Source organism: Protopterus annectens, chromosome 5.part0, assembly GCF_019279795.1.
Source record: "Protopterus annectens isolate FY-2018-M chromosome 5.part0, PAN1.0, whole genome shotgun sequence".
Taxonomy (NCBI): domain Eukaryota; kingdom Metazoa; phylum Chordata; order Ceratodontiformes; family Protopteridae; genus Protopterus; species Protopterus annectens.
This window is the reverse complement of record NC_056735.1, coordinates 685782105-685854193: the sequence shown is the minus strand read 5'-3', so window position 1 is coordinate 685854193 and position 72089 is coordinate 685782105.

The window sequence follows — 72089 nt, the reverse complement described above, 5'->3', positions numbered from 1 at the left end:
TGAAATTCAGACTTAGCACGGAGACATAGTTCGTTCCACTTTTAACATTCTACCTGTGGCTGGGGATGCAGAGGTGTGCTCACCTCTGGCCAACTTGATATGACAGCACTAAATATTATGGGAGGTTCCGCTGCTGTTTCCCTTCACATTTGTTATGACTGCTATATTGTGACCATGTTCATTCTTCATATAGATATATATATATATATATCTTTCTGTACATACACATGCATATACACCTACATGCTTATCTACATTTCCAATACTGTTGAATGACCGCCACTTACCATCGCGCATACACGCTTGCATACCTGCTTATGTCTCTGCTTTAAAGCGCCTTAATCACCCTATATCCGACTGCCATTATTGCGGCCATCATATAAAATTAGCTCTTGCATGGCTTGGACCCGGGAACAGGAACACCATAGTCACTGGTTTTACCACTAAACCATCCGTGATACATTCTCTATGGATAGTAATTAGGATATATGACTTTACTGCAGCCATTCCACAGTACTGGCAACAAATGTGACAATCAGGTGGTGTACATATGTATAGTACATGTTGCTATTCATATGTTTCTGAGATGCATATGTATACATTTGCAAGTATACATATTTATGAATTGGACACATACTTGACAACTACTTATATGCATGTATGTGTGATGTGTAGCTATGCGAATATAACTATGTACGTTTATAGATATATGACTACATATCTGGAGTTATACATGGCCATGTATATAAACGACCGCATACGGGAGGTACCTGTACTGTTTGTAGACTGGGGTTGTGTGCATCATTACGACGAGGAACCTGGACGGGGTATACAATTTGTAGACATGTACTATTTGGAAGATGGCTATGAGGATGCTTCATGTGAACATGTGAAAGGTATATATTCCCGATAATACACGTGGGGAGATGTGCATCACGGTCAGGTGTTTAATCCCAGGTCATAGGTTCTGCAGGACTGGCTGGAGGCTGAGCAGGGCTGTGGACAACTACTGCTCATACAACTTGTGTCCAGATGTCTACGGGACTGGACATCGTGTCATGCCACCAAGTCTAATCTTTAGTACAGATACTTATCCCATGAGGGATATCCAAAAATTTTGGGGACCAATGACCTCAATTCTTTTGGATTTACGAAAATGAGGTAGGGTTATACATGCAAGGGATACATAGTTTGCAGTCCTGAGACTGCCTAGGGTGAGAATGCCTACTAGATATGACTAGGGGTCACTATGTGCAGATATGGCTGCGCCAAGCTAGCAGAACGAGTATGGGTGGTTTTGGTGGACGTTCAGGAGGAGGGGGTGTGCTGTGGAGGGGATGATGGGTATTCAATTATGTATCTAGGTGTGTTGGGGTTGGATGGCTCAGTTCAGGCCAGACCATTATGTGGGTGTGAGTCGGTAACATTTCTATACATGTGTATTGCACATTTTAATGTTCATATGTTTGTGGGATTGTGTTCTACAGTATGGCCTGTCAGATTGTATTGCGGATGTGAATGTTTCTTCTTTGGTTTTCTTTCTGATTCACCCACTGCTCCCTCGTACACCTCCAGTTCACCTATTGTGCATCCGACCCAGTCTCCCCTTGGTGAATTATTACATTACCCCTCACCTCCCACCCCCATATTCCACACACACCATCCATCCCTTCTCTGGTTGATGACCCATGGCACAGACAACAGAACGCATTGCATACACTACATATCTCTGGTACCAATATAGTTGTGAGGATGACCCTAGCATTTTTGATCTTCCACATGCTGTATTTCATGCACATAGGTACACGCAAATACTTATCTTTCATGACATGGTAGGTAGACCCGGGTAATACCCGTTAATCTTTGGGTTGTCCAGACAAGGACGATTTGGACTGTGAATGGACAGATATTGAGCAAATGCTCTGATCATTGGTAGGGTTGCCACCTTTTCAAATGACCAAAGTGGGACATTTTCGGGACACACATCAGATTTTACAGACCAACACATACCCACGGTCAGTACAAAGGATAGTACTTTAGTTTTATGCCTAAATGAAAGCTTATTGTTGTAGCAGTTTAGTTGCTTATTCTGTTTCTTGTAACATTTAGGTATTTTACATGCAGAAATAAGTATTTTATGGAACTATTACATAAAATATGGGACATAATTATGTCCTACAAGTTGCTGGACATTTAACATTTTTAATATTTTTGGTAAGGACACAACTGCCAGAAGAGGGACTGTCCCTCACAAAGTGGGACAGGTGGTAACCCTAACCATTGGGCTAGGCTTAGCAAAGGGCAGCGGCATGCTAACACACTGCATTTTGCTTCCACTTGGTATAACAATCAACACTACAATGGAATACGGGCACGGGGTTTTAAATGTCATTTGTTCGAGGGACGGGGACTCAATATTCAGCTACGTGCCTTTGTGTTTACTTTTTATTTTGGTGTTCACAAAACTGTCTTGTATGCTTTGCATAATTTCAGTATCCACGGACACTGACAGGAGAGATTATTATTAGAGGCAGGCTGTACTAGTCAGCATTTTAGGTTGCGCGTCTGCAGCCGACATGTTCACGCCTCTGTGTAGCCCTTAAACATGCCCCCTGCACTCACGCACATTTCCTATGCACGTGGACATTGCGGCAGTGTGCCTTCATTAATATACATGTGGTGCTGCTGCGCCATCTCTATGCTGCACGGTCGGCGCAAGGCTAACGCCGTCCTTGCGCCGAGCTTCATGAATCCTGGGGAAAGTCATTACACTTCAAGAACTTGTTTTATCACATAAAATTGTAAATACAGATTTACTTAATTCCTTTTTCTTCCAGGCTGAATAGGGATGCCACTATGTCTGAATTTATTCAGGGTCATTTGTTTACTCCAGTGACATACAACAATAAAGCCCCAATTATGTTCAAAGAAACCCAAATTCAGTTGTTGGCTTGTGTGGCTGACAGAGTGACAGGAAGGATGTTTGTGCCCATCTAGGAGGTGGGGGAGGGAGCTGGACACGATCCAATGAGCTCTGGCAAAGGCTGTTATTCAGGAGTATTATTGCTGGGATGGGAGGTGGAAGTAATTGTGAACACATGACTACCATACAGCTGGGGGCAGAGCACTTGCTCACTGACCCTCTCAGTGCCACTTTGTTCATGCATCTGAGGTCAGCATACATGGAAAGATTATGACCTCTCACCCAGCTTGTCTTACTTACTTGCCAAGTGTTCAACCAACCCTGACAGCCTGCATGAGCAATCTGAGGACCTCCTAGGAGCAAGTTCTCTTCCAATAGGGAGACTCCCAGTGTTGATATACCAGGGATCTACTGATATGGGACTTGCAAAAAGGCATAATTGGGCTGGCAGAAGTGGCTTGATGATCACCTGATGTGGACAGAAAAAAAAACATTAAAGGCTGCCTAAGTATCACAAGTTAGCAGATGGCCTGCTGAGGGCACAGTGGAGGTGGTATGGTACTCATTCCCATGTTCCATCAGGGAATCCAAATAATTCTTTTCATATTTCAGATTTTACAGAGACACCTTGGATTTCTTCACCAACACACCAGTTTATAGTTCTGATCTCAAGGATGTTGGCATCAACCTTTCCAGTGTCAGTCATGGTGTGGGGATATTTGTTGGTGCCAGCCAACCGCTGCAATCCCATTCTTAGCATCTTATGGATCAGTGCTGACTCCCCCAGCATAAAGCCATCTCTCATCACCAATTTTCCCAATGCTTATTGCTGTTTATGCCAGTTGTGTTTCTGGTGCCAAAGCCTAGGCTCAAGGTGTTAACAACAATGTTCATGCCAGTCATTTTTGGTTTTGATACAGAACCCAACACTACCAGCCTTAGGATTCTCATAATTAATAGACTTGGCATTGACTCAGTCCTCAGTGATGATCTCAGTGAAAAGACAGCAATCACAGTTGTATTGGTCCCCTTTGGCAATCTGTCAGCCCTCAAAGTTGACACTGCTTGTTAAACCAAAGCAGTCCCTCCTTGTATCCTCAGTCTTTCCACCTGTTTTAGAGTAAACCATTGAAACCACAGACCCAATGCAGTCCCATCTCATGCCCTCTGCAAATAAAAAGCCTTCCCTCTCTTTGAATTCTCTCCACAAAGGTATTGAGCAAGGACAATGCCTGTAAGCATGTAGACTCTTCAATTCAATGTCTGCCATGGCAGATTTGGATGATGATGAGAATACTAATTCATCTGCATGTTCCCAGATGATCATAGACTAGGGGAATTTCTGGTCCCTCTGAAGCAAAGGAGAAATGGCACCCATGTTCTTCTCACAGTGGAGGCTACAGAAGGTCTGCAGGTCTCTCAACAGCCCTGATGGGTAAGCCTCCACTGAAAAACATCTTAGATAAAGCTACCACAGCTGCCTGTGAAAATATTGATATGGTGGCTACTGTCCCCAAAAACACTGACCACATCTATCTGCTGTCCAGAGTCTGTGGGTGCTGGTCAGAGATACCATAGATTGATAGCTTCATCTCTGCAGCTGTCCTGAAAAAGGTCCCAACACCCCAGAGCCAGGCAGTGCTCTCACCATATAGACTCCAGAGTATATAACATGCTAGAGATGTGTGTTTATACATCCCCTACATTTTAAGTAAGGTTCACAAATTATTTTTTGAAAAAGATGGAATTTTAGAGGGATAATTCTGATGAATTTCACTAGACACCACAGCAGCTGCCAAGTAGACTACTGAGGGAGAAACTGCAGTCCCAGTTTGCTAATGCTTCATCACTTACCAATCTTGAAATTATAGTCCTTTACAATGCTGAAGAATTTTTAACTGGAGTTGCAGGCTTCAGCATTGCTGTTAATCTGCATGCATGGCTCTATCTCAGTGATTTTGCTGAGGACACCAAGGTGACTTTTATGAACTCACCCCTTCAAGGACCAATGGATATTTGATGCTGAAGTGAGAGCATGCTCAGAAAGATTGCAGAAGGCAAGACCTCATTGCTAAGGGCACAAAGTTTCTGCCACCCCAACATTCCTTCTTAAGGATGCAGGGGAAACCAGCACTGAATGTGGTTCAGATGAACCAAAAACCCTTTATTCCCAGAGAAACCTTCTACATGGTTTAGTGCAATCCATCTTTCCCAGCTTGTCAGAAAGAGATTGAATATGCTATTTGGACCTCCAAGACACCTACTTCTACATCAACATAATAAAGGAATCAACGTTGTATCTCTGCTTCCAAGTTAGAGCCAGCCATGTAAATCCCAGTGCCTTTCATTTTAATTCATCTCAGACCATACAATGGTCATTAAATGCCTGCCTGTAAATGCAACCCAGCAAAGGTTACTTGGAAGCAATGCACTTCCCTATTTAGGAAATGGTCTTCAAGCTACACCTACTTTTCAGACTGTGATTAAACCAATGGAATCATTCATAACACTCTTACACTCTGCATATAGCAGTGAATCTTAGAAAATCATAGATTAATCTCTAACTGTTCCTGTCTTTTATCACTTGTAGCTTGGGCAATCTAACATACAGAGCTCATTGGTCAGTAAAAAGGGCATGCATCCTAAAAGCAAAGATTTTTATAATCCTGGAGTCTCAGATTGTCGCTGCACATCTATGTTTAAATATGCTGAGCCTCATAGCAACATTTTTTCAGTGGTGCCTTATGTTAGGCTCCATATGAGAATTTTACAATTGATTCTGCAAGCACAGTGGTCTTAGGTTTCAGATGTGATATTACAGTAGGTCTGCAGACCCAAACAGTGGAGGTCTCATGTAGTATAGGAGGCATATCCCCAATATGATAAGAGGTTGTCCTTTCTTCCCACAAATTCTTTCCACCACAGTCACCATAGATGAACCAACTCTAGAGAGGACAGGGGCATTTCAAGGAGCAGATGGTTCAGGGTTTCTGTTCACTTATCATAACAGAAATGCATATCAATAGCTTAGAGACAAAAGCTAATCTCCTGACCGTCCAAGCCTTCCAGGAGTTTTTTCCCAAAAGGGCAGTTACCATCTGCTCAGTCAACATGTTTGTGATAGGTTGCAAGGAGAGACTTATCCAGATATATTGTGTCAAGATGCTACAGAAGTGTAGAAATGGGATTTAGACTGCTTTCTAACTGCTTGTTATATTCAAGAGGAGACCAATTCTCTGATAGGCAATCTCATTCAGTACCTACTGATGCCTGGGAATGGTCCATCAGCCCCTTAATGGTGTGTAAACCTTTACAGAAGTGGGGAAGTCATTATGCTGTCTACTTGTATCACCAATCAGTGACAAATGCAGAAATTATTTTACTTTGATTCTTCCATAAAGCTGGCAATCCAAAGACACACTTGTCAAGAAATGGTCCCCTAAACTCCATTATGCTTTTCCCTCATATCTTCTGGTGATGCGGTTCATGCAGAGACCTAAACTATAATTTTCATAGCCCCTCACTGGCCTTGGCAGAAATGGTTCCCACTTCTCTTGACTCATATACTAGACAAGCCACTGTAACTACACCCCCCAAGGATTCTTCTGGCCTTCACATTCAAACATGCTCTTGATCAAGTTAGCCGTCTGGTTTCTTCTCTTCCAGTAGTACCTCATGATTCTGCCGTCTGTACAGGCAAATTACCTTTTCATCCAGAAGATATGAAAGACATACATGGGGCAAATATAACTATAAGGGTAGAGATCACTTCTCAGCCCCAGCTCTTTTCATTCTCAATTATCTTTACTCAAATTTTCAATGCAGATTTGAGCTATTCCTGACTCATGATATACCTTGCCACAATATTTAATTTTCACCAATGTCTTCAATCCTCACCCTCAGCTTCAGTTAGAAAGCTTTGCTAAAAGGCATCTTGTTAATCAGACTTCCCCTATGGGATCCTGTACCCCCTTGTGACTTCTACTTCATGACTGAAAAGCTCTCTGCCACCCACCCAGCCAGCAGCTTCTGTGCATTTAAAATACATTTCATGGAACACTGTTTTCTTAGTGGATGTCACTTCTGCTAGAAGAATTTCTGAATGCATGCTTTATAGGTTATTTCTCTATACTTGATATTTGATAAAAAATGCCTGTTTTCTGCACTAACTCTTTAGTTGTGCAAAATGTGGCTCCAGTGCTTAATTTCAACCAACAGATCCATCTTCCATTATTCTCCCCTAACTACTTTAATTATAGGGAACATTTCCTACACTCCATGTTTGTGCTTCAACAGTTGAGATTTTGTCTCTCCATAAGAATAACTGATTGCCTGTAGCCTGTCTAAGTAATAAATTTGGCCAGAAGGTCTCTGAAGTTCCATTAGCCAGGCAGATTTCTGTTTGTATTCATGGCTGTTAAGGATTCCAAGGTTCACCTTATGAGGTTCCCTCTAAGTGAATTTCTTGGCATCCATGTCTCATATACTTAATAAGCTGGTTATGATCCAAGACCCATTCATAATCCTCTATGCTGCTACTTAGTTGTATACTATGATCTATGCATATTCACACCCAATGTGTTGTTAACATGCCTGTATTTACTAGTTCATAACTAGATTTTTAGGATGTAAAAATAAATAAAGGACACATAATGTAGATGCACATCCCTATGTCTATTGCAAAGCAGTGAAATCTGGTCTTTTACATTTATTGTGTTATTTCCTAATCATGTAAATGAACTGGTCCTGAGATCCTTTTCTGTCAGGACATGTAAACAAACAGTATGCAAAAGTTATTTACCTTTAGGACAGGACTGTAGTTTGGTGCATGCTGTGTATTATTTACCTTCCTCATATCACACGTTTCTTATTGTTTGTTTCATTTTTGGTAATTTAAGGTATTGTCTTTTGAAATACTATACTCCTCACCTTCAATTTTTTTGTGTGGTGTCATACAGCATGGGAAAAACAGAGTCTGTTTCACTAGTATCCAAACAAATATGCAGATGCTACATATTTAATCCACTATGTATACAGTTATAATTAGCTTTATTTTAGCTGTTCATTATTGTTTCTCTATACTAGCATGAAGAAAAAAGAAAGAGAAGCATGTATATTTGCTTACTGGTTAACCGTTATTTAATATATTACTCTAAATCTTGGTTAGGACAGATTGTGGGGTCAGGTCTGCTTCTGTACAGCTCAGCGTATCTTTTATATTATGTAAAGACACTAATTACGGTTGAGGTCCTTAAAAAGCTGCTGAGTTTCTTATGGTTTTGCAAGACTCTGGGTATAACACAGCTCTTTATAAGTCGCTTGAATCACTACTGAGTTTTGAGCTACACAAGTAGTAATATGGCATGTTGACTTGAAACGTAAACTACTGGCCAAGAAAACCTCAGTCATCTCAAGTTCAGCATTATTTCAAACTGTTCATTGCCAATGTGGTATTTTTAGATGACTGCATAGTATTTTCAAAAGTCACACTATACAGCATTGCAAAATCACTGCCTCGTATTCCCACAATAAGGACTAAACCTCATTTTTAACATTTTACATTCGTAACAAAAGTCAGCCAAGATAAGCACTAAACATGAATTAGGATTCACTTGTCACATGTTTCTACCTTGTTAACTTCTACATTCAGTATTCATGTGACTTATGTACTAATTATATCTGTATCACAGTATAAGCTGAATTACTTAACAGTATCTGTTGGCTCATCTCTGTACCATGGTATGAACATAATGATTCACAATGACAAAAACGTCATGTTATACTTTCCGTCTTTCTTGTGCTTTTGATGCAATGTGCCCTTCTGATCTACAAGTACAGTTTACAGTCAGCTTTTTTTTTTCTGGCTACTTGGACATTTTTTATTGCCACTATGTCAGAAACTAAACATAGGAATATGTGTGTGTGTGTGTGTTTGTGTGTTTCACTGGAGTGTACCATATGGTATTTCTGTACTGAGACCAACTAATATAAAAATGTATTATTTTCAATAAGTTTGGTAATATTTCTCCTACCTAATCCATATTCATAGATATGATGAATGTTTTCCATAGATGCTGTATGAAGATTATTTTCTGATATAATTATTGTATATATGGAATTCATAATTTGTTAACCACGTTGGTACTTCTTAGAATGCTTACTGTGTACTAAACTTTTTTGTATATTTGAACATTTCTCTTTGGGCCTTCACTAAAAAGGGATATAGACACAGTCATACTGTCCTTGTACTGGTTAAAAAAAATAAATAAATAAATATTAAAATAATTCAGTTTATTGAGGAGATAGAGTGAATTTATTAGAAAGCATTTGTTATGGTTTGTGACAGACTTGCTATAATATAATATAATACAACCACATAGGACATAATCATTACATATTTTCATGTTGAGTTATATGCTCAATACAGTGGGCCAGATTCCATAAAGTCTGCAGAATCTGTCAGAGTGCACCAAATTCCACACAAAAATTGTGGCTAACCAAGTAATATGCAAATATACCTCAGTCTATGGAGAATAACTCAGCAAAAAGCAGATATAATCAGCAATGTCAGCGCAACCACAAGCAATCATGTCAAAGCAGTATGCCAAGAGCACTTGTTCATAAAGTAAGATATACATGTCTATTACCAATGCATAGCTACAGAAATTATACAAGCTCAATAGAACTTACACTAATATGTGAAAAGTACTAAAGGAAGAGAAATGTGCATCATTCTCTATGAAAAGTGATACATATCCACTAACAATTACAGATATCATCAGAATTCATAGACAGACATATATAAATACACATATCACAATTTGCCGAATCCGACATAATCCTTAAAATTTGTAATAAAAAATGAAATAAGATAAAGAGTATTCACAGCCACTTCTCTGTGGCTAACAGTAGCTAACAATGGGTGCTGGACATGTGTGAAGAACACAAGTAATGCACACACCCAAGGAAATAAGGTGATAGAAAAGCAGATGTGGGGTGAGGGTGAAGAAGAAGAAACACACAAGAGGTATTATGGAATAGGAAGGTCAGAGGGAGTGGTAGCGGGGCATGGGCACTTTTTTTGGTAGGAATAAGCCCCTTTTTTGTTTTTTGGTGAAGAGAAGGAGTGGAAAACACATGGAAAGAAGAAGAGGGCAAAACAGCAGGTATTAACATATAACAAATATCATAAGACATGACAGATAAAGGTTGAAAATACACATAAAGGAGAGGTAAGGTGCACAGAGAGCACACATGCAGACTATACAACATGGGTGAAGGAAAACTGACAAACAAAGTAAGGATGCATACCAGCCATGGTGCAATGGAAAAATACTTATGTACCAATGCACAAATCATTGTTAAGATGTTGCAAATGGTGTGACAGTCATACCACAATGTGTATGAACAACTGTAAGTGTGTGGAAGAACACTAAATGGGGAGTGTCATCATTGCATTTCCCAATGGATTTCAAATACAATCATCTACTAGGCTGCCATGCAAGTGTTAAGTCAAGCAACAGCAAGGATAAGCAAATGTAGGAGCAGATAACCAGAGGGCAGAATAGAATTTCTGCCCTTGCATGCGAAAGAAAATAACCAAGCACAGTACCAAACAGTAGTACCACAGAAAAGCATTAGTTTGGCTGAGTAATGCACAAATAAGTGTACAGACCACAAACTCAGGCAAAATGAGATCCATATGTCAAAGACGTATGACATGTCAAAAGCAAAACAGATGGACTGTCAGGTATACAATGTGTATCTGGGACATGCAAGGCATGATCCAATTAGAAAGAAGTTTCATCATACATACACACAACAATGTCATGGAATGTAAAGTAAATACTGATACATACATCAGTAATGACAGTTAAGGAATGCCAAATTGTGCATAGACAGGAAGCATAAATATCCCTGGATAATGCTCAACACACAAATACAATATGAGCAATAATGAATCAAATCAGTTGCCACCACTTTGCGTACATATGCCTTGCATGTATACAATACCCAACATGGTGCCACAAGTTAATATTGTACCTGTACACCTGAATGACACAATCTCCCTGGACCAAATTGTCAATACACCAACAGGGAATGCAACCATACTGGATCTGCTCCTCACTAATATGGGAGAGTGCTGCACACCCCCTAGTGTAATGTCTTCCCTGGTAGGGTTAGACCACAAAATTGTCTCCTTTGAAGTAAAAATAAAACCTGGAACCCCACCTAACCCTGGAATATTCAGAAACTACACTAAGGCTAACTTCCTACTATTAAGTGATAACCTGGCAAAATTCCAAGCCCCCATAAACCCTGAGAACACTGCTGCCTATGCAGAACTGTTCATAAAAACCCGGTGCAAGCATATTAATAGCTGCATAGAGGCAGCTGTACCCACCAGGAAGAAGTACAGATCTAACTCAAAAAGCAAGCCACCCTGGTGGAATCATAAAATCAATCATTTTTATAACAGGAGGAAGAAAAGCATGGCAAAATTAGGAGGTGCAGCACCCAGCAGGATAAAAGCACTCACATCAAACTAAACAAACAACTCAGAGGACAAATAAAGTCTAACAAAGCCACATTTGAGGTAAATTTGGCCTACCAGGCCAAGGACAACCACAAGGCATTCTTTAGCTATGTCCACAACCTCAAAGGCAATACACAACTGTATGCAAAGCTCATCGTAAATGGAGCCACATATACTGATCCAGAATATATAGCAAACCTATTGGCTGACAAATCCAACTCCAACTTTACCCTTCTCTCTGCATCAACCTTCCCTCAGGAAATACCATCAAATATAACTCCTCCTGCTTTTACTAGGGAACAGGTCCTTAATGCTCTCTCTAAGACCAAGAACACTGCATCAATGGGCCCAGACAATATCCCAGAATGCCTTCTAAATAGCATGAAAATTATCTATCAGGTTCTCTGGAATTGTATTTTACTGTAGGCTGCAAATAGGCTTCATGCCTCATGAATGGAGAACAGCAACAGTCATCCCTCTGCACAAAGATGGGCCATCTACAGACCCTCAGAACTACATACCCATACATTTCACTAGTCTTATATACAAAGCCATGGAAGCAATTATCATAGAAATGATCGATAATGACATAGGAAACCTCAAGGCACTGGAACCAACCCAGTTTGGTTTCATCAAGGTCAGGTCATGCATACTCAACCTGGTGAACTTCTTTGAGAAGGTCACCAAAACAATGGTTGAGGGCAAAATGGTTCTAAATGCCTACCTTGATCCAGCCAAAGCATTTGACACAATACCCCACCCAGGAATTGTTGACAAACTCAAGAGGTTAGGTACAAACCCTTATGTATGACAGTGGATAGCCAGCTGGCTCACAAACAGGACCCAGGAAGTTAGAACTGTTGAGTCCACCTCTACAAAGAGGCCAGTCACAAGCAGAGTCCCTCAGGGATCAGTTCTGGGACTGATTTTTTGGCATTTACTTCTCTGAAGTCAAGGTCAATGTCAATGGCCTCTGGCTGACTAAATATGTAGATGATTGTAAATTAGGAGCTGTAATTGAATCACCCACCAACATAAATGTTCTACAGGAAGGGCTGACACAGACAAACCACTGGTGCCAGAGTCATGGACTAAAACTAAATGCCAAGAAATGCATAATACTAACCTTTGGGAAGTCATCCACCTGTGGTAACTATCATATTGGCAACATACCCCTAAGAGCTGACACAGTAGTCAGGGACTTGGGGGCATACTTAGTAATCTAGCCTTTGACCATCGTGTGTCTACACTAGTGAGGAAATGATTCTATGTTGTGCAACTTATAAACAAAGGTATGGCATCTAGGTACATGAAAGTCAGTGTTCCACTGTATTCGGCATTCATCAGACCTGTCATTGATACAGTGCCCCATTTGGTATGTACCTAGCTAGACATATGCAACAATTGGAACATCCACAGAGGTTCCTTACTAAAAGAATACAGGGCATAAGTAACATGTCCTATATAGACCGCCTTAAGGTCCTATCCCTGTATTCTGTCTCCTATAGGCTGTTGATGGGAGATCTGTGTCTGGAATACAAGGCACTGTCAGACCTCACCCTGATGGACCTCCTGCATACCCACAAATCAAACAGCACCAGAATTACCCATTCTAAAGACTTAAACCCTATCTGTGATATAAATAGGGCCTGCTGGAGAGACAGGTATGTATCCCAGAGCCCACCCCTTCCCTGGAACAGGCTCCCCATCCACATGAAGCAGAGTTTCCTCCCAACCCAATTCAACAGTAACTTGGACAATTGGATGGGGAGCAGGGAATTTATCCCTGGTTTGGCACCTGTGTCCCTAATGGTTGGCTAGATGGTTCATCTCCTAGTCCCCTGCTTGTAAATGTTTCCTTGCCTAAGCCTTTGCTTGCACTTATCAAAGGTACCAAAACTTGTCAGAGATTTGGGATGCATGGCTAAGCTTAAAAAGGTCCTTGTGGTCATTAGCCTAGCAAACACATATGAACTTATAATAAGGATTACAGATCCACAGTCCATGTACTTGCATTGCATTTACAAGACTCAGACGTATTTCAGCCATGCTGACCTCCATTGGTCTTACATTCATGAAATTGATTAGAGAAAACATGGATTTTACAATAATTTTGTGATTTCTATAATGCATAGCCCACTAATGTATATATTACTCAGCATTTACACATATAGAAGTGTATGATATGATGTTTATAGAAGCTTTGTAGATAATAGACAAATGTGTAGTCATCCACGGCCTAAGAATGATAGCTGTCAATGAAAAACAGCCATACTTGATGTGATCCATTCTCCTAAATACTTCATTTTATTGTGATCTCATAAATATTAGTATTGCTAAACCAATCCATGTGTGTGTACATAATTTACAGCTGTAGCCTTTGATTTATCTTCATTAATGTTATATCCCCAAAAGGCATGAAACTGTTTCAAAATGTTCCACAACCTCGAGATGTCCTTTACTTCTAACCATTACTTCTAACCATATCTCAGTTTCTTTTATTTCTACCTTATTTTTAAACTCCTCTTTCATTTTATCCCACTCACTAGCTATAACTTCTGAAAAAAAATTTCTATCTTCCCTAATAACTTTGGAATAATTTCCACTACTTATTCCTTAAATTCTTCTCTTTTTAATGGGTAGATGGGGAAGCACCAGTGTCTCATTTTACATTATCAACCTGTATTTTTCTCTTAGTTTTTATTGCTGCATTATCTGAAATAGTTATTAGATGTGTAACAAAACTTTCAATTTAATGCACATGTTCATGTGAAATATAATTTATGTCTAGTCTAGTCAAGTTATTGTACCTTGGGCAATAATATGTAAATTATCTCTGTGTTCCTACTACTGTATTCATGTCTTCCATAAAATATATTTTCCTAACTGTTGGAAATCAAATTCCAGTCCCCACTTATAAGTCCTGTTCCCTGCTGAAAGCTGATTATTTCTCCCAAAATTTTCATAATATCCATAATAGCAGTTTTAGGTGGAATATAAATAAATGACAGTGGAATCTACCATTATTATATTTTTTCTCCTCTTCTATCACTATTGGAGCTCCTCTAGAGATTTATATAAGTAATCCCCCTTTTCCTTTGCCCTGATATTCTGCTGAATATCCATCCTGAAATCCATTCATATGCTCATTTCTTTCCAAATGTGGCTCCTGCAGCTTTGTTATTTGCACTCTGCATTTCTTAATACAATTCAATACTCCTACCTTTTTGCCTGTGAGGCCATTTACATTCCAAAATAATATGGATAGCATAGCCATTATGATAAGAAGTTATTATTCCCAACTATTATACATGACATCGTTTTTAATGTCTATTTCCTATTTTTGTGTTATATGCACCCACTAATGTTTGGCAGGTTGATCTTTTATAGTTTCTTGTCATCTCCATCTGAGTGTATGTCACATTTTTGAAAACTTTTTGTTTTAATGAAAACCATCAAATAGACAAAATATAAACATACCCCAGAACATCTCCATAACCTTTTAACTTAAAACAAACATACAAATCTATGAACATCTTCAGGTAATTAATTTTATCCCTCCTGATTGGAATAATTGTCCCAAATTAACAGCTGCATCCACAGGCATTACCTTACCTAAATTAAGGTTTTCTATGTTAAAGTGCATGTTACAGTCTGTGCTCCTACTTACACTAATTAATGTCTGTTCTTTTTTTATCTCTACTCCCCTCCCAGATGTGAAAACAGCTTGTATGTTGGTGCATGGACTATATTTAAATAAAACTAAATGATGCAGTGTTCTATTAAATGCACTGAATTATTTAAGTACCAGGAAAGCTGCTATCTCTTATTCACTTCCAGTAATTCCAAACTTTACTTACCCTTGTACCTTGCAATTTTACATTTACCTCAGCAAACAATGCCCAGACTTCTCATTCAGCTTGTCTCCATAGAAACATAAGAACATAATGCACAACTGCCCTCAGCTGCAGACTTATCAATTCACACTGAACATTTATTTGCTAAAGAAAAACTTTTCATTGCATTTATGATGTTTTCTTATTTTTCAAATGCACATGCTTCCACAAAAATGTTTTTTAGATTAAGGGCATAAATCAATATATTCTCCTATGCAGAAGTAACAAAAACAATCTCAGTTCTACATATATTATAATCAGTGCACTTTTACACCCCATTCTCCACCCAACAGCCCAAGATTACAGCATATTAACTTAAACGTGCTTTTGTTCTGCCTTTCTTCTCTTTTTTACATTGTAATGCCTACATTTCTTAAAACTAAAAAATATACTTGCTTTCTTAAATGTCTCTATCACATTCAACAATCACTGAAAAGACTCAGCTTCTCCCCCTCATTTTAGTTATCCCTGTCTACATAACTATACAAACCTGCTTTACCACATAACATACAATTTATATCATGAATTGCTTTATATAAATACTGTTAAGAACTAAAATTGTTTTACTTACAGTTATTTTTAGTGTCCTTCCAAACATTAATTACATGAACTGGGCTATATGCTTTTCAGTGCACCCACAAGTTTAACAAAGTTGACAAAAGTCCAATCTTTCTCAGCCACTTTTTTTTGTAAAACCATATTTCACAAATGTGATTGATGCTTTATAATATTACATTTATTCACTAATTTCAGTGTTATTGGTCTTCTTCCTGTTCACCTCCATCTCCCAACACCATACTCTTGTTCAAGTCCAATGTACTCCCAATTCTTCAAGTCAAGTCCTGTGCTTTTTCTGTCTCTCATGCATTTTTGTTTTGAACATTGAAAAAGGTTTAACTGGCAAAGTCTCTCAATGAGCTTTATTATCAGAAGAATTAGAAGCTGAGTCTTCTTCTGTTTGATGGCTCACTTTTTGTTGGACAAACTTTTGTATTTCCTTCTTAGCCTGTTCTGCATCAAAGAATGTATTTGATCTTCCATGAAAAAACATATTCTGAAGACAGCTGGATACAGCAGACTAAATCTCATACCTGCTTCTTGACATTCCTGATTGCTGGAATAAATTTGCCTCTTGTCTGTCTAGTGAACAGTGAATAATCATTTTCCACAAACATTCACCTGTCTCCAATTTTTAATACTTTGCCCTTCTGCCCCAGTTTTACCAGGATCAGCTCCTTCTGCTGGTATTATTGTAACTTTACTAATACAAGTTTTGGATGTTTTCTCATAGCCAGATTTGGAACATACACTCTATGTACCCTTTAAGTTAACAAATCCTTCTGTGGAATACCAGTCCAGTGGCTTATTTGTGCTTTCAAAAATTAATACAATCTGTTCCTTCCAGTTTCTCTGGTACAATAGAAAATCTGAGGTTTTCTGCCATTTTTGAAACAGCTCTTCTTGAAACGTTTAACAGTCAATCAGCTTTTAATTTCAGCCTCTGATTTTTGCAATTTTATCAGTTCATCTGAATAGCTGCTTAAAGATTCTTCCATTTCTCTAGACTTTTGTCTGAGCTGATATATCCCTTCAATATTTCATTTATTGTAATCAGTTCTGAACACATTTGATTTATTTTTTCTTCTAAATTACTGGAAACCATCACTTGTATCAAAGCTGGAGTTTGAACTACTTTTTGATGACCAGCTGCTGGATTCTTCCCAGTCAGTGTTTTCTCTTCACCTTTTCCAGTTCATTTTCTTTATTTCAAGTTTTCTAAGTTTCTTCTTTGCTGGCATTCAGGCATGGCATTTACTAGTCAGTAACTGAATTTTACTAAAGCTGGCAGACTTATTAGCCCTTATCTCTCATTTTCTTTTTTCACACTGGAGAGTTGAAGTTAAGCTATTGATCAGTGTGCAGCCATCTTGGAAATCTGACAGTGATATGTTTTATGATGTGTGCCACTGACTGCTGTAGTATATGAGATGTAGCCTACATTCTTGAGGTACACGTGCTATTTGCGTTTGGATGTGCATGCAATTGTGGTAACATCATTGCTGTAGTACTGAGTTTGTTACATATTAGTTATTTCCTTGTCCCTCACATGTTATAATATCCACTAACATAAGTGCACATCCCACTTCTGCACACATGGCCTGCATACAATTGTTAAAAGGATTGGTAGACGTGTTGATGTTGCTAGTCTATATAGGTTCATTGGTTCATAGGTTGGTACTAGGCTATCAGCCCTAAGGCCTATGCAAGCCTAGCCATAACAATTCCCTGGATATTTCTTACCACAATATTTACTTCTCTGGGCCCCTGTCTAGCAGGGCGACTGACATGATCCCCGGGGTGAATTTCCTATCTCCCATCCAATCATCAAGGTCCCTTTTGAAGAGGGCCAATGAGGAGCTCTCCTTGACATGTATGGGCAGTCTATTCCAGAGTATGGGGAGACGCTGGGTCAGGAACCTATCCCTCCAGCATGTTTTGTTCATTGTGATGATAAGGTTTAGATCCCTGGAGCGTGTAGCTCGGAGGGATTGGGATTTCTTTAAGTGGAGCATGTCCAACAGCTCAGGGTTTGACATGGCCTTGTATGTTAAGCAGAGATCACCTCTGAGTAGACGATATGCCACAGAGTATAGCTGGAGTTTTTTTAGACGGTCAGCATATGACATCTGCTTTAGGCCTGTGATTCTCTTAGTGAGGTATTTCTGTGGCCTTTCCAGCTGTTGCAAATGTCTTGTGAGGTACATACCAAATGGGGCATTATACTCTATAATGGGTCTAATGAGGGATGAGTACAGTGGGACAATGACCTCCTTTTTTCTGGATGAAAAGCCCTTAGTGATGAGGTGTGCCACATAGAAGGATTTCCTGACTGTTTTGGCGATGTGGTTATCGAAAGTGAGACCACTGTCCACCTGTGTCCCTAAGTCTCTCATCAAACTTTCGATGTTTAGTGTCCTGCCACCTATGTGGTAATTCCTGGGTACATGTTTTTTTCCAAAGGGGATAACTATACATTTCTTGGCATTAAGCTTGAGCCCATGGCTCTGGCACCAGGCATCTGTTTCTGTAAGGCTCTTTTGTAGAATATCCACATCATTTGGGGATTCAATAATGGCTCCCAGTTTGCAATCATCTGCAAACTTTGTTAGCCAGAGTCCCTTAGTGTTGGCCTGTACTTCAGAGAAGTAGATGCCAAACAAGAGTGGTCCCAGGACTGAACCCTGAAGTACTCCACTTGTCACTTGTCTGGAGGTGGATTTGGAGTCGGCTACTTTTACAGTCTGGGTTCTGTCAGTAAGCCAGTTGGCAACCCATCGAGTGATGTAGGGATTTATGCCCAGCTTAGTAAGTTTATCTATGATTCCAGAGTGGGGGATGGTGTCGAAGGCCTTAGCGAGGTCCAGGTAGGCTGTGTGGACCGCTTTATCCTCGTCCACAGCTCTGGAGACTGATTCAAAGAAGTCAATCAGATTCAGGAGACAAGATCGGCCCTTCACAAACCCAAACTGGGTGGGGTCTAGTGTTTGAAGATTGCCAATGTCTCTGTTTCTAAGTTCCATGATAATGTGTTCCATGTCCTTGCAAATCAGGCTTATCAGACTGATGGGACGGTAGTTCCTAGGATCCAAGGTGGATCCTCCCTTGTGGAGCGGGATAACTGCAGATGTGCGCCACTCAGTGGGCACGAAGCCTGAGGTGAGGCTATGATTAAACATGACACTTAGTTGAGGTGCCAGTTCATTTTGTAGTTCATGTAGTACACAGCTTGGGATGTCATCTGGTCCCATGGATGCTGTATTCTTAGCTTTGGAGAGTGCGGTTTCTACCTGTGTGGCCGTGATTATCGGAATTTGGCAATCTTTTGGTATTGAGAAGGGCCCTTTAGGGGGTGAGAGGGGGGTGAAGTTGGCACTAAATTGATCTGCCAGGATATTGGCAATATCCTTGGGATCAGTATATTTAATACAATTCTGTTGTAGCTCAAAGCAGATCTGAGCATTGCCATTTAGATTCTTGACATAACTATAGAATGCCTTGTGATTATCTTTGGAATCTTTGGCAATTTTATTTTTGTAACTAACTTTTGAGGATTTTATGAGGGATCTCAGCTTCTTACTGAGGCTGGTGAGGGAGTTTTTTGCATCCTGGGATTTTCCTCTTTTCTGCAACAGTTTCTTCCTTCTGTTGTATAGTTTGTTTATAGCAGGGGACCACCAGATTGGCTTCCTTTTTTTGGAGAAGAGCATCTTGGTTCTATTTGGGATGGCACAATTCATGCACAAGTGGATGTGCTCGTACAGTGCCTTAGTGTAGGATTCTGCAGTCGAACTTACAGATCCCATCTGTGTGGGTGTTGTGAAGTTTGTCACTTCTGACTTCAGTAGCATGAAGTTGGCTTTGGAGAAGTTTTTTAAGGAGGTTTCCTTACTTGGGGCGGGGGTGGGATGTGGATGTCAGGGGTGATTTGCTTATGGTCAGACCTGACCAATGAGGGGGTGACCTCTGGTGTGGAGCATCTATCTCCCATGTTGGTAATGACCATGTCTAGGATATTGGAGCCTCTGGTGGGACAATGGATTAGTTGATCCAGGCCGTTGGAATTTATGAATTCCAAGCACCACTGGGAAAAGGAGTTGTTACCCGAGTAGTTTTCCCAATTAATGGCAGGGTAGTTGAAATCACCCAGTATTAGGGTGTTTGGTTTTATCTTAATATTTTCCAGTATGTTTAGAAAGGTGTAGTGAGAATCTTGGGGCATAGTGGGGGATCTGTAGCAAGCTACAATTTGGATTGCAGTCTTACCTAGTGTTAGTTGCACCTGGAGAATTTCAGATGCATTGTGTTGGGCAACTAGCCTGGAGGTGTGAATATCCTTGGTGAATATGGGCACTCCTCCACCTTTAGTGTTTCGGTCTTGGTTTTGTGGCCGAAAAGTGTGGTAAGAATTGTAGCCTGGTATTGCAGGGGTGCTCTCTGGTGCCTTGAACCACCTCTCAGTTATTGCACAGATATCGATGTTCTCCATTTTTAGGAGTGCCTCGAGAGAGTGTATTTTGAGGTTTAGACTTCTAGCACTGAGTAGCATTACCTTCAGATTTTGCATGCTTGTATCTGTTACGGTGGTGGTTTTATCCTTTGAACTTTGCCTAAAAAAGGCACTATAGGGGTGACAAGAGCTTTATCCAGTAACCTGAATCCCAGGGATGGCAGGTGCAGACTATCTCTGGCAAAGCATCGTGGTTTGTCGATCATGTCTTCCCAGGCAGACAAATACTGGATCCCCTTTGAATGACACCAGAAGCTTAGCCAACTGTTGAAGTCAATCATTTTGTCCTTATACTGTGGTATCATTCTGTGCAAAGGCAGGATGCTACTCAGGGCTAGGGTCATACCTGCCTGGGTCACATGATCCAAGAGCTCTTCCATGTCTCTTTTCATGTAGTCCAGGGAGGTACGTCTCAAGTCATTCACTCCAGCATGGACAATGACAGAGTCGTATTTGTACTTGTTGTGGAGTGACTTGAGTGCATGCATTATGTGGTGGATCCTGGCACCCGACAGGCAGCTGACTGTAATTTTCTCCTTGTTTAGCCTGGTGAGTGAGACATCAGTGTGCCTGACTATAGAGTCACCTATGACTAAAGTGTTGGGTACATTGTCTTGCCTTAGGGGCTATTGTTGGGTGGCACACTGGTGTTGTGAGCTATGTGTCACTTTGGTTGTGATTGGTGCTTGTTTGCATTTCGGCTTCGGAGGTCCTTGTTGCTTGGGCAGGTTAATGTTAAGGGCCTCCACATATGTGGGTTTAGTGTTGCTATGTGTGGGTGTTGATGGTGGGGGTTTTGAAGGGCTATGAGTTGCTTTAGGTGTAATGCAGGTGTTAACCTTCTCCTCTTGACTGTCTAGCACAATCTTGGCCGGAGAGAGCTTTGCTTCCAGTTTGGCTATGTAAGTGCATCTCTCGCAGGTTGTAGTGTTGGGTGGTAGGAGGAGAGGATTGTCTGTGTACATGAGGCAGTTGCTGCATTGCCCCAGTATGCCCAGATTCACCAGGTGGACATGAGAAATCACCAGAAGCTGACCCTTGGACATGCCTGTTTAGGTGCTTTTTTGAAAAGTTTAAGAGATGTTTGCCCTTACCTGTGCAAGGTACTTTGCAATTATAGGCTGTTTAGTGCCTATGATTAATTTCTCCTTATTGACAAGGAGAGCTGAGTGCTTGTATCAGTTTCAGGCTTCCTAGTGCTTTCCAGCAGGTTCTAGAGCAAGTGCTAGTCACAGGGGTTCAGATTTTAGTGCTACTACTGAGAAACCAGCTAGTTTTAAGGGAAAAATGGATTACATATTCAGACAGGTTTTTCATTTTGATTCATATTATGTGTATATAACAAAGTTATAAATGCCATGGATTGTTTTGCATATGTATGCATTATAAATGATAGGTGAGTGATTCAATTGACATATGCTTTTAACATTATCATATCAATGTGGGAGCTTCTGTATGAAGTCTATGATGTGCATAGCACCCTGTCTTCCAGATGTTGATCAGAAATTGGGGACACAATTTCTCACACAGAGAAAATGAAATAATAACTTAGGCTCTATGCCATTGTTGGATACCCCGGATAGGCATTGAAACAAGTGTTCCAAGATGTACAGGTATATCCTACAGTCACAATCACTGCAGCATACACCATTTCTTATTAAAGAACATTAATTCACAATTAGTACTGTATTGTTTTATTTGTGTTCCAGCAGCAGAAGTATGTCATGAATGTGAAAACACACCTGATGCGGAGTACAAGACAGTACATACATAACACTCTTTGCAACATGTGTGATGCTGTGTTTTTCAATTGCATAGGTCTCTCAATATCTGAACAGGAGCTACACATATCACGTACATATCTCCCTATACTGTTAGCATGATTTATAATTGTTGTGTATCTCTGCCTCCTGTCACGACAGTGAAGTATAGTCACATGTTGATGTTTGTGTATCATTTTAAGCTAAAGCTACATCATTGCAAGTCATGGGCCTGGAGGTTGTGCATACAGATAGACCATGTAAGGTTGTTCATCTGGTTGCCATTTTGCAGCACTGTTTAGCATACCTGTGATATAGGATGTTCATGTTGTCTTGTTCCCTACACAGGTACATCTGGCTGATGTGTGCATCTTCTGTTATGTAAGTCTTTCCATATCCTGTTAGTATGATCCATAATTACTGTGTGTCTCTGCCTCCTGTCATGACTGTGGAGCACACACTCAAATGCTGATGTTTGTGTGCCTTGTTACACTACAGAATTCGTGTTATGACAGATGATACCCTCACCAAACAGAGAGGACATATCTGGTAAAGCAGTGTATCTGTTTGCTATGTTTCACTATTGATAATTATATCTGTTCTCCTCATGACTAATGTGGTCTTGTTTGCCTGCCTAGGACACCTACAATCTGCACATCATCCTCGCCCATTCAGTATGTGTCTATCTTATTTGCTGTGTGTTATATCTCAGGTGAATGCAACATGATGCCTGATATCTGATTAATGATGATTTTTACATGTCTATCTTTTCACATGACAGTAGCATTTCAACCCTCACCTCCAGCAGTGGAGTCACAGGAGGACATGTCAGGTCAGTTTTAGTATATGTATTGACCTCATCTGTCATATTTGTATAATGTGTAACTTACGTCATATTTCTGTTATATAAGGTCCTTGAATCACCCACATCCAAGACATCCTGGTAAGTCCATATCATCATTAGCACTGTAGTCATATAGTTGTCCCATATTTCAGTACTATGCGGCATCATTTGAATTATGTGAAAGTATGCAGTGTGTTATCTTTCTCTTTTTGAAGAAAGTCCACTGCCTGCCTCCTCCAGTAGCCGTCCACTGATCCTGAGGTTAGATGTGATGTGCCTAACTAAGATAGTATGGCTCATGACACATAGGCCACTGCATTGGGTTCATTGTCTGGCCTAGAACAGGAGAACCATGTTGTTCATAGTGCAGCCTCTGATATGGAGGATAATGTGACTGGACAATCTAATGATGTGGAGACATCATATGATGGACATGATGAAGACTGTGACTCACTGTACCATACACGATGGGCCAATACTTCCCATTGGGCTATAAGTGGGAGTGTAGCTGATGTGCATAGACATGTGTCAGAGGGTGTCTGACTACCATTACAGATACATGAATCTTCATAACAACATCATGGCTGTGACCTGCATCCACTTACCCATACCACAGATCATGTAAACACCAGCTGTGTGTGTTAAATGAAGGTCAGGGGCATAGACATGGAGAAGTCAAGGCAGCACTAGCTGCACAGCAGGACAGTATGTTATCTGTTGCATGATCTGTTGAAAGCCTTGTTATGGTGGTGCTAGAGTAGTGCCATAGTACTAATTGGATGTTACATGTGCTAACTGCACTAAACAGATTACCTTCAGTGGGGGGAGACAGACCTCCCTCTCATTAGACCCACACATGACCCTCAGACATCAATGTCTATTCTGCAATGTGCATGTACATCTGTTCCTGATCACGCTATTGTGAGCCCAGCAGTCATGTTCAGATTGTCACATTGTAGTACTACTCCTACTAACACTGTGTCCCAAAATGCTAGTGTCGACACATCCAGCTCCTTGTACAGCACTGTGAGCCAAGCATTTCTGAATGTGGCAGGGGCAGCCCAGGACCAAAGTGTAAGCTGTCAGCATGGGCAACCTAGACTGCATTAGAGTCACACTGACAGTTGATCCAATATGTATCCAGTATGTAGCCTGTTGTGTCATTCTGACCTTGTGGTAATGATGACTGCTGTGCTGACCACTGACAAATTAATCTTTAAGTGGGTTTTCAAAAGTCTGAAGCCACAGGGTTTTTCTGATCATTTATCTGACCTAGGTGACTATTTTCAAGTTGTGATAGATAGTAATTCTTTGTCATTGTATATGCTGGTACGGATATTGGCGACTGTAATGCAATATGTAACATCATGCTTCTGTGATTGCATCACTTGCTAGTTTACATATAGCACATATTTATATGTTTAACAGAATGTCATCTTTGTCATCCAGCACTGATTGCTACATTACACATTCCCTTGATTTCTGTCATTCCCACATTCACAAGTATGGTTCTGCATGCATACCTGTGTCACTTATGGCATTTTAGTATGACACCACACATGCCTTGGCCTCAACACTCACTGCATTTCTTTGTACCTGTTTCCATGTTCAATCCCCCATGTTGACATGTAGTTCCCATGTGTGCCTTCCCATATCTCACTGATTCCACACCCTTATATATACCTGTGTTGCTGTATCCCCAACACAGATGCATATTCAGTGCATGTTGTGTAGTCACTGTCATTGATGCTCTGCATGTTTGCACACATTATTACCTGAAACATAGTCATGTTGCAGAAATAACCTGTGCATCACAACATTACCTTCTTTGTGACATTCCATATCAGGCATGAGATGTGATGCTTGTTTGTGTTTAGTTTCTTTTTGGCCAGTCCTTGGGATGTTTGTAATTACTCATGCTGCTCTAAGAGTTTTACTGTGTTATAGCACACCGTTACTCATCACACAATGCTATGTGTGATGCATCAATTAGTATACGGCCCCTGTTTTTGGGTATGTTTGTGTTGATACATTCCCATACACTTCATGGGCCTAGGTTTCATGTGTTAGTAGCACTTTCAGCTGTTCATACCTCCTGTGTCCCACACATTTGCCTGTGTGGTCCTATTTGGTGATGTACCTTGCAGATAGACTTCCTGCATTGATACTACCTTATGCTTCTGTTATGTATGATGTTCAATGTTGACAACTAATGGTTTCTTTCCATTAGTCATACTCTGTTATGCTTTTGGGGGAGCATATCAACATCACTCTTTTTTCTGTGTACATTTGTACATATGGCTAGTCATGACACAAAGGAGTGTATCAGATGCTGCCACATTGCCTGAATTAGGACATATTGACTCCAAAAGACAAAACAAACTGTTAAAACAGAAAGGCGAAGTGGTAGAAAGCAGTCCAAACAAATATTTAGGATAATTGTTGAATTAAATGTTTGTATATTTATTACTAAATAGGTCTTGAATGTCCATTTATATTTGTTTATTTTATTATTTTTATTTTAACATTTTTGTAGGATGTTACAAGAATTTACTTTTGTTGGGTTTTAAATGTTGGGTTAAATGCTGTGTGAGCGGTGTTTTAACTTAATTTGATCTAATATAATTAGATAATTAACCGCTCAATTGATTGTATAAATAGTTGGTTTTATTTTAGTTAAATCTTGTCTGATGAAGGAGTGACATCGAGCACTCCGAAAGCGCTAATAAAACTGTGTTTTTTGTATGTGGACTTTTGGACTGCTTTCTACCACTTCGCCTTTGTGTTTTATGAATTAGGACATATGGCCGCATCCTCTGTTACCCATGCCTATTTCTTCGTATCCCAGTGTCCAGATGATCATGCTGTGACAGCTCTGATATGTCATCATCAGACATGTGGGGTTCTTGCAGTAGGTGACCCACACCTGCAGCTTGTAAGCCACCATGGTTTGCTGTTATCATGCTGTGTCACATGGAATGCGCACTAACCATCTGTGATGCCTTTTCTGGTGTGTATTATAGTGTACCTCTGGATGTGTCCAGACATCTGAATCTTGCTTTCAGCATGCCAAATACACTATCAATGGTGTTTCTTGTCATGGTGTGTGCTTTGTTGTATGCGTCCTTGGCATGGGTTTATGCAACTATGTGTGGTGTCATTAGCCAAGGATCCAGTGGATAACTGCAGTCACCTGCTTGTAGGAAGGCGATAACACATATTTGTCCTCATGTTTAATATTGAAAGGTCAAGATTCTTACCCTTGGTCATAATGTGTTTAAATAATGCATTACTATCTATTTTTCTTCTAATTTCAGATAAATGCAACTGTATTCTTTCTTTCAGTTTTTGATTTGTTTTTCCAATATAAAAATGTTCACATTTTGTACAATTCGCCAGGTACACTATATTATCAGTAGAACACGTAGCAAAAACAGTAAACATAAAAGGATATTTTGTAATAGGGTGTATAAAAATGGTACCTACATTAATACTGCTGCAAGCAGAACAATTATGACATGGAACAGTGGCCTTAATATTCATTTGAAAGCCACTGACGATCAAACATTACATGTTTATAGCATAGCCGTGGTTTCAAGTTCCCCTCTTTACTAGAGGTGAAAGAGAGCTTATCACCTACTAATTCTCTAATTTCTAGATTAGATTGCAGTATAGTCCAGTTCTTACAAACTTTACATTACTTATCATTGAAGTATGCCTATTATATTTCATAATATACCCTACAGAATTGTTATTGTGCCTAGTACGTTTAGGCATACTACTTCTATCAGAAAAAAAACAGGCTTAGTAAAACTACCATGTTCTGCCAACACATTACCTTTTGCGCAGCTAATCACTATTTGATTATAACCTCTCACTTGAAAATCACTGAACATCCTTGAAAGTTCATCTAAGAAATATTCATCACTTAGTATTAAGTCTGTTTGCTCTAATAAACTGGCTCTTAGTGACACTTGTATATACAGACCATGGGTGCATACTATCACAGTGTAAAAACCTGGTGGTTTGCACATTTTTCCTGTGTATAGTGGTGTCTATTGTACCATTATTATACAGCAAAGTTTCATCTAAAAAGTCAATTGGCTTATCAGAATAATTCAATTCAAAAGCAAGAAAATTTGTAGTGTTTTCTAACTCCATAACAAATGTTTCAAGCTGAATGTCATCCCCTGTCCAAACTAAGTTTGGATTCTTAAAAGTAAGCACTGTATCACTATACACGTATTTCTTTTCCCAGTTTGTAAGGACAAGATTCACATAAGCATTAGCGACTGGGGTGCCTATGGCTACTCCCAGTCACTGATGAAAGAATTCTCCATTAAATACAAAAACGTTATTGGTTAGAACTAAATCTAACATTCTACATAATAATGCAGTTTTAGTCCCTGTGAAGTTACTATATGCATTTAAAAATTTTTTAATGGCTTGAATCCCATATTCATTAGGAAATACCATAAATAAAGATCTAATATCTAAAGTTACAAATATCACATTACTTAATAGTATACCATCTATAAAGCGAACTAATAAAATCATTAGTATCTTTAATATAACTGTGACTATACAATAAAAAAGATGACAATTGTTTATCTAAATATTTAGAAACAGCTGTGGTCGCTCATCTATTTCCAGAGACAATAGGTCTCATAGGTGGAACTTGAGCATTTTTATGAATCTTGGGCAAACCATAAGTGACTAGTATGACTGTTTCAGGTGTGCATAAATAATTAGAAACTTCTGGTGTGAGAGAGCTCTCCATAAGCATATTATAGAATTGGTTCATAGGTTCATAGGTAGGTACTAGGCTTTCAGCCCAAGGGCCTAAGTAAGCCTAGCCAACAAGGTTCCCTGGCTTGTGCCACCCAAGAAAGTGATTTTCCTGTGCCACTGTTGAGCAGAGTCACAGAAGTGATCCCCAGGGTGTATTTCCTATTTCTCATCCACTCATCAAGAATTTTCTTGAAGAGTGCTAATAAGGAACTTTGCTTGACACGGATAGGTAGCTTGTTCCAGAGTATGGGAAGTCTTTGGGACAGGAATCTATCCCTCTAGCATGTCCTGTTTATTGTGGTGACAAAGTTTAGGTCCCTAGAGCGTGTAGCTTGGAGGGATTGGGATTTCTTTAGATGTAGCATGTCCAACAGCTCTGGGTTTAACATAGCTTTATATGTTAGGCAGAGATCACCTTGGAGTAGGCGATATGCTACGGAGGAAAGCTGGAGTTTTTTGAGATGGTCAGTGTAAGCCATCTGCTTGAGGCCAGTAATCCTTTTTGTGAGGTACTTCTGTGGCCTTTCCAGCTGCTGCAGATGTCTTGTGAGGTACATTCCAAAAGGGGCATTGTACTCTATAATGGGCCTAATGAGTGTCGAGTATAGGGGAACAATGACTTCTTTTTTCCTGGATGAGAACCCTTTTGTGATGAGGTATGCCATGTAGAAGGACTTCCTGACTACTGTGGTGATGTGATTGTCAAAAGAGAGACTACTGTCCACCTGGGACCCAAGGTCTCTTATCACACATTTGGTGTTAAGTAGACTGCTGCCTATGTGGTAGTTAATGGGTACAGAGTTTTTACCAAAGGGGATGACAATGTACTTTTTGGCATTGAGCTTGAAGCCTTGGCTCTGACACCAGGCATCTGTCTCAGTGAGGCCCTTCTGTAGGATATCCACATCATTTGGGATCTCGACTATGGCTTCTAGTTTGCAGTCATCTGTGAACTTCATTAGCCAGAGGCCTTCTGTGTTAGCCTGTACTTCAGAGATGTAGATACCAAACAGGAGAGGTCCCAGGACTGAATCCTGTGGTACTCCACTTGTCACTGGTTTGAAGCCAGATTTGGAGTGTGCAACTTTTACAGTGTGGGTTCTGTCAATGAGCCAGTTAGCAACCCATCTTGTGATGTAGGGAGTTATACCTAGTTTAGTGAGTTTAGCTATATTTCCAGAATGGGGGATGGTGTCGAAAGCCTTGGCGAGGTCAAGATAAGCTGTGTGAACCACCTTACCCTCATCTATGGCTTTGGTGACTGCCTCAAAGATGTCAATCAGGTTCAGGAGGCATGATCTGCCTTTAACAAACCCGAACTGGGTGGGGTCCAGAGTTTGGAGGTTACCAATGTCTTTGTTTATGAGTTCCATGATGATACATTCCATGGCCTTGCAGACTAGGCTCGTCAGGATAATAGGGTGATAGTCCCCAGGATCAGTGGTGGCTTACCCTTTGTGGAATGGGATAATTGTTGCAGTGTGCCATTCAGTGGGCACAAAGCCTGATGTGAGGCTATGATTGAACATGGTGCTTAGGTGGGGAGCCAGTTCATTCTGAAGTTCATGTAAAACACAGCCTGGGATGTTGTCCAGTCCCATGGATGCTGTGTTTTTGCCTTTAGAGGGTGCAGCTTTTACCTGCGTAGTTGTGATTACAGGGACTCTGCATTCTTCCTGTATAGATATGGGCCCTTTAGGGGGTGAGAGGGGGGTAAAGTTAGCACTGAACCTATCTTCCAGGATGCTGGCAATATCAGTTGATTCTATGATTTTTGTGCCGTTGTTCTGCAACTCAGAGCAGATCTGGGTGTTGCCATTGAGATTCTTGACATAGCTATAGAATGCTTTGTGGTTGTCCTTAGAATCAGTGGCAATTTTGTTTTCATAGCTAGCTTTGGAGGATCTTATAAGAGATCTCAGCTTCTTACTGAGGCTGACCAGGGAGCTTCTCCGCTCATGGGATTTTACTGTCTTTTGCAACAGTTTCTTCCTTCTGTTGTACAGTTTGTTTATGGCAAGGGGCCACCAGATTGGCTTCCTTTTTTTGGAGGATAGCGTCTTGGTTCTGTTTGGGATAGCACAATCCATGCACTCGTGTAAGTGCTTATTAGGGTTACCACCTGTCCCACTTTGCGAGGGACAGTCCCTCTTTGGGCAGTTGTGTCCTGCTAAAAAAGTGTAAAAATGGGAATTGTCCTGAGATTTTAGGACAAAATTAGTTCCTATATTTTATGCGATAGTTGCATAAAACAGTTATTCTGTTTCTGAAACACCTAAATGTTATAAGAAACAGAATAAGCAACTAAAATGCTACAAGAATAACCTTTCATTGAGGCAAAAAAGGGAAGTTCTGTCCTTTGTACTGGCTGTGAGTATGTTTTGGCCTGCAAAATCTGATGTTTGTACCAAAAATGTCCCACTTTGGGCATTTAAAAAGGTGGCAACCCTAGTGCTTATAGAGTGTATTTTTGTAGGATTCAGCAGTCATAACTGTATTGTCCATCTGCATGGGTGTCATGAAGTTCGCCACTTCTGTCTTAAGAAGCATGAGGTTGGCTTTGGAGAAATGTTTTACTGTGGTTTCCTTAATGGGGGGTGGGGGCGAGATGTGGATATCTTGGGTGATTAGCTTATGGTCAGATCGGACCAATGAGGAGTTGACTGCAGGTGTGGAACACCAATCACTCATGTTTGTAATGACTAGGTCTAGGATATTGTTACCTCTGGTGGGGGTGTGGATAAGTTGATCCAGGGCATTGGAATTTATGAATTCCGGAAAGCGTTGAGCAAAGGAGTTGGTACATGAGTAGTTTTCCCAGTTAAGTGTGGGGTAGTTGAAATCGCCCATTATTAGGGTGTTTGGTTGAACCCTAATATTTTCCACTATATCAAAAAAAGAGGAATGGAAATCCTGGGGCATGGTGGGGGGTCTGTAGCAAGCTACAATTTGGATTGCAGTTTTGCCCAGAGTTAGTTGCACTTGGATAACCTTGGATGCATTATGCTGAGCAACTAGCCTGGAGATGTGGATATCCTTAGTGAATATGGACACATCTCTGCATCTGGTGTTCTGGTCCAGGTCACATGGCTGAAATGTGTGGTATGAGTTATAGCCTCATAGTGCAGGGGTGCTCTCTGGAGCCTGGATCCAGGTCTCAGTCACTGCACAGATATCAATGATCTCCATTTTAAGGAGTGCCTCGAGTGAGTGCATTTTGAGATTTAGACTTCTAGCCTTGAGTAGCATTACACATATATCATAAAATGCTTTAACAACTTGTGTACATATAGGTATAAATAAGCTTTTTCATTTTAATCGGTCTTGTCCTTTTGACTGATTCTTATATAACATCTACAATTCGATATTCCTGGTGAAAATTCTCAATTCAGTTAGACAATCATTAATATTACCTTGAGTAGCAGGAATGAAAGTTAAACCTTTATCTAAAAGTTTCTTTTCATCAAGAGAAGGCAGATACTTAGACAAGTTATGTATAGTAGCACCAACTGCTGATTTGTTAGAGCCCTGCTTTTGGTCGCTGGCCCTACTTTCATAGGAGTCTGTGTTCTCAGCTGCTTTTGGTCGCTGGCCCTACTTTCATAGGAGTCTGTGTTCTCAGCTGCTTTTGGTCGCTGGCCCTACTTTCATAGGAGTCTGTGTTCTCAGCTGCTTTTGGTCGCTGGCCCTACTTTCATAGGAGTCTGTGTTCTCAGCTGCTTTTGGTCGCTGGCCCTACTTTCATAGGAGTCTGTGTTCTCAGCTGCTTTTGGTCGCTGGCCCTACTTTCATAGGAGTCTGTGTTCTCAGCTGTATCTGCTGTTCTCCTACTTTTCCACTCTTCTTCTTCCTGGTGACACTTTGGCTTCATTCCTTTCCCTGAAGTTGTATGGGTAGTTCCAGCATACCCCAGCAGCTAACAATCTACCTCCTAACTATATGTCCTCTTCCTATGGCAGTAAAATAGAGCCCGTTGAACATACAAAACTTTTCGGTGTCACAATTGATAGTGGACTTAAGTTTGAAAAACACCTTGCACTAATTATTAAAAAGGTTCATATCAAACTGGGTTCAGAATATCTCACTGACCATGCTAGACTCGTAACAGCTAGAACCCACCTATTATCTTCCCTTCTATACTGCTCTCAAATATATACCAATCTTCACAAATCTGACCTAAATAGTCTTGAATCTTGCTATAACAAAATTGCCAAATTTGCTACCAATCAATCTCATAGATCTCATCATTGTACTGCCCTCCTCCAGCTAAATTGGTTAGAGCTGCCTCATCTTCTCACCCTGAATCAACTACTAACTGCTCACACAGTGATATGCAAACCTAACAACTACCCAGCACTATCTGATCTTGTCCAACCCTACAGTAACCTAAAATCCCTTAGGTCTGCTGATAAAATACTGTTAAATGTTATTACAACACAAAAGTCTCATGGCATCTCCTTGTACTCCTATATCATTGACAAACAATGGAACTCTCTACCACAGCATATATTGTCCATGAATGATACACATATATTTAAACATAACATAAAGCAATATTTCTCTAAACATAGGCTTTGCTCCTGTTCCCGCCCAGACTAAATACTTTAACCCATAAATGTCTAACTCCTTTTTTCCCATTTCTCTATACCTCCTGGCTATTTAAGCCTTCTTACTCTCAGAATGTGACTTCTTATCCTAAGGGGAAAAAAACATGCATGGTACAACTGTTTATAATTTGATATGACCACCTTTGTTACTTTTTATAAACAATGTGTTAAAACTTTGTAATTTTAATTTCTATTTGTAGTTTTATTTTATGCACTATCATTGTAATAGTTATATGTCAAATGTAAAAAAATCTGTGTAATCTTTCTTGAAGATTTTCTCTCTAGGTCTCTGCTGAAAATGCGCTACTGGCCCAGTCGGACACTACCCAGTTAACAATGAAAATAAATAATAAATAGTTCTAGCCATATTTTTGGAGACACTAAAAAATTATTATTATTAATTCCACCAGAAGCCCGACTGGCTTCTGCACTAAGTAGTGCTGCTGAGTCTACTGCATCAGCATCATTAGCTGGCTCGGCAGGTATTGTTTTCAACTCTTGTTTTATTATTAGTCAGTGGCATTCAAATGAATACTAAGGCCACTGTTCCATGTCATAATTGTTCTGCTTGCAGCAGTATTAATGTAGGTACCATTTTTATATACCCTATTACAAAACATCCTTTTAAGTTTACTGTTTTTGCTACGTGTTCTACTGATAATATAGTGTACCTGGCAAATTGTACAAAATGTGAACATTTTTATATTGGAAAAACAAATCAAAAACTGAAAGCAAGAATACATTCACATCTATCTAAAATTAGAAGAAAAATAGATAGTAATGCATTATTTAAACATATTATGACCAAGGGTAATGATCATAGTTTTACATTTAGAGTTATACAGAAAGTACATGTTAATTTAAGAGGAGGGGATATAAGTGTCAAGACTGAAATGGCTGAATACAGGTGGAGTCACTACTTTAGGGCAGATAAACCACCTGGTTTAAATGTTAAAAAGAGTATTAAACTTGTTTTAAAATACAAGAGACAGATTTTATATAATTTTTTCTGGGCATTAATGTTTTAATGTTTAAATTAATGTAATTGTGCTAATTGATTTTATTCTTTTGTATTGGATAATTGATTAATTAGAGTTGCTGGCATTTAATATATGTCACTTAAGTGTTGGTACACGAATAAAAGAGTCTTCGTGGGTTCTGTTTAAGCAGCTTTATTCTATACAAACACATCACTATAGAAGCTTATTGACTATGACTTAAGTAAGTTATATACATACTAACTACTGCAATCATACATGCTTACCCTCTGGTTGCTTCTACAAAATGGCACTAGGTATTGCACGTGTCTGGAATTGATACGTGCACACACAGCCTCGCATGCTTCTTTAAGACATAGCACATACATGTTACACTCTGATCTATATCCTCCCTCTTTGAGAAATAGATCATGCAATTTTTCATGAGATTATTTAGCATGCAGAAATCACGGATAATCTAAAGAAAGACATGCATTTTACAATACTAAGTACATAGATATGTATAATCAAGTTCATGTTGCTGTGTATTTCACACTATGCTTAGAAACTCGTCTATATCATGTGACATAAAATTGGGAATCAGATTTAGCAACTGGAACAGTCTCTGCAAAATGGTTGACCTGTGGAATGTTCAAATTACTTTCTGGAACAGAATCAGACTTTTGAACACATTCTGGTCTGGAAACAATGTCTGACTCATTCTTTGAGTTGGAGCTTGCATCATAGATACATTGCTGTGATTGCAATAATGATTCTGGTACAAGAAGAAGATGCCTGTGATTCCTCCTTACTCCACACCCTCTGAGCTTACCAAATAGGATCTCAGCTTGGCAAAGATGCCTGTAATCTGTCCTATTCAATCAAAACCTTTCATTGTCTGAATTCATGCCATCTCTCCTTCCCTCAATGAATGAAGTAATCTTCTTGATCTATCATAACTAGATTTCTGGATATTATACTTCTTAAACAATTGAGCTTTGATGGTTTTATTGTCCTTAGTTTTAGGCTGCAACAAGGGTGGCCACGGTGGTGCAGCGGTTAGCATTGCCACCTCACAGCAAGAGGTTCTCGGTTCGATCCTCAGCTGGGGTGCCTTCTGTTCAGAGTCTGCATGTCCTCCCTGTGGTTGCGTGGGTTTCCTCCGGGTGCTCCGGTTTCCTCCCACATCCCAAAGACATGCTGTAGGTGGATTGGACACTCTAAAATGGCCCTAGGTGTGCCTAGGGGCTAGCAACTCGACACCGTAAAAAACTCCACTGCCAGTCATGAGTGGACAGGTGATCCGCTGTGGTGACTCCTAACCGGGAAAAAGAAGAAGAAGCTTTAGGCTACAACAAACTTGATGAAATGTGTAGCGTAGTTCTAGTTTGTCTGGAAAGTAGTCTTTGAGCAGGTGAGCCAAGAATATCATTATGGGGTATGTGTTTGTGATTAAGTAAATTCAAGAATACATTGGTATTGTCACGCTTGGACTTTTCAAGTAATTGCTTTGCACTTTGTACTGCTCATTCAGCTATGCCATGGACTGAGGATATTCAGGACTACTAGTAACATGTACAAAGTCCCATTCTCTTGCAAATTTCTGAAACAATTGGCTAGTAAATTGAGTACCATTATCAGAAAAAAGTTTGTGTGGACTACCATGGACTGAGAAATTACGTTTTAACTTAATAATAACAGCTGTTGAGGTTAAATTTGGTAGCAGATCAATCTCAAATCAATTCAAATAAGAGTCTACCAAAACCAAGTAGAGTTGATTGTTCCACTCAAAGGTATCAGTTCCTACTGTGCACCAAGGTAGTTCAGGTATTGGATTTATCTGAAGCGGTTCTCTCTGCAAATGTGGTCTGGTATTATTGCATACTGAACAAGAAGAAAGAACTCTATCAATGTCTTTCGAAGGCCAAAATACTAATTCTCTTGCCCTTGTCTTAGTGGATAATAAACCTGGGTGACCACAGTGCAAAATCTGAATATATTCTTGCTGTAAAGAAGCAGGAACAACAATTTTAGCACCTTTGAAAATAATGCTATCTTCCATCAACAAATCATCTCTTTAAGGAAAATATGACTGTACCACAGGTGATGCACTAAATTGCTTTGATGGCCATCCGACATTGATGTAGTGATTATGCTTTTGTGAAATTGGATCAGTCATAGTGTGATCTCTTAACTTATCAAGTCTAGTGGTGGAAAAATTATGCACTGGCATTACATCAAAGTCAAATGTTTAAGCATCAAGTTGTTCTGTTGTACTTCTAGGTGATCTGGATAAGGTATCGGCCATATAGAGCAATTTACCTTTAGTGTAGACCATTTTGAAATTGTACTTTTGCAATTTGGGCTTCGATCTTTGTAATTTCACTGGAACAGAATGCATAGGGCTTCTTTAGAATGGTAACTAGAGGGTGATGATGAGTTTCAATCTGGATAGCTTGACCATAAATATAATCATGGAACTTGGAACATGTGAAAACTATTGCCAAAAGCTCTTTCTCAATTTGAGCATAATGCATCTCACTTTGAGTTAGTGTCTTAGATGCATAGGCTACTTGTCTGCCCTCTTGAAAAATAACTGCACCAAGACCAAAATTTGAAGCATCACAGGAAAGAACAACTGGTTTATTCACATAATAATATCTTAACCTGGGGGGTGGGGGTGGCAATTTTCTGCTTAAGGTCATCAAATGCCTTCTGATGATGTTCTAACCATCAACATACAACATTTTTGCATGTTAGCTCTTTCAAAGGTACTGTCAAGTCACTGACGTCTGGTATAAATTTGCTAAATAGTTGACCATGCCCAGAAAATGCTGTAAACCTTGCATATTATCTGGTGCTGATATCTCTAGAATAGCTGTTTGTTTTGGTGGGTCGGGTCTTAAGCCTGTACTTGTAAACAAATGACCTATGTACATTACTTCTGGAAGTCTGAATTTGCACTTCAGAGGATTGAGCTTTAAGTTTACTTCACGTGCTCTGTCTAGACTTTCTTGAGGTTTCAACCATGAACTTCTCATTCTTTCACTAAAATCTATTTCCCACAACAAGCCTGCTATCCAGTGGTTCCAGTCCTATCTGACTGGTGGACAACAGACGGTACTATGGCACGCCAATTTCTCCAGCCAGCTACTTCTCACACTTGGTGTCCCTCAAGGGTCCATACTAGGTCCACTACTCATTTTTATCAACAACCTTCATTCCTGCATTCAATATGCAGATGACTCCACTCTGATCAGCTCAGCCACTTCCCCTTCCGAACTGCAAACCTTAACTCAAAATACATTTACCACTATCGAGAACTGACTCACCAACCAACGGCTACTTCTGAACCCCAATAAAACTAAACTTCTACTCTTCTCCCCCACTAGTAGAGCAACCACACTTTCATTCTCTGTCACATCTAACAATGGTACCACTATTTCCCCAGATCATCACACCATAGACAATAATCTCAGATTTGACCTACAGGTCAACAAAACCATACAGACCATCAATAAGAAGCCTGGATCACTGTATAGAAACAACATGTTTAACCCCACTGGCTAGGACTGCAATCACCCGATCACACCTACTCTCTACTCTTTTATATGCCTCGCCTGTACTCTCAAACCTCAACAAATCCGAACTAGGTAAGCTGTCCCATAGCTACAATCATATTGCCAGATTCGCCACTGGCTCCACCTATAGAACCCACCACTGCCAGAACCTTAAACAACTAGAGTGGCTAGAACTGCCCAGCTTAATTCAATTCAATCAACTCTTAACAGAGCACAAAATTCTGTACCACCCTGAGGATACCCCCTCACTTAAAAATATTATTAAGCCATATAGCAACCTGAGATCCCTATGGTCAGCTGATAAACTACTGGTCCAAACCCACAAAGCTAATAACTCTGCTGGTGAATCAAAACCTGGAATTCATTGCCAAACTATATAACCCTACAATCCTCCAAAAGTCTCTTTAAAAAAACCTCAAACAGTATCTCAAAGTGAATTCGCTATGCCCATGTACCAACCCTGATTAAGTTATAAACTGAAAGCCTATTCTGTAATTATCATAACTTGTAATTACATCACCAAGCTCTGCTTCCAATCTGACGTTTCTTACTTTTAATTGTGTCTGTCCATGAGAATTGCGGGTCCCTACTAGGGAACACTACTAAGCCATTGTATATAATCACTTTGCTTTTATAATTGTTTGCTAACTTCTGTGTAATCTATGTAAGTTTGTCTGTGTGGAGCTTTTCTCCCTGGGCCTCTGCTGAAAATGGATATGTATCCAGTTGGACTATCCCGGTAAACAAATGTAAAATAAAATAAATAAATAAATTCTGTCATGCTCTGTTTTGCCATTGCCTCCAACTAAGAAATCGTCTACTATTATGGCACAAGGATAACCTGAAAAAATTAGTTCCATTACATGCTGAAAGACTTCACTTGCACAATTTATTCCAAATGGCATCCTTAGGAATCTGTATCTCCCAAAACGAGTACCAAAAGTAGTTAGAAATGAAGATTTGCGATCAAGCATCAATTGCCAAAATGAACTCTTTGCATCCAAACCAGAAAAATACAGTGGCATTCAGTATTAGAGCTGCAACTTCCTCAACTGTGCACATTGGATGATATGGTCTTTTTAATGCTTTGTTCAAATCTCCAGGATCAATGCATATTCTGATTTCGTCTGAGCCTTTCTTATGAGCTGCTGCCATGGATGACACCCATTCAGTTGGTTCTGTGACTGGACAAATCACACCTCCTATCCAGCTGAACTTTAACTTTATTTTGCATTGCTATCAGAACTCTTCTTGCTGGTCTGACTCCTGAAGTAATCTCAGGATCTAACTTCATAAAATACACAACTGGATGTTTGCCCAACTTGTCATCGAAAACTTCAGAATACTCTGAGAAAATGGCTTCGGAAAAACTTGTATTTGGAAATGCACTCACATGATGAACTTCGTTAGCAAAAGAAAGCAGATTCATTCTCAAACTATCTTTAAGACCTAGTAGAGATTGCACTGCATGTCGGACTACATAAAATAATAAGTTGTAACAGTTCTCAGCCAAATAACATGAAAGTATTCCTGAACCTTTGGTTTGAATTTCTTCACCTCCATACGCAACAAGTCTCGCACTGCTGATTACATTGAGTTGTTCGTTAGTTCTCACTTTTGCAAATGTGTCCACTGATATAACATTACACATTGATCCAGTGTCTACTTTGAGCTCTGTGGACTTTCCACTGATCCGAACTGTACAAAACACTTCACTCCTTGTTAATAGGTTTACTGCATCAACTCTTTCTCCAAGTACTGATACACCATCCACATAGAAAGCTGACTGTTTCGGCTCTACTTGATCAACTTATCAAATTAACAAATTATCAGATTAATTTATTAACTTGATCAAATTATGGAACTCCCTCCCACCCACAATTACTTCCATACCATCATGCACCCACTTCAAAACTTTACTAAAAGTGCACCTAAAACATGCTGGCTATGCCCTTGCAACTCCCACTCTAATATCACCCACCCCATCCAACCACTACCTTTCTTTCCACTCCACTAACTACCTTGATTATAGCAAGCTCAGATGCTCATAAGCCTAGTACTTTTATTGTAACATTTGTTAATGTCTGTTATGTACTTCACAGATAAAGATTCTAGTTGTCTATTGATGTACTATGTTCTTCATCTGTAAATATGTTGTCAGTAATTGCTATGTAAATTGTTAATCGCTATGTAATCCAATGTAACTACTGTCTGTTTATTTTAACTGTGGAGCTTTTCTCCCGGGCCTCCGCTGAAAATGGACCTACGTCCAGTCGGACACTCCTGGTCAACAAATGTAAATAAATAAATAAATAAATAAACTTGCATTTTCGTGTGTACCTTTCTTTACAACTGAGTGAGGCTTACTTGATTTGCAAAACTTTTGGAAATGGTTCCATTTTTTACACTTGTGGCATTGCTGACCATATGCTAAAAACTTCTCTCTTTTAGACTCATGATTTGCACCACAGTTATGAGAGTTGACAATAAACCTAAATTTGGGTTTTCCTGACTTATGTTTGTGTTGCAGTGAGCTTGCACCTTTTCTAGAACTTTCTGGAAAGCTTTGTACCTTCTTTGGAAACCTTGTGGCTGTCCCTTGGTTAGGTCTGCTTCTGTTTGCCACTTATTGCATACTATCTACGTTTGCTCTGTAGCTCACTGAAACCATGCTTTTGTCACTTTCAAGCATATTCGTATGTCTTTCTGTCACCTCATGGATCTGACAAATCTATGTTGCTTTGCTTAATGTCAATTCATTGTCACGAAGCAAAATCTTTCTCACTGCAGCACTATTAATATCACATACAAGTCTGTCCTTTATCAGTTCATCTTTCAAATCATCAAACCGACATGTTTTATCTCTGTTTCTCAAGGCAGTTTTATAAGCTGAAAATGTCTCCCCTGGTTTCTGATCTCTTGTGTAAAACAAATGGCTCTCTAATGTAATGTTTATCTGGGGGTTGCACATTTCTCTGAACTTACGCTTCAAGCACTCGGGCTCTTCCCTTGATTCAGCATGCATAACAATATGGTGGTCTATACCTTCGCCTTCATACACTGCTGCTGCATATACAAATGAACACTTTCTGTGGCATCAGATCCTGCTAGATTTAGCAAAATGAATGCCTTGACACTAGTCTCTTTATCTGCATGAGCTGCTTGTATGAAACTATCATACTCTTGTTCAAATATTCTCCAGTTCTCTGCAATATTCTGAAACACAAGTGGTTGAGGTTTTCAAAATCCGTCTGCCATATTAACACATACCAGCCAAGGGTCTTGCAAATAAGCACAAATACACACACACACACACACACACACACACACACACACACACACACACACACACGCACACGCGCACACACACACACACACACACACACACACACACACACACACACACACACACACACACACACACACGTGCATAAGTAATTGGCATAAACACAATTTGTTCAATGCTTTTGTGCTCTGAACTTTTACTTTCTCTCTTTAAGCTTATCAGAATTATGCAAATGAACAACCTTGTAGTACTTTCAATTAACTGGACTTTGCAAAATAAACTTCTCGGGCTTCTTGATGCATTATTGCACTCTCTGAAATAGTTTTTCAGGTTTCTTAATGCTTTATTGTACTTTGTGAAATAGTTTCGTAGATTTCTCGATGCTTTATTGTATTTTGCGAAATAGCTTTGTAGATTTCTTGATGCTTTATTGTGCTTTACGAAACAGCTTTTTTTGGGCAATCAAAGCTTTACAAAACTTTACGGAAGAGCTTTGCGGAATAATTTCTCAGACTTCGACAATTTATGAAATCTTTGATAAGTAAAGGCAGAAATGCGAAAGTCATTTACTTTTGGAATTGGTAAAGGCAGAAATGCTGAAGTCATGCACTTTCGAAATTGGTAAAGGCAGAAATGCAAAAGTAATCGCTTGAACTTTATTGATGAAGGCAGGAATGCTACAGTCATACGCCATCACTTGTCAAAGTCAATACTTTAAGAAACATTCAAGAACTTTATGATGCAACTGAGCAATTCACAAGCACTGTAATACTCTTGTAATCTTTTGTAAGAAACACCTTTTATCAATGCAAGAAACATATCAAGCTGTGAATAAATTGAACTTCTGTTGCTCAAATTCAATATATTTTGAAGTATTTGCACTTTGCAAATGATGACTTGCAGTATACTGAAATGTCCCCAAAATGGCGGTACCTTGGTAGGCAACTCTTTACAGTACAATAAGCACTCTGTAATGGTGGCACTTTGCAAATAGACATACCCAGCACAAGAACTTTTCTTCAAATAACTATGCTTTGACTGGATTACATAAAATAGTTGCACTTTGCACACAGTGAACTCTTTGAAATACATGCACAGTAATAAGCACACACACACTGAAAGCACTTTTACACACTCTGAGATACTTTGAATAACTTTAATTATGCCCTTGATACAATACAAAGTCATAGTTATGCCCAAACACAACCCTTTGCCCAAACATGAACAGTCGCCTTGCTTTATTTTTGTTTACTGTGCCCTTGTCTCTTATTTTCTTATATTCTTTTTGCTTGTTTAAGCCCTTTTTATGCCCAGCGTACTTTCTTTGTGCTCGTTTTACGCTAAACATACCCAATTCTGCCTCAGACACACTCATTCTGCTTTAAACATGCTCGTCTTGCCTTAAACATGCTCGTTTTGTACTTTAAAGTCAATTGTCTTGTCAAATACTTTTATCTTAATCATTTTCTTTAGTTAACCAACTTTTTTGTACTTTCTGTTTGCCTGATAATGCAGTTTGTGCCCTTGTAAGGCCCTTTCTTGCCTCTCCTCACACTGAGTAAATAATTTGTATTATCTTTCATTACCTTTGATTCTTTCTGGCTGTGTTTGCATTGCTTTTTTTCTCGGTTTTACCTTCGCTGTCATCTTTACATCTCATGGCTTCAAATGTTCTTCTCTTTTCCATCCTGGTTCTGACACCATGTTGCTTTCGTGTTGGTACACGAATAAAAGATTCTTCGTGGGTCTTGTTTAAGCAGCTTTATTCTATACAAACACATCACTACAGAGGCTTCTTGGCTATGACTTAAGTAACTTATATACAAACTAACTACTGCGATCATACATGCGTACTCTCTGGCTGCTTCTACAAAATGGTACTAGGGATTGCACGTGTCTGTAATTTATAGGTGCACGCACAGCCTCGCATGCTTCTTAAAGACATAGCACACACACGTTGCACTCTGATCTACAGTATTTATACTTGATCTACAGTATATATAGTCTCACTGCAGAATGTTTCATTCTATTAGTATTGAAAAAGAGTTTGGTTTTACTCAAAAGCTTTGCTGCTGTTTTATATTTCTGGATTTTTTATTAAAGCCTTGACGGCTTAGCCATATCTTTGTTCTCCTGTGGATTATATTTTACATTTCGGCTCATTTAGACACTATGGAGAGTTTTATTTGACTATTTGCTTTCAGAAAGTTGTCAGCAAAGTACTTTGTTGCAATTAAGTTGCATTGGGCCCACCCATTGTGTTTTGGAATCCATCTGGTGTGCATGGAATCCATAATTCTCTGGCACTAAATAGATAATTACTTGGTTTTGTTTCAGCATATATTATGGAATCACATCTGCCAGTGGTGCGCTGATGTCTTTCTTCATTGTGCTGCTCTGTCCACAACTTTCTTTTATAATCCATCCCAGTGTCTTACACTGGAAATATATATGGATTTATTTTGCTTGGTCGACCACGGAGCATGTTAAACCTAACCTGAGGGAGCACAAAAGATAAAAAACAAAAGTATCAAAAAAATGCTGAAACTACTTTTATTTGGCAGGAGGGCAAGCACCCCTGGACCTCCATCCCTACTAATTATACATACCAACTCCAACATTGTACTACAGTGTGAGAACTCCAAATTCCCTAATCCCCACTCTACCTCGATCTTGCACTCACAAAAAGTCAATATATCTGATCAAATGATTTTCAGTCGCACATATTGTTTTTTTTTCACTTTGACAAAATGCACTCTCAGAGGAAGGTATGTATCCAACACACACACACATATATATATATATATATATATATATATATATTATGTGTGTGTGTGTGTGTGTGTGTGTGTGTGTGTGTGTGTGTGTGTGTGTGTGAGTGCGTGTGTGTGTAAAATATATGAGATCTTCCTCAGCAAGATATTTCCAAAAGCTAAGTTAACTTGCATTTTATGCTTGTTTATAATGTTAATAAATGACTACTTATACTTTAGTAGACTAGTTTTCCTTTCCTTGCGTATCTTAGCAGTGTGATCGCTGAATTGGATATTTTGTGCAATTCTCCACAACCATATAACTGAGATGTGGAGTTTATATATATTATATTTTACATTTGCAATCATTAGCCAGTTATCTCTCAAATGTACAGATTTTCACAGAATGTCCAGATTTTGGCATCCTATTTTTGATCTGTTTTTCATATACTTCTGGTTTTCTGGCAAATTAGTAGTAAATCATTACATATTGCAGTTAGAAAATAATAGGTTCATAGGTTCATAAGTTGGTACTAGGCTATCAGCCCTAGGGCCTATACAAGCCTAGCCATAACAATTCCCTGGATATTTCTTCCCACAATATTTACTTCCCTGGACCCCTGTCTAGCAAGGCGACTGACGTGATCCCCGGGGTGAATTTCCTATCTCCCATCCAATCGTCAAGGTTCCTTTTGAAGAGAGCCAAGAAGGTGCTCTGCTTGACTTGTATGGGCAGTCTATTCCAGAGTATAGGGAGACTCTGGGTCAGGAACCTATCCCTCCAGCATGTTTTGTTCATTGTGATGACAAGGTTTAGATCCCTGGAGTGTGTGGCTCTGAGGGATTGGGATTTCTTTAAGTGGAGCATGTCTAACAGCTCAGGGTTTGACATGGCCTTGTATGTTAAGCAGAGATTGCCTCTGAGTAGACGATATGCCACAGAGTATATATTGGAGTTTTTTTAGATGGTCAGCATAGGGCATCTGCTTTAGGCCTGTGATTCTTTTAGTGATGTATTTCTGCGGCCTTTCCAGCTGTTGCAGATGTCTTGTGAGGTACATACCAAATGGGGCATTGTACTCTATAATGGGACTAATGAGAGATGAGTACAGTGGGACAATGACCTCTTTTTTTCTGGATGAAAACCCCTTAGTGATGAGGTGTGCCACATAGAAGGATTTCCTGACTGTTGTGGCAATGTAGTTATTGAAGGTGAGACCACTTTCCACCTGTGTCCCTAAGTCTCTCATCACACTTTCAGTGTTTAGTGTACTGTCACCTATGTGGTAATTCATGGGTACATGGTTTTTCCCAAAGGGGATAACTATACATTTCTTGGCATTAAGCTTGAGCCCATGGCACTGGCACCAAGTATCTGTTTCTGTAAGGCTCTTTTGTAGAATATCCACATCATTTGGGGATTCAATAATGGCTCCCAGTTTGCAGTCATCTGCGAACTTTGTAAGCCAGAGTCCCTTAGTGTTGGCCTGTACTTCAGAGAAGTAGATGCCAAACAAGAGCGGTCACAGGACTGAACCCTGAGGTACTCCACTTGTCACTTGTCTGGAGCTGGATTTGGAGTTGGCTACTTTTACAGTCTGGGTTCTGTCAGTAAGCCAGTTGACAACCCATCGAGTGACATAGGGATTTATGCCCAGCTTAGTAAGTTTATCTATGATTCCAGAGTGGGGGATGGTATCGATGGCCTTGGCGAGGTCCAGCTAGGCTGTGTGGACTGTCTTACCCTAATCCACAGCTCTGGAGACTGATTTGAAGAAGCCAATCAGGTTCAGGAGACAAGATTGGCCCTTCACCAATCCAAACTGGGTGGGGTCTAGTGTTTGAATGACAGACATATGAGTTCCAGACTTCATATCCTTCAGAAATTCATGCTCGTGCAAAACCTGTTATTTTTTCAGCTTTCTAAATTTGAATTTACAAATTGTCCCTATTTTGGGGCCTTTGTCCCACTTTTATTTATGGCTTTTGTCCAGATGTCTTGCTCTAAGAGGTTAAGAGGTATGCAGTTTACTAATCTTAAATACGTAACAAAACCTCAACTGAATATGTCTGTTTATATCTCCTTTAAAATTTAAAGATTTCTGGTTATTGTAACAGTGTTTTGTTAAGTAACAGGCTTCACTCTTCCATTAAAAATGTTACTAGTGACAGAGTGCCCCTGGCCTACATAAAAATAGCCAGCTTTAGGTATCTGTGATACCCTGACTGCAGCAGAATGCCCATTAATCATCCCTGACTGTGTGGGGGCCTCAAAAAAGCTGCTGCTGGTTTGGGAAAAATGAGGAGAAAACATATTAATTTTTTGATTTTCTGATATTTTTCTGATTACGCTTATTAACCTAAACACAGCTGTGATAGGACACTGTTAGCATAAAGCTGATAATGAACATGAGCAAGGTAAACACTAGAGAGACCAGCAGCCCAGAGTGGTTGATCTCAGTGCAAACCTTGGATTTTAAGAAGAGTTGATGCTTCTGATCTTCAGGGATTGTTTTTTTCTTTCATTGAGTTTTATAAATACTGGTAGAACACCAGATACTATAACTCTTAACTTCTTTGCTGAGGAATTCTGGGAAAAGCTAAAAAAAAAAAATAGCATAATGAAGGCTCAAAGTGAGGAGCACATTTTAAATGTTACATTTTAAATATTACTCTAGTTCATTTAAAAAGTTAATAGAATGTCACATTTTGCATCAACATGCATTTTATTAGACAATAAGAAATATAACACTCTGATGTCTGGATTTTTTGACTGTCTGTAATCCTGAATGATTTACCAGTAAATTAAACTTTTTTTATGAAGGACAGAGTAAAGGTATGAAGCAAAATCAGGGAAGCTCTGTGAAATCAGGGATAGCGATAGGTATGCATTACTCCTTAATGAGGTAAATAAAAGTGACTCACCCCTGCTACTGTTTGGTGACTGCTAAACCGTAGTCACCGATCTGGTGTGCCAGTACCAGTGTTGCACAATGTGTTGCTGTTTCGTGAAATAAGTACAAAACTAGTATTGCGATGGCTTATTTGTGTGTGTGTGTGTGTGTGTGTGTGTGTGTGTGTGTGTGTGTGTGTGTGTGTGTGTGTGTGTGTGCGCGTGCATAAAAAAAAAAAAATCACTGTTTTTTATCTGTGCAGACACCCAATAATGCCTGAACACATATATTATTCTTCTGGATATGAGTAAAAAATGTATCTAACAAGTAATTACATTTTAAAAGTGAGGCATAGAATATATCACAGAACATTAAGACACAGATCTTCTAAGAGTCTGGTGGCCCCCACTCCCCAGACTGTATAAATGGATACTGGGGCCCCTGTAATCATCACTGACCATGTTGGGGCCCCACAAAAGCTGTTTCTGGTTTGAGAAAAATGAGCATAAAAAGTGCATCAGTTTTCTAATGATGGTCTTTAACCTGAACAGGGCTGTGATATGACCCTGTCAGGATTGAGCTGATCAAGGCCTCTTCTCTCAACTGCACCCATTTTAAAACCAGTCCTGCTTGGATGTTTGTGTACAGAAAGCTGCTGTAGGTTATGTGTGGGACGGGGGATTGTGTGGTCATTGTTTCTTTTACTTTTCTCACAGACCTCAGAGGTGTAAAAAAGAAAGTTACTATAGCTTGTGTATAGGGCAATGTACTATCTAGGTTCAACAAGGTGGAATACATTACTGTAATCATTATTGTTTTTCACTTTGCTCACAATCACACATCCAGCCCATCTACATGTGATTGCCTTTGGGGATTAGGGGTGAGAAGTGAAGAGGTCTGATATAGATATGTATGTCAACAGTCACTTGAAGTACATGACAGGCCATTTGAACCTCTGATTGAATGCATAGGCAGTGATTATCTTTTTGGGGGAGTTAGGGAGGCAGGCAATATTCCCAGATAGGATATGTGTATCCTCACAATTGGCTTGTTAGTTTATTGTATGCTACTATTTTGTCAGCTTTGAACATTAAGCCTTGAGCACAACTAATGTCTTCCTTGAAAGAAAAAAAAAATAAAACTGCAGTTCTTTTCTTACTCGTGATTTTTGTTTAGGCCACCTTTGGATTAACAGGTTGGGAAAACACTCTAAAAGGCATCCTAGAGCATCTATAAGCCCTATGGCTTCTGGGGACACCAGCTTAATTGAGTTATTTCCTAAATGGTTATTACTGTGCTGTCTTGGTCGGGAAAGGTACGTTGAAATGATGCAATGAAAACTAAAGCTGAACACCAACACCAAATTTCTTTCCTTAATCATAATTTCTGTTCAAGCCATCACTGGATGAAAAGGTTGTGTAAAAAAGAAAAAAAAACTTTATAATACGCTTCAGAACATATAGAAAGCTATGAATTCTTGAAAAAAAAACTGAAGAGTAAGGTAAAAAACTGAGAAAAGGGAAAAAAAGAAGGAGCACTTGAGGATGTGGGGGGGGGGGGCTAAAACTGTAGGCAGCGCCTGTGGCACAATTTCACCCAAGTGCAAACCTGTACATAGAGTTGTTGTATCACTATTGTAGCTAAATGCCAGTAACTGTGAATGTGCTTTGCGAGATGGGCCAACACAGTGCTGTACATGTATGGCCAAATGGACCCTGTGTAATGTAAGACCACTGAAGCTACAGGTCAGTTCATGTGTACTACTCCTAAAAGTTTGCAGAATTAACTAAAAGGTTGCTTAGCAGGGGTGGCAGTGACAGGGTGACACAGACTGGACGTGCCCAGGGGTCGCCCAACTTGGCATTTGCTGGGGGCCCCCAAACAACTAACGCTGGCCCTGTCAGTATACCTAATAATAGCAAGTGTAAACACTCTATTAACATTTGTGATCATTACACACTTTACATACATTTAAAACACTAAAAACAAAACAATCTGTTGCTTCCAATATTTAGAAAATAATAGTCTATTTTGAAATTTAAAGGCCACAATTGATTTATAGGTATTTGATATCATACTTTTTCTTTTGGTTAGAATACTTATGAAATCTATTACCCTAGCTATATCGGTTTTAATATTCGAATCATTTGCTACAATTGTTATAAGTTCCCTAATTTGACATATGATAATAGTGTATTTCGGACCCAATTTTAATTCAAATCTCAGATCCCACAATGAAATCTCCTTATATCTATGTATATCCCATAAAGTGCGGTCTTTGACTAGAGGATAGTCCAAGAGATTAATCATTTGATTGTTTAATTTGATGTTGGGGTTCATATGAATTGGCTGAAGAAGGGGAAAAGCCCTATCCAGCTCCACATATTTCACGAGAATTTGAAGAATTTTAACTCTTTGCTTTAGAATACTACTCATAGGAAGACTCTTTAAACTTATAGACGTCAGGAAGGGGAGAGTTTTGGGGTTAGTTTTGTTGCTGCATACATGATTGTGCCAAATTTTCACCCAAGGGGGATACCATGCCTCATCCTTCAAGTTAAATGTTGATATTGAAACAATTCCATTTGCACAAATAATCCAGTAATACAGTCGAATGTCTGGCAACCCTAATCCTCATTTTTTCTTTGGGTAACATAATTTTTGATAACTTATTCTAACAGCTTTGGGGAACCAAATAAATTTGACTAGCTCTTTATTAATCTTTTGGAAAAAGTTGTTAGGTATGACTAGGTTAGAGGCATTAAACGGATATAATAGTTTAGATAAGACATTCATCTTGCCAGTTGCTGCTTTAGATAACAAGGACAGATTTAGTTGCTGCCACCTGTGAAGGTCTTGTAAAATACTAGTCCATGATTTCATAAGATCGTTCTGATACATGGATAAAGAAGAGTGCTCAAACTGTATTCCTAGGTATCTGAAAGAGTATTTTAATTTGAAAGGAGATTCAGATAATAGATATTATTTATGGTGTAGTGGATTGATAGGGAAAATAAGTGTCTTCTTTTGATTAAGTTCATAATTTGAGACCTTCGAAAATATATCAATTGTCTTAATTAGTTTCTTAATATCAGATATGCGGTGCTCAAAATATATATTTAGATCATCCACATAAGCAGATAGACTTACTTTAACCTTCATAGTTTTAGGGATGGAAAGAAAAGTAGCTTGGGACAAGTAAAGGAGAAGTGGTTCAAGGTACAAGTTAAACGGGGAGGGGGGGTGGAGAGAGGGGGCAACCCTGTCTAGTACCATTAAATATTCTAATGGGTTTAGATAATATTTTATTGATGTAGTGGTAGGTATAAGATTTATTATACAGTGTTTCAATATTAATGAAACCTTTGGGAATGTTGAACTGGGCCATAGCTGCGAATAAGAATTTCCAATTTACTCTGTCAAATGCTTTACAAGCATCAAGTACTAAATCTTAACTTGGGTTCTTGACATTTTTATTGAGATGTATCATAGCATCCAATGTTAAAGTATTGTCCCAAGTCTGCCTGTTTTACATAAAACTAGTTTGTTCTGGGGTAATTATATGGGGCATGACTTTTTTCAGTCTCTCATCTAGGATTGAAGACAATATTTTAATGTCTACATTAATTAGGGAAATTTGCCTATAATTATGTGGGTTTGACTTGTCTATGTTGTTTTTAGGAATAAAGATTTTTTGGAGTTATTTAAGTAACAATCGGAGATACCGTGCACCTTAATATAATTATAGACTTTAAGCAGGATAGATGATGGTATCTGGCTAAATGTTTTATAAAATTCTGTGGTATATCCATCCAGACCTGGTGCTTTACCTTTTTTAATTTCCCTATGACCTCAATTATTTCCTGCTGATTAAGGGGAGCATTTAGATGCTCTATGTGGTTCATATTTAATTTAAGAAATGTAATATTATTAATATAACCTATAATTTCTTCTGAAAATGGATGTTGTTACACAGGCCATATAGTTCAGAATAGATCTGCTGAAATAGTTCCACTATTTGTGTATCCGATTTATAAATTTTGTCTTGATAATGAAGTAATAAGATTCTAACTGATTCTTGTCTATTTGAGATAATACCAGCCAAAATTTTACATGGGAATTGAGCTCATTCTGAGTATTTGGCTATGCATCTAAGCTCATACATGGAATAATTATGCTGGTGTAATTCATGCAATTGCCTTTGGGTATGATTTATTAGACTTTCAGTCTCAGGATTTGGTTTAAGTTGAAGTTTCTTTTCTAATTCCATCAAGTCTGACAATAATTTATCTTCCTTTTCTTTAAATAATCTTTTAAAATATGTTGCTTTCTGAATAAGAACCCCTCTCAGCTGTGCTTTGCACGCTGTCCATTCTACATCAAAAGGAATATTAGTACTCTCCATATTCGTATCCAAGGATGACAAAATCTCTGATATCTCTCGGGCTACCTCTGATTTAAGCAATAAATTATTATTTAAGGACCAATTACAATTCCTGATCCTTTTTGTTACTTTATCAGGGAGACTTAAATTTTGGGTGATTCTTGAATGATCTGAGAAATGCCTTGGTTCCGACGAGTATTTAATAACTCCCTCTGTCTAAGTAGCGGAAATAAGAAAAAAATCTATCCTTGACCATGTGCTATGGCATTTAGAGGGTCTATATCACTTCAGCGAAAACCCCTTTATGCGAATACGAATACGTTGAACCATATCGCGCAAAGTACGTAAACCCCGAACGTCCAAAACCGCAAATTCTGAAATGTCAATTTGTTTTGTTTGGCCCGTCTGCGGTATAGGTCCGTAAGGTAAGTGTGCAATAGATAGGACTTTAGGGTTAGGATTTGGGTTAACGTAAGTGCATAGATAGGTAATGTATGTAAGATTTAGTGTAGTGTTAGATGTAGGGGTTTTTTTAAGTGTATGCATGTGTGTTATTTATTTTGTTTGGGTGTATGTCTGTAGGGGACGTGTGCGGTAGTTACAGACCTTAGGGTTAGGCAGGGGTTAAGGATAGTGCATAGATAGCTGTGTATGTGGTGTTTACAGTAGTGTTGGAAATGGGGTTTTGTTAAATGTATCTATGTGGATTATTTCTTTTGTTTGCGTGTATGTCTGTAGGTTTTGGTTAGTGTATGTATGTGGTTTATTTATTTTGTTTGGGTAGGTACTAAGTAGCGGGTGGTGGGGTTGGCTGACTATGGCAGTTCGATAGTTTATTTTTCGCGGTTTAGTGCATTCGGGATTTTCACGGTTTGAGGTATAGGAGTCGATGTATGGGTGTTTGGGTAAAGGGGTTTTCGCTGAAGTGACATAGACTCCATTTAGAATAATATGTGTGTAAACCTTTTCTCTCCTGTCCTTCCCCAAAAGAGATAGGGTCTATCAAACCTAGATCATCTTTAAGTTCACTTAGGGCGATGGAGGCCTGCAGGTTTTTTGAAATAGGGTTACAAGTATGATCTATCCCTGGGTCGATAACCGCATTCCAATCTCCTCCCAATATCTATTCATGATCAGGGAATTTTTTTAGGATCTTGTGAATTTCTAAAATGAAATCTTGCTGTTTCTGACAAGGACCATAAACATTAAGAAATAGGGTTGGTTTCCTATTAGGTGTATTAAGGGCTATAAAATAACACCATCTACCTCTTTCATCCTAACAGTGATCTGTGATTACTTGCTGAAATGATTTTTTAATAATAATAGCAACACCTTTAGAGTTGGAATTTTCTCCAGTCGCAGCCATTGTTTTAATCCATTTTTTAAGACTCCTTTCCAATCTTCTCTAATCATGTGTGTTTCTTGTAAAAAACATATGTGTGCTTCTGACTGAAAAACTAAATGCAATAACAGATTTTTCTTATTTTTATCTTGTAGCCCCCTCACATTCCATGAATCAGTAATCCACGATCCTAGGATTTACTCAGTGAAATATAAACTGCTGTTAGTGTACTGTGATATTTATATTTAACTAGGCTCCAGAAAATTTTAGTGTATATAAAATATACAAAGATAGAAAAAAGGGGTAGACCTAAACACATATTCCCATCACTAGCATCAGACTCTTTCAAACCTGAACCTGTGCCTAACCACCCGCCCAACATATTTGAAAGAGTACAGGAAGGTAAGGTTACAAATGCAAACCTTAATAAATGCTTCTTAACATGTGAGATCATGTAACCTGTAAGTAACATTTGAAATACTTCTTCTAATATCTTAACAATATGAAAACATATGTACAAAAATACTCCAATTCCTAGATTTGTCATCCCTTACCCTTCTTACAAGCTATCCATTAACTCCTAAATGAACATAAGTGAATAGCCACTATGGTACCAACTAAAACAGAGCAGTACACATAGCCCCTGCTTTGACCTTATATGATAAATGTTACAGAATCAATTAAGATAACTAGGAATAGATTTGTTAATGTGAATACAACAGGGGTTCCTATTACCTATGCAAGTATAATACCTATTACATATAGAGTTCCTGTTTATATCTGTAATCAAGGACATTTTAGAGGTTTAGTGAGAACAGAACAATAAATCACAACATAATATGACATATCAAAACCCCAACAGCTAGCATGCAAAGGGGCAGTGTAAAATTATCAGTCCTAACAAAATGTAGGTGTAGGATTAACCATCAATAATAGCAAGATGAGTCACATAGTTTAGTATGTTATCCAGTATTCACCAAAAAGTATACATGAAGTGTGATTACATTGAGGATGGAAGATGTCTTCACTTTCATACATCCTGCATCTTGTGTTCGATTAGCTTAACCCATCTCAATATGTACTGTCTATCTATACTGTAGACACAGGTCACTATAACGATACATATTGCATTGTCAACAATCTGATATCTTAAAGCCACAGCTTTATTATTGTCATCAAATATTTTAAAATGATCAGGACTGTAAGAAATGTAATACAATTGAGATATTCCTTGTTGTACTGTCCCCTGTATTCTTGATCAGAACTACTTAAACAAGGAAACATGCAAAAATTAAAATTATGGGTGTGGGGGACTATAGAATAGAGCAACAGGTCACCTTAGTTATACTGTAAATGTGCGTGTGTGAATATGTGTGCATGCATGTGCGTGTATGTATGTAGGAAGAAAATCTATCACTATTAAAAACATTTCCCTCCAGAGCAACAATCTTCAATCCTCTGAGTGCTGGCACTTCTGTAAGGTGCACGATTTATTTCCATCACGCGTACACCAGATAACTTAACTCTTCCCAGTCAGGTAGTCACTTACTAAATTTTATGTGCCATCAAGTTCAAAACAATCATTATATTTCTTTCAGCAAAGGACAAAACACTCAGTCCCATTTCAGTGATGTTAACGATCAGCTGCAAGAGCTGCAACAAGGCAAATAATACCGACTTATCATTTCTCAGTGAGGATATTACCTTCAAAGTTACACCATTTCTGAAGTTGCGTTCAAAGCTTCGTTTATCATTTCCAGAAGTGTCGGAAGCCAAGCAATGTGACTAATACATCAGGGGAGAATAGGGTACCACAACAGGAAATAGTAACCTAAAATTGAACCAACCACCCAACCAAAAACCAACAAAAAGGTTCCCCAAATGGCCAGCCTCCGACCACCAAAAACTTCCAAACAGGCAACAATCAAACTCAAAAATCTGAGCCATGACAGGATTTTCTTTGCAGACCACAGTCACCGCAGTTAGTATTCTGTCTAATGAAACAAGCAATAAAGAATCCACATTTATAACTTCGTCTGCCAGGAAGTCTACGAGACCGGAGCTTTACCAAAGACTTTCACAAAGGCGGCATTATCATCCTTGGGTGAGTCAACAACATATTTGATATCTTTATGTACAAAACTCAGCATGTTAGGGTACCTCATTTGAAATTTAATTTTACATTTAATGAGGTCAGCACAATAAATCGAAAGCTTCTGGTGCTTCTCCTTAATGGGTAATGGAAGGTCTTGTGATAAGGTAATTTTATGACCTTTCCAGACTATGTGATTTTGTTTTAAGCCATTGCTAGCACTCTTTGGATGTCTTGAAAGTTTAATAATTTGACATAAATTTGTCTAGGGGTATCAGTGTTCTGTTTTGCATACAGAGCCCTGTGCGATCTTTCAATAATAATTCCACTGGTGTTCGTGTCTATTTGCAGGACTAATTCAAAATTTGTAAAGAAACCTCTGTTAATTGGTTGTGGTTATAGGATTCTGGTACACCTCTCACAAGAATATTATTTCGCCTGCTTCTGGCTTCCAGATCAGTAATCTTCTGTTGAATATGTAGCAGGGTGGTATTTTTGGCGCTCAGTTCCTCTTTCAGCAAGGATATCAGTAGTTTGTTGACTTTGGTATTTTCTTCTATATTATCCATGCATTCCATAATCTAGTTTATCTTGTTGCCAAAAGTAGAAAGATGCTTGGAAAACCCTTGCACAGCCAGTTATAAAGGTAATAAAGCTTCTTTGAGTTCTTCCATGTATATATTGGATTCTGGCTTCTGTTTTGTGCTGGATTTGCTTAGATGAAGCTGCTTTATCGTTTTCTGCCTGTTATATATAGTCTCCTTTTCTGAAGAGATTATTGCAGAGAGTTTGGTCTTACTTGTTTGTGTCTCCATACTGTCCAGTTCTTTTGACATTTCCTTCCAGTTTCGAGATCTCGTTTTTGTCTTAAGCTAATATCCCTGTTGCTTCAGGCCTGTAGTATGCACATGGTGAGTAGTCTCCTGGTCATCCTTAGGCTTAGATTAGCAGGAATCTTCCAAGATTAAGCTGAAAGCACTTAAAATAGGTTTTATATGCTCTCAGATTGTATGTGTTTGGTGAAGATACTAGCTGGAGCTGAAGATAAGAGGCTAATTAAGCTATTCTAATATTTTGGATAGGAGCCTTATGGAAAGGGTGCTCATAGAATGTCCACCATCTTGGAATCTCTAGTTCATTACATTCTATATCTCACTGATAATGAAGTTCTGATTACAATGGTTAATCTGACTGTGGTAAGTATTCTTGTCTGTCTGTTAGTTTAATTTTATCTGTGTTTCAGTTACAACCTTTGATTTCACTGTTATTTCTCAGTACAACAGGAAATGTTGATACTACTTTCACTATGCTATGCTATTTTTCTTAACTGCATAAGGTCATTACTCTGTACTTCTACTTGTATATGCTACATATTTTAATCTGGGTATGAAGTGGTACCTTACTGCATTACTACATTCTACAGTGTACTGTTTTTGTTGGAGTATGTCATAGTTGTAGAAAACACTGATGTGCTTCATTTAACCACATCACAGAGGCAGGTGATATGTATTCTTCTTTCTATGACATTACATCTTAGCAGGTTGATTTCAACTACTACAGTTTTAAAGAAAAATCTTCCATATCCTCGCATCTGAAGGTGTAGAGACAGTGCCTGATAAAACCAAGCACAGCCTGTACCTGTTAGATTTTGATACTGACCCTGAGGATGACATTCCGTACTTTCAAATGTCAGTGTTGATAATAAACTGAATAGAAGAGTGACCAGAGTACACTGGTGAAAATTATGTTTATGTTGATGAATTTCTTCTAATGAAACTGCTCTCCAAGGCACCAGATATGCAGCTAGATGCATCTGACAATGTGCCCATTGTAGGGCCCTCTATGACACAGCTAGCCTTCCATACCACAACTAAAGCAGTGTGTGCACCCAGTGATAATGAGGTTAAAATACCATTGGTACAACTAATGTTCACTAGTATGAATATCGCAACTGTAGCTGCATCTGACCCACCACTGAATCTTGCCACTTGCTCAAGTCGTAAGATAATGACAACATACTTCTGACACAGTTAGTGGAATGCTCTACAAATATTAACTGTACTTCAACATCTTCTATAAGAATTAAAGATTAGTAAAATAAACTCCTAAAAGCCACACATATCATAAAGTCCTATTAGACTAGTCATACAACTGCTACCAGAAATGACAGCAGGACTTCAGAAAGTTGACATTCTCAGAGAGACTATATGAACTCATAAACAATGAGGCCAACAGGTACACTTCAGTTTAGCAGGCACTGTCACAGAAACAGGATGTGAGGTGAGCTAAAAAATTACATGAGTGTGTGTACTTAAAAAACAAAACTTTAACAAACTTACTAGTAACTCACTGGCTAATTCAATGCTTGGTTTAATAACAATAAAAAAATAAAAACATAACATAGTAAGAACTTTTGCTCTTGTGTTAACGTATAAGGAACCTCATCAGCCTGCCTGATTAACACAACACATTTATGTAAATACACATTCTTGCTGTCACATGTTTACTTTCATCCTATAAGATTCTTAAACAATGACAGGCTTTATTTTCAAGAAATGACCCAAATTTAAATTATCATTCAATCCAGGCACTCAAAACAAATTGAACCTAAATTGCCAAAGAAGTTTGTGCCTGTCTATGTGGGCTTCTAAATCCACCGTTCATATCCATATTTACCCGTCCTAAAACAAAACAGTGAACTATTTTGAAATGTTTGCATCCCTTAATGTGCTTAGCTAGTGCATTGCTTATTTCTCCTTTTTTGTCCACTCTAACATGTTCAATGACCCTATCTTTCAACATTCTGCTCATCCTCCAAATGTAAAAGGAATCACACATTTGACATTGGGCATGGTATACTATATGTTTAGTCTCACAAGTGTACCTACCTAAACCACCCACTGATTTACCTGTGTACAAGCTGTTAACATATTGACGGTTGAATATAAACTTGCATTGTCTACATTCAAAACAAGAATATGTTCTAAAACTCTTATTCGTACCCCATTTATGGTCCATACACTCTCCTTGGTTTCCTTCTAAAATATCTTTAATGATATTAGCCATTCTGTCAGCAAACTTAGGCCAGTCTTCTGTAACTTAAAGTGCATCGTGTCCTCTGAGAATGTTTCAATGTTTACTGATGATATTTTTCATTTCCCGACTATCTTTGGTAAAGGTGATAGGTACCACAACAATATCACTTGTTTTTCTTTTCACTTTTGTGGGTATCTTTTCCCACTCTTGCTATTGGTGCATACCCCACTTTCCTGCCTCTAATAAGTTCAATCAAAATTTTGTGACTAGTTGTTCTGGATATGATTTCTCTTTAAAAATAACACTGTCTCCTGACTTTTCTCCTGTCTTCTGGCATCAGACATGAAACTCTGATAAATTGAGTTTTTACTATGTCATTCTTGGTATGTTCTGGATGCATACTCATGAAATCTAAGTACTTATTGCATCTAAATCCCTTCTTATATTTGTGAATAAACCCCCTTTCCCATTTTTATAAACAATCACATCCAAATAATTCACACAATTTGTCACAAAACTAATTTCAAACTTCAAAAATTCAAATGACTTATTTAAATGTTTAACAAAATCCAACGTTTAACAAAATCTGACAACTGTCGAGACCCAGAATCCCATATAATAAATAAATCATCAATAAAAGGAAAGTAGACTTTATGATGCTTGTAAAAATCTACTACAAAAATTCTGTTCTTCCCAAGCCACAACAAAAATGTTAGCTTAAAGTCTCCATAGCTACTCCACCAACTTGTCAATAAACTTCATTGTAGAACACAAAAAATTGTGGACCAGTATTACTGCCAATATAGTACAAATCAAACCTACATTTAAATCTGTTTTATGGTCTTCAGATTTCTTATCCAAAATAGCACTAACTAGATCCATTCTTTCTTCTCTGGGTTTTACCATATTCAGAAAATCTATGTCTGAGGTCACCAGTAAATTCTCTTCTAGTTTGGTGAGTCCCTTAATTTGATGAATGAAGTCAAATGCCTCTTTAATCAAATGCCCTATTTGGTTTACTTCTTCTTCTTCTTCTTCTTCTTTTGGCTGCTCCTATTAGGGGTCGCCACAGAAGATCAACCGTTTCCATTTCTTCCTGTCCTCTGCATCTTCCTGTGTCACACCAATTGCCTGCATGTCCTCCCTCACCACATCCATAAACCTTGTCTTAGGTCTTACTCTTTTCCTCTTACTTGACAGCTCCATATTTAGCATCCTTTTCCCAATATACCCAGCATCCTTCCTCAGTACATCACCAATCCAATGCAATCTCACCTCTCTGGCTTTGTCTCCAAACTGTCCAACCTGAGCTGACCCTCTAATATACTGATTCCTAATCCTGTCCATCCTCGTCACGCCCAATGCAAATCTCTGACTCCTGCCTTTTTGTCAATGCCACCATCTCCAACCCATATAACATAGCTGGTCTCACTACCCTCTTGTAGGCCTTCCTTTCACTCTTACTGGTACCAGTTTGTCACAAATCACTCCTGACACTCTTCTCCACCCACTCTACCCTGCCTGTACTGTCTTCTTCACCTCTCTTCCACACTCACCATTACTCTTAACTGTTGATCCCAAGTATTTAAACTCATCCACCTTCACCAACTCTACTCCATGCAGCCTCACTATTCCTCTATCCTCCCTCTCATTCACACACATATATTCTGTCTTAGTTTTACTGACCTTCATTCCTCTCATCTGTAGAGCATATCCCCACCTCTCCAGGGTCTCCTTAAACTGTTCACTACTGTCACTACAGATCACAATGTCACTGGCAAACATCATGGTCCATGGATAGTCCTGTCTAATCTTGTCTGTCAACCTGTCCATCACCACTGCAAATAAGATAGGGCTCAGAGCTGATCCTTGATGTAATCACACCTCCACCTTAAATGCATCCGTCACTCCTCCTGCAGACCTCACCACTGTCACACTACCCTCATACATATCCTGTACCCCACTCCCAACTTCCTTATACAATACCACAACTCCTCTCTAGGCACCCTGTCATATGTTTTTTTAAGTCCACAAAGATACAGTGCAACTCCTTCTGACCTTCTCTATACTTCTCCATCAACACCCTCAGAGCAAACACTGCATGTGTAGTGTTTTTTCCCGGCATTAAATCATACTGCTGCTCACTAATCACACCTCACTTCTTAGCCTAGCTTCCACTACTCTTTCCTATAACGTCATGCTGTGGCTGATCAATTGTATCCCTCTTTTGTCACTACAGCTCTGCATATCACCCTTATTCTTAATAAATGGTACCAAAACTCTTCTCCACTCCTCAGGCATCCTGTCACTTTCCAAGATGTCATTAAACAATCTGGTTAAAAACCCCACTGCCCTCTCTCCTAAACACCTCCATAGTTCCACAGGTATGTCATCTGGACCAACATCCTCTTCATAGCTGTCCTTACTTCCTCCTTGCTAATCTGCTGCACTTCCTGATTAACTATCCCCACAGCATCCATCCTTCTCTCTCTCTCATTTATTTTCATTCATCAGCCCCTCAAAGTACTCTTTCTGCTCAACACAGTTTCCTTGCTTGTGAGTACATTTCCCTCATTATCCTTTATCACCCTTACCTGCTGCACATCTTTCCCAGCTCGGCCTTCTGTCTAGCCAATCGGCGCATGTTTTTTTCTCCCTCATTTGTGTCTAACTGTCATACAACTCTCCATACACCTTATCCTTAGCCTTTGCCACCTCTCTCTTTGCCATCCGTCTCATCTCCTTATACTCCTGTCTACTTTTTCACCTCTCTGACAATCCCAGTTCTTCTCCAAACTCTTTCTCTGTATACACTCCTGTACTTCCTTGTTCCACCACCAGGTCTGCTTGTTCTCCTTCCTCTGTCCAGATGTCAGACCAAGTACTTTTCTAGCTGTCTCCCTTACCAGCTCCACTGTAGTTGCCCAGCTATTTGGTAACTCTTCACTGCCACCCAGTGCCTGTCTTAACTCTTCCCTGAACTCCACCTCACAATCACCCTTTTTCAACTTCCACCATTTCATCCTTGGCACTGCCCTCAAACTCCTCCTGCTCTTCTTGATTACCAACATCATCCTACAAACCACCATCCTATGCTGCCTAACTACGCTTTCCCCTGGTAGCACTGTACAGTCTCCAATCTCCTTCAAACTGTTCCTCCTGTATAGGATATAATCCACTCGCATGCATCTTCTTCCACTCTTATATGTCACTGTATGCTCCTCTCTCTTCTTAAAATACATATTAACCACAGCCATGTCCATCCTTTTCGCAAAATCCACTACCATCTGACCTTCTGCATTCCTCTCCTTAACACCATACCTACCCATCACTTCTTCATCCCCTCTGTTCCCTTCACCAACATGCCCATTGAAATCTGCTCCAATCACCACTCTCTCACCTTTGGATATACTCATCACCACTTCATCCAACTCACTCCAAAATTTTTCTTTCTCATCCATCACACACCCAACTTGCAGAGCATATACACTAACGACATTCATCATGACACTATCAATTTCCAGCTTTATAAACATCACTCTATCAGACACTTCTTTCACCTCCAAAACACTCTTGGCATACTGTTCCTTCAGGATAACCCCTACCCCATTTCTCCTCCCATCCACACCATGGTAGAACAATTTGAACCCGCCTCCAATACACCTGGCCTTACTCCCTTTACATCTAGTCTCCTGCGTGCACAAGATATCAGCCTTCCTTCTCTCTATCATATCAGCTAGCTTTCTCCTTATACCTGTCATACTACCAAAATTCAAAGTTCCTACCCTCACTACCACACTCCTAAACTTCCTCCTCACTTCCTGCCTTCAGGCATGTCTTCCCCCTCCCCCCTCTTCTTCTCCTTCGGCCAACAGTAGCCCAATTTCCACCAACACCCTGTTGGTCAACATTACTGGTGGCAGTCATTAATAACCCGGGCCTCAACCGATCAGGTATGGAAATCTGTAGTGTTGTCCGCATATGTCATTTGGCAAAGATTTTACACCAAATGCCCTTCCTGACGTAACCCTCCCCATTTATCCGGGCTTGGGACTGGCACAAAGAAATGCACTGGCTTGTGTATCCCCAGTGGCTGGGTTGCCCTATTTGATTTACTACAGGTTGCAAATAGTGTTCTGTCATAGTGGCCACAGGCTCAGTCTAAGATTCCTTGGCAGCAACTATGGGATGAAAAGATGGATTCCTTGAATTATTAAGAATCTTTGGAATGCCAAAAAGAACTGGCAGCCTCATTTTTTACTGTTAAAAATCAGAAAATTTCTTCACTCAGTACCTCTTCAGAAAATAAATAAATTAATAAATTGTCTATGTTTTTATATTCTCTTTTGACAACAAGTTCAGTAACTTTCTCATAGGTAGACTCATCATGGAGCAGTTCAAAAATACTAGCCTTGCTTGTTCTTGCTCCATGATGACCAAATTGCCCCCTATCTGCTACCATAAACCTCAACAATCTGTCCTGAGCCAAGTTTTTAATGCTGCTACTTCATCTTTGTTTAAATTGTGAAACTCCTGCCTCTTTAAATACCTACTTTGTTTAAAAAATCTAGAAAATCCATTTCACACATTTCTGAGAAGCTGCTAACAACAAAATCAGAATGTGGATTAAACACACTTGGTTTTCTCAATACACTTTCCTTCTTCATAAAATTATGTTTATAAAAATACAATTTTAAATTCAAATTTCTGATGAACAATTTAAAATTTAGTAAAGTCTCTGCCAGTGTTTTGCTGAGGCCTGGTACTAATGTTAATTTGCTCAATAGTATACTAACTTCAGTCTCTGTAAGTTCCTCTGATTTAAATTAATAATATTAAAAGTACCTTGTTTTACAGAGGTATATTGTTCCATCTCCCCTTCTGAGAAATTAATAATGTTATTCAGCACTTTATACTCAATATGGTTATTCTGTTTTTCCTTTAATACCATTTCCTTCCTCTTGAACAGTTGCTGTACTGTGGAGCTCTTGAAAACTGCTGATTTGGATTAGTGCTCCTCTGGTTCCATGTTGGTCAAAATCCTAGCTTTGGACCCATCTGAAAGCTTTCCTGTTTGTCCCAATCATGATGGAATCAACAACTGGATCCCCTCCCTATTAAAAAACTTCTTCATTGGTTGCACTTTGATCTCTCTGTCAACTTGAATTTGCATTCAAATGCTACTGGTTTGAGCCTCTCTCTTTCATCTTCTGATTGGTACCTGTCTCATTATCTGAGTTTCTACTGGCTAGTACCTCTGCATACATGCACTGGTTTGATTCAACTTTGCTGTTTTTGTCTCAGAAATTTTTTTTTGGATTTTCAACTCTGAAACTCATTTTCTTTCCTACTGACTTTGTTAGATACAGAATTAATGACACTGCCCAGCACCCATTTGCGGTCACATGCAATTTGTAAGGTTTCAATTTACCTCAACATTGAGTCTATTTCATTTTCATTATGTTTAACCAACAATCTCAAGTCTTTAGTTGCTTTCTCACAAATTTGTTTCCATTCTTTTATTAAATGTCTGGAGCTTTTCTCCCCGGGCCTCTGCTGAAAATGGGTATTTATTACCCAGTTTGACTTCCACGTTAAACAAACGTAAATAAATTTATGATTTTATTCTCTCTATGGGCTTTTTGTTAATCCTTAGCACTTTAGATATAGTAACAGCACAAAGGCAGTCTTTGAAATATAAATTGTCCCAGTGTGTAATTTTATAATGGAACAATTCATTTTCTCTCAGCAAATCACTTACTGTGCCACACTCTGTCTTGCTTCCTTCAGTTTGAAATGGGAATACAACTGGTTGCAAAAACTGTTTCAGTCTTGTTCCTTCATGGCTCGGTGGCTCTAAACTCATGTCCCTTTCATTCACCAAGCCAGTTTCCTTCTTCTTGACAAAGATAAAACATTTCTCAAAGAGGTCTCTCCTCTCTCATTCATGTTTTCGATAACAGCCATTTTGATAGTTAATGTCATAATATCATTGACTGTCTATGCCAGAGCAGTCTACTAAAAATATCACAAACTAAAAAATTAAAAGAGTGAATGTTCTAGAAAAACAAAACTTTAACAAACTTAAATGCAGCTTTCTGGCTAATTCAACACTTGGTTTAATGACAAAAAAAAAATAAAAACATAACAAAACGTAGTAAGCATTTTTGTTCTTGTGTTAACATATAAAGACTTCATCAAAGTGTCTGATTAGCACAACACATTTGTTTAAATACACATTCTCACTATCACATGTTTACTTTCATCCTATAAGATTCTTAATAAATGAGAAGCTTCATTTTCAAGAAACAAGAATAATTTAAACTATCATTCAACCTAGGTGCTATAAACCCATTGAACCTAAATTGCCAAAGAAGCTCATACCAGTCTAGCATAGTCTAATAGTAGTAATGAGGCTAAAATTGCATTGGCACAACTTCTATTCACTAGTGTGAATATCACAAATGAAACTGCATCTGACCCACCACTGAATCTCGCCACTTGCTTGAGCCGTAAGATAATGGCTACTTACTCCTGACACAGGTAGGGAAATACTCTACAAATGCTAACTGTACTTCAACATCTTCAATAAGCATTAGAGATTAGTAAAATAGACTCCTAACATCCACACATATCCATAGGTCTATTAGACTACTAATAGAAAAGCCACCAGAAATGACAGGAGGACTTCATAAATTTGATGTTCTCAGCAGGGGCGGCTCGTGCTATAGGACTGCAGCCCTCCCACTTGTAGAAAGAAAAAAAGGATAAAAAAGAAATCACTAGTCCCCCTACCTGTAGAAAGTAAAAGGAAAAAAAATTGTGAGTCCTGGAACTCCACACATGCATGCTTGGAGTTCCTGGTACTCAGAACTCCAGACTGCTGTGTTAGGCAGTCCAGATAGAGAAGAAAGGGATCTCTGCCCTGCCAACCCAGAAGTCTGTGTAGTGATGACTGCACAGACCAGGAGGACACCGGACTGCATCGCCCACAGGCTGGAGACTCCAGCCTACTCTCGTCTCGTGGGCTGCTATGAAGGACAGATGGTTGATCGGGCTGCTGCAGAGGATGGATTCAGGCTGCTACAGAGGATGAGGATTTCGATCTGCTGCTATGGAGGTAGGGTGTGTGATTCAGGACTGATCTGGCTGCTACAGAGGATGAACAGTGTGTGTGTGTGTGTGTGTGTGTGTGTGTGTGTGTGTGTGTGTGTGTGTGTGTGAGTGAAATGCCCCAGTTGCTACATACTGGTGGCTAGAAAGAACACATGGTGCTAGGTAGAGAATACTCAGGCTTGAACCTTGAACTTTGGGTGCAGGTAGAAAGGGCCTAAATCCCTACCCATCAACATTTGTAAAAAATGTGCAGGTTTTTGCATCTTATTTGTTTTGTTCCTCATAAAATCTGAGGTTTCTCTATGTCTGGTGTTCCTGACAAAGTCAGTAGTGCAGTGATGCGCTGGTAGCATTGTTGCCTGACAGCTACATGTTCTCTGGTTTGATTTTTGGCTGGGGTGTTTTCTGTGTGGAGTCTGCATGTCATCCCATCTTACAAAGACATGTGTCTGGAGTGTTTCTCCCTGCTTTGCTGAAAATTGGCTTTTGTTCCAAGTCAGACTTTTCTGGTTACCAAATGTTAAATAAAAATAACAGGCATTTGTATTTCAGACTTCATATTCTTCAGAAAGTATATGACTTTTTATTCTAGCAATTTTCTAAGTTTATAACATGAATATTTGAAATTTGTCCTTATTTTTGGGACTGTATTCCCCCATTATTGGCTTCGTCCAGGTTTTTGTGCTAAGGTTGAAAGCTATGGTGAGAACTGAATTCACTAAATAAGTTTGGGGGCTGTATTCCCCCATTACTGGCTTTTTCCATGTGTTTTTTTGCTAAGAGGTTGAGAGATATGGTGAGAACTGAATTCACTGAATATGTTTGGGGGCTGTATTCCCCCATTATTGGCTTTGTTCAGGTGTTTTATGCTAAGAGGTTGACAGCTATGGTGAGAACTGAATTCACTAAATGGTAGTCATTTAAGTTTCGGTCTTCCTCTCTTTCACAAAACAGCTGATTTGGCATAATGGTATGTTGCTCTGACTGTTTTGCACAGGGTTCCCCTGGGTTCAAGACTTTATTTATTTTTTATTTATTTATTTGCAGTTGGTTTACCAGGATAGTCCATTGGGTCAAGATGAACCCGTTTTCAATGGAGTCCTGGGGAGAAAAGCTCCAGTCATTTTAGGTTACAATAGGTTCTTAGACATGTTTAGACAATGTAAAAAGAAAATTGAGTAGACAATACAGATGATAAACAAACAATTACAATTAATACAACAAGAGTTAAAACTTATATGACAGGCAGATTAAACAGGATTATACAATTAAAAATAAGAAGGCATTACATATTAAGAGTCCTACACTTAAGAGGTATAGTGTAGTATATTCTTGCAGATACTATAGTAATAATAATATAAGAGTTAGGAGAAATGTTAGAGAAATGTTAGAGACTTCACAGTGAAATGTATGGTGGTAACACAGCATTTTATTGTAGCAACTTTCCAACATTATACAAGCAATGTTTAAAATGTGTCCCTGGTTTTTGGGCTTTTGCCCCCCCCAATAAATATGGGCTTTTTCCAGATTTCTTGTGCTGCAAAGTTCAGAGATACAGCGGAGTGTCGAGTACATTTTACAAGGAGCTGAGAGCTGCAGGGGAACAAAAGTTTAGTACTGCTTATGGTGAGTCTGCTTGCATTGTTAATAGCACAACAGGCAGTGTACTTGCTTTTGATGCAGAAGGCTGTGGGGTCTACTCCCACTGTAGGTAGATGCATTGCTAATACTGTACTGTGTTGTAAATGAGATGGATGCTGCAGTCCTTGTTGGCGAAGATACCTATTAACTATGATCCTGTTATCAGTTTGCTGTCCATTCTCTACTGCGATATTACTAGCTTATCATTTTTTTAATGCAACATGGGCAATTTATTCCTCAAGGGCAACAACCACTTTATTTGTAGATGAAACAATGACATATAAAGTTGTTTGCTAGCAGCGACCTCTTCATTAGTTACAGATTTCTTTAATGTGGAATTATTTAGATGACTTTTACTTCTTCAGAGATTGTGCATATTTACTGATACTGGTGGACTGTAGAAGTTTGAGTAGACTTTTATGATGGAAATGTAAGTTTGAGTAGACTTTTATAATGGAAATGTTCTGAATTGGGCAGTTTTGTCATTATTGGTGCATGCATTTTGCTTCATTGTTTACTGGAAAAATGTTAAAAAATAAATTTTAAATGCCCTCTAACAACTGTACTGTATTGTACAAGGAATATAATTTAATACAATCAGGAAGGTGTATCAAAGAGCATGTGTATGTTTCGTGTTCAAAGGGCCTATGATTTGAAAACAGCCCAAAGTTAATTTTTATCTGCCACTGGCAAAATGTATTTTCTTTGAATGTGGGTTTCAATGCTGTTTCAATGAATGTGAGTTTCAAGGGCAGAGAAGTTTTAATGCTATGTCTATTTTCATTGTGAGACTGCATTGCTTTGTTTAGCAGATATCTATTAGGGTTTGTGCTATAAAATGCAAAATAAAATGTTCAAATGAAATCCAAATAATCGCAGAAGTAAAGCAGTATGCACATTATAGTGTTTATAGTAAATGGGGCGAAATAACCAAGGAATGGGACACTGGAATGGCTGCAGGGGGGAAACCATGATTTTGTGAGGGGAAAAGGGCAGTAAAGTCAGACAGCCCTGGCTGAACTATACCTCTCAACTGTCCAGATTTTTTGCAAATTGAATAGATTTTTGCTTCTTACTTTTGGTTTGTTCCTCATAAAATTTGTGGTTTTCTGGCAAATCATTTAGGAATGAAGTCACTAAATAATGACAGACATTGAGTTTCAGATGTTATAACCTTCAGAAAAATGCATGCTAAAGCAAGACCTGTTATTCTATCAACTGCCTTAAGTTTATACAAGAGCAATTTTTAGTACTGTTTGTATGTTCCCCCAATATATTTATTTGGCCTTGTCCAGATTTCCTGCGTTAAGAGGTTGAGAGGTACATGCAAATAAATCACTTTATATAATTAGGACTATCCAAACCTCTCAATTGTCCCCAATTTTGGCTCAAAATATTGCTCTCCCCCTAATAACCCCTCCGCAAAATGGCAATTTTGGAAGAAAACACGGAGGGTTTACAATTATAAATAACTGTGATGATCAGAGTTATAGATTACTTTTATTTCAGAAATGCATGTAGATGCTCTTATTTTGTCAGCTGCTCAAGTTAACAGTACTAATATTAAAAAGGTCCCTTCTTTGACAGGTTCCCAGCTGTATTGCGTGGCAATTTTATATTTTTGCATCACATTTTTGGTCTGTTTTTCATAAAATTGTGGTTTTCTGCCAAATTAGTGGCAAATCATTAAAGATTGAAGTTAGAAAATAATGGCAGACATTTGAGTTTCAGATTTCATACCCTTCAGAAAATTCATACTAATGCAAGACCTACTACTATTCTATTATCTTTCTAAGTTTATAAGAGCAATATTTAAAAATTGTCCTTATTTTTGGGCCTGTGTCCCACTTCTATGTATGGCTTTGTCCAGATTTCTTGCTCTGAGGTTGAGAGGTATGAGTGTCAAAGCCATCACCATCAGCCAGAGACATTTCAAATTGTAACAAACTTGTTGCACCCCACTCCCCATGTAGTAACTCTGGATGTGTCCAAGCAAGGCAAGGAGCAGTTATGCAGTGTAAGTGTGCAGAGTATTCCCCCATCCAAGGTAGACACAAGTCCGAAAGTGGCTTTTCATCTGGCCTTGATTTTACAGAATGTTCTGGTTTTCTGTCTTATTTTTATACTGTTGATTTATGCTTATTATTATTCAGAAAATGCATGCTGTCGCAGTGCCCTGTTGCTTTGTGTTTAAGTAGCAATGCTTTAATGACCATCGTGTAAGCTTGTCTGAGATTGTAAGATGCAAGTAACCTTTAATAAGCATACTGTTAAATAATTGCCAACACTGAAAGCCTTTTTGTTGTTGCCATGCAGAGAATATTTACATAACTAGATAATATACAAGCCTTAAGTATTGAAATGCATATGACAGTATTTGTAATAAAGGACAGGATTACAGTATTTTTAGAAGCTCATTACATTTGTTGGAGATTTGCAGTCATCTTTGCAGGCTTTACCCGTAAACTAAACAAAATGCCAATCTATCATGTGTGGTCCATAACCTGTGCAGTAATCCTTTAAGCAATTTATCTTGAGCTTGTTTCTTGTTTGCTGTTCATTTTTTACTTTGATCATGTTTTCCCCATGAAACATGTAGATAGTTGTTGTCAGGCAGCAGGTCTTTTTTGGATAAGAAACATGTTTACAAGTGGGGGTATTACAGAGATTTCTACTTTCAGCATGTTACTTGGTACTTTTATAAAGCTGAATATAAGTTATAATTAGAACTGCAGTGCAAGGAGAAGCTTGTTTTTTATACTTGATTTTAACTAGTATTCCAGTAATGTATTTAAAAAGTAATTTATTTTTTCATGCCTCACAACCTTTTTGTTTCCGTCTAGATATTAAGTAAGGTGTCATGTAGCCAATGCATTGAAATATTTTTTTCTTCTAAACTTAATTTTGTCTTGATTGGACTCTCGTAATGATGGTTTGGCACCCAGCACAGCATATTTAATTAACGTTCCAGTTGTGTTTTTGAGCATAGCTCCACCCCTTTCTAGTTGGACACACCCCATTCCCATTAGCCCCACCCATTCAGCTGTCTCCTGCAGCCCCACTTTAATTTGAAGTCACCAGGCGCCACTGGATCTCAGAGACACTATATGAATTCCTAAACAATAAGGCCAACAGATACACTTCACTGCAGCAGGCACTGTCACAGAAACAGGATGTAAGATTGGCATTGAGTGATAAGAATATAGGAAATTACAGCTTTTTTCTGTGTGTATTTGTGCGCATGTGTGTGAACATGAGCAAGCATGTATGTGGGTGTGTGTGTTTGTGTGCATGTGTGTGAACATGAGCATGCATACGTGTGTGTGTGTGTGTGTGTGTGTGTGTGTGTGTGTGTGTGTGTGTGTGTGTGTGTGTGTTTGTGTGTCTGTGTGTGTGTCTGTGTGTGTGAGTGTGTGCATGTGCATGCATAAAACTTCTTAAGTATCGGCAGTATTTGGAAACTTATTGTCTATATGAGAAATTTGGATTAGTGGGAGATGTGACTACGGACTATTAAATATATGCTGCACATTGTCATGACAAGTTATGACAAGTTGCATTGTGTCCACTCTGTACTTGCTGTGGTTCTTTACACATGGAAGTCTGAATACAGTTTGCATGAGGAGGTACCAGCCAGTAAGGACATAGAAGGATTCTGTGATTACTTGGAAGTTATGCAGTATATGCCAAGAAAGCCACAAAACTATGGTATTAAGACAGGGGTCCATGGAGACGCCCACAGTAGTTATGTATGGGGGGGGGGGGTTCAGCGGTACAGTGGTAAGTTGAATTTAGCTATAGAGTTATCACTGTCAGCCTTTCACCTGTATGACAACAAGCATCATATTTAATCTTTCACCTCTATTTTTCTAGCACACCAGTTGTTAGATGGTGGCTTCAGTTGTTGTGGAACATTATACATGAATAAGAGTACATCACCACAGACACTCAGCAATTGTAAGGATGCATATAGCATCAATTATTCAGTAGAAAAGCCACCTAATATCAGATGCTTGGAAGGATATAAAGCCAATATTTTAGCTAACAACCAACCACAGTACTACTTGCCCACTTGTTACTGTCCAAAAATGAAAAAAATAACATTAATAAGGTGTTGCTTACATGTCTTTCAGGGGTCATGTTCTGTAATTCCTACTTGAATTATGTTAAGATAGCTAACCAGCTGCATTCACAATACACTAATATGAAAAAAAAAGTTGAAGACTGTGGCTGTACCTGTTCTGGTTCTTTTATGATTTGGGATTAGCTCTGGTTTTCTTGTGATATGGCATTAATTAATGTATTTACTCTGCTCTGAGAACAGAAAGCAGACATACAGACAGACAATCTCTTCCTGGTGTCCAAATCTGGCAGAGTAGCTCAGGGACCATAAGTATTCCTTCAAAAACTGCTTGGGAAACTACTGCTTTGTGGATAGGGAGAAATGTGAGACATCCTGAGCTTAAATTTTATTTCCTAATGAAACATAAAAAGCACACTGCATAAGTTTTGATTTAAAAGCAAACAGGCTAAGCTATTCTGTGGTTGTCCAACACACAAGGTGAACCTTACTGTTGAGTGCTATGTTAAACACCACAAATACAGACATTTAGCACTGAAAGAACAGCAAGTGGCAAATGTTCTTCCAAGGCCAGCTTACCAAAGTTATGCATGATTGTGTATCATGTTCAATTATGGAACTATTCTGCATAATGAATAAAACAAACACATAATCCAGACCCCACCCTACCCAAGTCAGTGGCAGCTTTCATACAGCAGAAACTGTACAAGAACCCCTCATGTTGTACTGTTCTGTGCAGCCACGACACTCAGAGCCTTTTCAGCTCAATACCCTACTGCAGACTTAGGACACAGACACAGTCAAGTTTAGCTCTAGTCAAGAATTACCTTGGGCCCTGACTAGATGTTTGTGGGACAACAAATGCTTGGTGATCTTTAACCACCATAGCCCTTAGCACCTAACCACAATTGAAGATTGTTCCAAGGAATCCTGCCCTGATTTTACAATGTCAGAAATTAATGCTCTGTACTGCCATGTAGTGCAAGGTGTTACATGACTGTTTTCAGCTCAGTGACCATGCATACATTTACATTATACTATAATGATGGTTTGTTGGAGGTACAGGAAGGCAAAAGAAGCACTGGGCCATGCAGGTTCACTTGATGGCAGTATGGCTGCTCTTGGGTGTGCTAAATACCTCAGGATAGTTTTCAGCAAACAATGTCTCATGCAGTGTTACCCACAGCTGCACAGTGGAAGCAGATCTTAGAGTACAATGTTTTATGCTGCCTTGCAGTTGGTGGCTCCAGAGTGTAATTGCAGTGTGAGTGTGACATAGCAGATGACATTGACATCTGGCATGTACTTTGACACATGGCTTTACAGCACAACTATGCATTGAGTTTTGTTGTATGTTGTTGGACTGTAGACTGTTTTTTGGTAGTGATACGTAATTTTGAAGTGAGTACAATCCATGTTTGGTCATGTTATTCTAGGGTAAAAATAAATTGTGTGCACCACAGCACAGGCAAAGTTAGAAAGGGAGAGGGTAAAGCAGACTGCTGACTTTAGCTTACTGGGGAGGAGGTACCAGTCTAACTACTCTGAAGGGACATACCAGCACAATTATGGGGCAGGGGCAGGCCAGCGCAGAAACCTGAGATTGCTGCACTGCATTTAATCACATGTCTTTTACCACTACTGGGGCAACTTATAGAGCAGAGATCCTTTCTCTGCTTGTTTTCCCTTTCTATGTTGCCAAGTGTTGCATTACAAAGATTTGTGGACATTTTTTAGGATATAATTAGAGAGTGAAGTCTAGTGCTTGGCAGTGTAGCTATATGGTGTGCCAGGCTGCTTGTTGTGAAACATTTTTGTAATGGTTGTGTGTGTTTTTATAGTGAGTATATGGTTTGTTTTGTGGGCTTCTGCCATGGCAACAACGGGTGTGCCATGCCACATGATAATGAAAAATGCAGAGCAATTCCAACTAACTGCAGCCAAGCAGGGAGGAAGTATTATATTTTATAGCAGGCAATGTGGGCAGGCCAGCACAAACTTGAAACAGTGGCAGCCCAGCATAGTAGTCTGTCTGTGTTTCCCATACCCCCAGACTTATATACCAGCTTATTGTAAAAGACTCAGTTAGACACTACTTTTATTTATTGCCCAAAGTTCATTAACCTATGAGACCAACACCTGGCTGTTCTATTGTTTCAGAGCATTGCTTTGTTACAGAGCCCCTGGCTGAATACCTAGAGTTTTGTTTCAAGCCTTTCGTAGATTTAGTACAAGTATGGCTGAGGGACACCACAATTTTGGGGGAAATTATTCACCAAATTGTGATTGAACCAGACACTATATTGTACTCAGGTGATGCAGAAAGTTTATACACTTCTATCCTCCATTGCAAGGGTTATGTGAATCCGGACTTTATCCAGGTGATTTTAATGATTTTTTTGTTAAGCTTATTGGAAATGGTGTTTAAAAAGAAATTTTTTTGTTTCAATGGGGAAATTTTTTTTGCAATTGTGTGGGACA